At 36.6% G+C, this 72,089-nt stretch overlaps 1 protein-coding gene and 1 long non-coding RNA gene across 2 annotated transcripts; both read left to right on the forward strand.

Moving 5' to 3' along the window:
- Positions 1-13,781: 13,781 nt before the first annotated feature.
- On the forward strand, positions 13,782-16,483 carry LOC143736786 (uncharacterized). The gene is made up of 4 exons (XR_013203571.1): positions 13,782-14,072; positions 14,405-14,562; positions 15,138-15,177; positions 15,511-16,483. It is a non-coding gene; the product is annotated as an uncharacterized LOC143736786 (long non-coding RNA).
- Positions 16,484-25,520: 9,037 nt separating this feature from the next.
- Positions 25,521-29,930, forward strand: LOC143736785 (uncharacterized). The gene is made up of 4 exons (XM_077227486.1): positions 25,521-25,600; positions 26,538-26,597; positions 26,834-26,873; positions 27,590-29,930. The coding sequence occupies exons 2-4, from the start codon at positions 26,555-26,557 to the stop codon at positions 28,116-28,118; spliced, it is 612 nt and encodes a 203-aa protein (XP_077083601.1). The 5' UTR covers positions 25,521-25,600; positions 26,538-26,554; the 3' UTR covers positions 28,119-29,930.
- Positions 29,931-72,089: the final 42,159 nt, after the last annotated feature.

The following is a 72,089-nucleotide window of genomic DNA, read 5'->3' on the forward strand; positions in this document are numbered from 1 at the left end:
AACGTCGTCAAAATAGGCTCAATCGTTTGTGCTCTGTTTGTACTGGTTTCTGCACAACCTAATCGGTTGCACCTGCTTCCATGCATTTGCGATCACTGGACTTAAAAGCCCTAATGGAGTTGTTTTTTTCATTCCTAAAGCTTACACATTTACAAAAAATAATGTTTACGTCACATTTCTTTAGAAGGAAGGAGCATTTCCATTCATTTTCCACAAAATTATGAGATATGATGAGGTTTTTAACAATGTCTCCCATCTCACTATACTGTTATCCTTTCAGCTAGAGCAAGAGGGAGCTCACGAGCAGAAAACAGGAGTTATTAGTAATACGAGACACCCCGAGTAAGTGCGTGTTTTTATGACATGGCCTATGTGGATGCATTAGTCCGGTATCAACAAATGCACAGGGAAGAAAGAGACATAAAAATATGTGTATTTATTATCGCAATGGTTAGCATAAGTAGCCTTTAGCATCACATATAAATATATATCTGCCTCATACAGTGATCAAAATCTCCATCGAATCGCAACACTCACTGGTGTCTGAAAGTGAGTTTTGAACTGAAAATTACTAAAATTGTTGAAGTCAGCTGGTAGCCTGATAAAATCACATGAAAAATGAGCAGCGGTGTAGACCCTCTCCTAACTCTGGTAAACCCTGAAGCCCAGATGAGGCCTGATCAAGCCCTGGAAGTGACAGTGGAAGCACAACTGGCACGCACTAGCATGCTCGCTTTTGGCCCGATAGTGGAAACACGCCTATGCTGTTGCATGGGAATTTGAATTAATCAGGCATGTGACACTGGAAACATTTTTCTAAAAATAAATTCACATATACTCACATCATCTTCAAGAGTCTGAATCAGGGTCTTGAGTTCTCCAATGTCTTTGGCTTGGTACAACCGCAAAAATCCTTTCAGGTACTCATCAAGCCCAAGGAAAAAGGTCGTCTTAAGGTCTGTGGACACTATGTGTCGAAATTCTGCTGCAATCTAGTAAAGTGTCAGACCCACAATTAGAATATTACAGTTTTTTTTAGTTTTTTTTTTAACAATTGCTTGGACACATTTCTCAATATTTAGCGTACTCTTTTCAAAACTGAAAAAGTGACCTATGTAAACGTGCAGATTGGCCTGTAGTTTTGGTAGTGGTTTACTCTGTAAGAAACAAGAATTCATGCAAAGAAAGATTATTTGAAAGATATATCCAGTCACTGGAAGATCGTTTCGGATCACTAAAGAACGTAAGTGATAAATTTGGTGTTCTGCTCAGTTTCACTGACATGGATGACGAGGCACTCAGAGAGCGACTGAGTAACACACTGACTGACGGGAGGAGACTGACCTTGACTGGCTAGAACTGGAATCCAGAGCCTTACAAACTTACCAAAGGCAAGCATGACCGCATTTGAATTTCTCAACTTTCTCCACCAAAAAGGGCTGACTGGGCTTTATCCAAACCTTTGGGTGGCTCTGAGAATAGCCTGCACACTACCAGTGACAGTAGACAAAGCTGAAGCTGATAAAAACATACCTAAGGTCCTCCATGGCACAAGAATAAAAAAAAAAAGATGGGGTGAAGTGAACGTTTGTGTGTTTTTTAGGGTTTTAGACCATATTTTATGTTTCCTTTTTTTCCTTTTTTATTTTTATTTATATTATTTGCACTTTGAAACTTGTTCAAAGTTTGTGTTCTCACTGCACCAAACACAGTTGTTGTGTAAATGAACGGCTAGAACTCATTAAAAGTTTTCTGTTTTCAGTTGAAAACACTGTTGTGTAAGCGGCCCATAAGTTAATAACTAAAGATTCTGACAGCGGAAATGAATAAATTGAAAACGTACTTAAGCTGGACTTTATTCTAGATATGCTGTACAGCAAAAAGCAGTTTTTCCTGGAAAATTTGCCATACAGTGAAAGAGTCAATCACCCAGACAAGTGAACCCTCTGATAAACTCATGTTGAAACGAAACTCTTGGGATTATAAACGGAGCATATGAATATGATCAATATTTCAGTCAGAGCGAATCCCTCTTCAGACGCTCTTCACTCACTCCAGGTAGGCAAGAATATTCATACTTCTTTATTTATAGCAAATTATGATTATATTCATATTACACAGATGGTTATATATTTGAGTTGTTAATTTATTTCACTCGTGTAGTTTTTAGAAAAGATGTGACTTTAATAAAACGGACAAAATCTCACTAAATTTTGTGCATGAATTAATTTACTTAATTGATTATTTTTTTAATTGAAACATTTTTAATTAAAAAAGATAAATGAATAGGATCTTTAAATATATATATATTTGGAAAGAAAACTGATGAATGATTTTGAAACCGTACAGTCAGTGTGTGTTTTTAATTCAGCGAGTGAAATAAATATTGATAACTTTTGAATTGTAGGTGTTTTTCTCATGGTGATTTTTCTCAGTGTGTTTGACAGATCTGAACACACACACACACAGACACACACACACACACACACACACACACACACACACACACACACACACACACACACACACACACACACACACACACACACACACACACACACAATTATTATATACTTCTATTGCAGCACTATATAATGTTAGTTATTAATTATTAGAGTAATCTTTGAAAATGCTTTATGTCTGATACAGGTGAAGTGAAGTCTCAGTAAGTATTTCTTGTGTAAAGCTTTGACTTTATCTTTATTAACTTCATAATCAACTGATTATTATCAATATGAGTAAATGACTTACAACAAGGTTTAATTTGTTAACATTAACATTACATTAATTATACATTAGTTAATAAACTACATTAGTTAACATTAACTATTATTACAGCATTTTATTAATCTTAGTTAATTTCTACATTTTTAAAAGGAAAAGTTACTCATCAAGTGGACGAGGAAAGTTTATATGGACAGTGTAACTTTTACTGTATTCAACAGCTCCTTAAACCACAACAGAACATGATTGTGACGTCACAGCTAATCACATTTACTTTACACACACAACTCTTTATATATATTTAAATATTGTATTCAACATCCCAAGCATGAACGGAGCATAAAACAGAAGATTGTAGTTCAGTCAGTGGAACTAGCGCAGGTTCTGCCAGTAGAGGACACTGGTGTAACGTTAGCAATGATGGACATCCGAGACGGAGAGAAGTTATCAAGAGAAGGACAGAAAAACTACAACACAGACTCTATTAGACAATCAACTAACTCATGTTAACAAAGAGCCTTTATTGTGAAGTTTTATAGTGTTGTTGTTAGTTTGCTATAGTGCAAAAGTACAGCATGATAATTAGAATATGCATAATGGTTAATAGAATATGTGTGCTTTGGCTGGTAAAACCATAAAAAAGAAAAAAAGAAAAAATATCCAATGCTGTCTACTTATGAAAAAGTTTTGATATTTCAGGAAACTTGAAGCTCTTTGTGACAAACTACAATGAAGCATTACAGGACTAAACTCAGAATTTGACATAAATCATCAAACTCTCATTGGTCAAATAAAGGAGCTGAATGAAATCACTGATGAACTTGAATCTGTGCACAAGAAAACTACACAGAGGGCATTGTGGGATGGCTAGCGCGTCGGGCCTTATCAATTTTAACATTGGGAATCGCTGGAGGAACAGGTGAAGCATCTAACATGATCAAGACTATTGTGAAGATCATACAACATGTCCATAACAGAATAATCACAATGATTCAACATCTCAGTACAATTTATAACACCATAAAAGAGTTTCAGCAGAAGGAGAAGAAGGATTCTGTTCAACATAAGGAAATACTGGCAAGAGAGAGATCTGTGAAAACCGCAAGATTTGCCAAAACTCTCAAACTGGTTGAGCAACTAACTGACAAAATCCCCACTCTATTAGTTATTAGTCATCTATTATTCAGCAAAAGATACAAAAGCAGAAGAAATCAAATCAGAATCTTTGATATGTATAATCAGATGAGAGAAACAGCTGCTCAATTTCAGGAGACTGTGAATGAAACTAAAAGTGCCAAAGAATAAATAAAAAATAAGTTAAAAATCGATTTAGAAATGGTTGAACTGATCAGTCTGGTTTTATTATCAATAATACAGTCAAAGCAAACCACTCTAAACTGACATCTTTAAAAATGTCTGATGGGGGACAAGCAGCAGTTAAAGCAGTGTGTGTCCCTTGCCCTCGTTTCCTTACAGCTGGACACACACACACACACACACACACACACACACACACACACACACACACACACACACACACACACACACACACACACTGTGTGTAGTAGTGGGAAGTTCGGATCATTTTACTGACTCGGATTTTTGAGTCTCGTTCAGCAAAAAGAACTAATCTTTTTTCGAGTCATTTCGTTCATTTCGTTCATTTCAGCATAATATAATTAAAATAGCATGTTAAATATCCCAACACATCTAGTACTTACGAAAATGTTTATTATATTTGTAAAAAGAATAAAAATAAACTATAGGGTAATGCAGCCAAAGCCAAATTATAAGAAACCGAAATGTTTTATTAATTGATTAGTTGTTGGGTCTTAAAGGGACTATAAGTAAATTTTTAGGTAGTTTATAATCTAAAATCAATATTTTTATTCATAAATATGTCCCCAATGGTGTACAAATACCTCTGCCAATTATCTGACTTATCCTCGTAAATGAAGAATTTATTATCTTTATATACATGGGACGAGTAGGTCCACGGAGGCTTCCATGTAGTTCCGCCATCTTAATAGCAGAGAGGGACAAAAAGTATGCCAACGCGTTTCCACAACGCATTTTCGTTCAGAGCCAGCGTGACATGACTGAAAGCAGCAGAAACGGAGGAGCAGAGCAGTGAGAGGCGCTTGTCACTTTTATTTTTAATGGCGGACCATATCTACGCCGAGCCACTGGATAAGAAATCCTCTTCGCCAAAACAAACCAAAAATGATCGTAAAAGGAAACGTGACCGGAGATTACAAAAAACACGAGTGAATGTCGGGATTGCTTTTTCCCGGTGGAAAGAACTAATGCAGGAGAAAGATTTCAAAAGCGACGCTGAAGTCCTGCTTTCTCCTCGACAGGTAAATCAATGTTACAGTCCAATTACAAGTTTTTTTTTAATTGCTTGGTTGTTTACTTTATTATATAGACAGAAGAACATTTACAGTTAAAAGTTAAACAGGCTCTTTGATGAATAGCAGCGCAGTAAAGTAGAGAAGGCGCTAAAAAAAGTTTGTAAGTTTACTTTTGTAAGCTGAAAATTCGATACAAATATATTTTAATAGAGCATATGATTGTACTTGCATTGTTTGCATAGCTAAGTCTACTTCAATTTTTATGTTATCTGATATTTTCTGTTATTTATCATTTATACTGTGATCTCACATTGAATAATACAGACGCATAAATTCTGTATGTAGCTCCTGTAGCTGCCGGGCATCTTTGTCGTCGTTGTATTGACTCTCACTCTCCTCCTCTTCCTCCTCGCCTAGATCCCACTGATCCACTGCCTCTCTGTCCTCTTCCTCTACTTCTTCCTCTCCCTACTGTTGAATCATCTGATGATGATATCTAACAATGCACATACTTCAAAAAAATATAACGAGTAAACAAGGCATAACTACTAATTACAATAGTTCATGTATTTGACACTCATTACTTCATACTGTAACATTCGTTTGTTCGTTGTGTCAATTTGAAGTTTGTTTGAAATAACAAACCTGTTCACCTGAAAGAAAACTCGACGAAGTGCTGTTAGAAGACATCCTGTCATAGCTTTTTGGTACATAACGGCTACCGTAGATGCAACACGTATTTGAAAACGCGAGGCGCTGGAGAGCACAATTCGTTTAAATGCAAAATACAATTTCACTGCTAGATGGGAGTAATTCTTACTTAATGTCCCTTTAAGTTCAGGCTATTGCAGTCTGATTCTGGTAGTTCACCTCACCTCCTGATCCGAGACGTTCTTTCCTTTGCAACTTCATATTTATCAGGTTAGTTCTCCTCTCATGTCTCGAGACATTAGCTGTCGACTCGCCAGTGTCTGACTCTGATCTGTCTGCTGGGCCGACCGTGCCGTGTGTGATACAGCAGGGCCGGAAAGAGAAATGATTAGTTCATCTTTCGAGTCCCGAGTTCGGGTTCGGCCGGGTCCGAGTCTTTCGTTCTTCCTGTCAGTCCATAGAGGCTATGCTGTCAGTAGCGGAAAGAGAAATGATTAGTTCATTTTCTTCGAGTCTCGAGTTCGGGTTTTAAATCCTTCGTTCTTTTGTCACGTGACCCCTGGTATCTCGCATCAAATACAACATTAGATTCGTGTTATTGACTGCGTCTGAATGTATATTGTTTTATATTTAGGAATTAAAATACAAAATATGTGCAATAAACATTATCTGAAAAATTAAAGTTCCATCTTATTAGCCTATTTGTCCCTGTCCGTCTCTTTTCTAAATGTTTCTTGTGCATCTGTGGTGTGTTTTATTATATATTATACATTCATTAACTACTATTATTTTATACATTAACTATGTGCTTGTTTGTAAAAAGGTTGTGAATTAGTAGGCTATATATTCAATACGGTGACAAGTCACGTAACAAAAGAACGAAGGACTCAAACCCGAAGACTTGAAAAAAATGAACTAATCATTTATCTTTCCGGGACTGACAGCATAGCCTCTATTGGACTGACAGGAAGAACGAAAGACTCGGACCCGGCCGAACCCTAACTCGAGACTCGAAAGATGAACTAATCATTTCTCTTTCCAGTACTGACGGTAGTCTCTACTATGGGACTGACAGAAAGAACGAATGACTCGGACCCGTCCCGAACCCGAAGACTCGAGAGAGATGAACTAATCATTTCTGTTTCCTGTACAGATTCAGAACCCATATGTTGCGCAATGCGCATGCGCGGTCGACACAAAATGAACGAATCACTCTCTGAGACAACTCGGTAGTCCCGAGTCATAATAAAGATTCTTTCAAAATGAACGAATCATTCATGAACAACACATCACTAGTGTGTAGCTTGTTTGAGATGGAGCAAGCCCAAGCACGCGCGGCGGCTTCATCTCAGAATCGGAATCAGAATCAGAAAGAGCTTTATTGCCAAGTGTGCTTGCACACACAAGGAATTTGTTTTGGTACTGAGGCTTCCAGTGGACATATACAAATACAAATACAACATGAAACATAATACTACAAATTATAAGAAATAAAAAAAAAAAAAAAAATATATGAGAATAAAACTATCACTGTTGGGTTTAGTCAGAATAGACATTTTCAGATTTACAGATTATGAACCTATTTACAGTGTTTTGAATATTATAAATAATTAAATCTACATATAAGTATCACCTGAGTTGTAGGATATTGCACTAAACAGTGGGAGTATTGCACTTAAAGGCATATGCCTTGGGAGGAGTGTTAACTGTTCAGGAGGGAAATGGCCTGTGGGAAGAAACTATTCCTGTGCCGAGATGTTCTTGTGGCCAGTGATCTGAGTCTCCGTCTTGACGGTAACAGTTCGAACAGGTGGTGTCCAGGGTGAGTGGAGTCTGTGATGATTTTACCTGCTCTCTTCCTCACTCTGGAAGAGTACAGGTCCTGGAGGTTTGGCAGGGGGGCACCAATGATCCTCTCCGCAGTCCGGACTGTCCGTTGTAGTCTCCTGATGTCTGATTTGGTAGCTGAACCAAACCAGACAGTGATGGAAGCGCACAAGACAGACTCAATGACGGCTGAGTAGAACTGAATCAGCAGATCCTGTGGCAGGTTGAACTTCCTCAGCTGGCGAAGGAAGTACAGTCTCTGCTGGGCCTTTTTCACAGTGGAGCTAATGTGATTGTCCCACTTCAGGTCCTGAGAGATGATAGTGCCCAGGAACCTGAATGACTCCACTGCTTCCACAGTGCTGTTCATGATGGTGAGTGGGAGGAGTGCTGAGCTGTTCCTCCTGAAGTCCACGATCATCTCCACTGTTTTGAGCGTGTTCAGCTCAAGGTTGTTATAACTGCACCAGACAGCCAACTGTTCAACCTCCAGTCTGTAAGCAGACTCGTCACCGTTTTGGATGAGACCGATGACAGTGGTGTCGTCTGCAAATTTCAGGAGCTTGACAGTGGGGTCTTTAGAAGTGCAGTCATTACTGTACCGGGAGAAGAGCAGAGGGGAGAGAACGCACCCTTGGGGGGCTCCGGTGCTGATTGTGAGTGTCTTGGATGTGTGTTTCCCCAGTCTCACTCGCTGCTGCCGGTCCGTCAGGAAGCTGGAGATCCACTGACAGATCGAGGATGGTATGGAGAGCTGGGTCAGTTTGGCTGTGAAAAGACCAGGCATGATGGTATTGAAGGCCGAACTGAAGTCCACAAAGAGGATCCTTGCATAAGTCCCTGGTCTGTCGAGATGTTGCAGGATATAATGCAGTCCCATGTTGACTTCATCATCCACAGACCTGTTTGCTCTGTAGCAAACTGAAAGGGATCCAGCAGGTGTCCAGTGATGTCCTTCAGGTGGGCCAGCACCAGTCTTTCAAACGACTTCATGACCACAGACGTGAGAGTGACAGGTCTGTAGTCATTAAGTCCAGTGATTTTGGGTTTTTTGGGGACAGGAATGATAGTGGAGCGTTTGACTATTCTCCCGAGGCGAAGTACCAGTGCTACAATTATACAGTTCTGAGGATCTGAATGTTGTCAAGTCAAGTCACCTTTATTTATATAGCTCTTTTTACAATACAGATTGTTTCAAAGCAGCTTTACAGAGATAATAGGAAAATAATGTTGTAATAGTAAAATAGAGGTCACAAACAGAAAGATGAGAAGAAAAGTTGTGCAGAAGAGAAAGGAAACAACAAGAAAATAATACTCAAGTCCCTTGACGGTGTCTTTGCTCAGTGGAGTCGGACAGGTCGAGTCGCTGGTCTTTACACTCTTCGGTCTTCACACGACGAGGGCTTCACACAAGGGCTGCCGCAGTGCACTAACAAATAATATACACGCCTAATACCTCGTAATTTAATTCAGCAGGCCACTCTCTACTACTTAGCAAAGCTAAACTCAAAAGCCACGCGAGATGCACGACAAACAAACAAACGCGACTTCAGCACATGTTTTTACCACGGTAAACACAGTAAACAAGTTTCCTAGCAATGAAGAACCGCGCAAAAATCTAATGAGAAATGTAAACACTCTCAAGCTGATGTCCCCTCCTGTTGCTCGACTGCTTCTTCAAATACAATTCAAAGACATACTGCATAAAGCACCGTTCACACCTCCAGCGACTTTGTCGCTGTATGTCGCTGGTCTCTGTACTGCGAGTCGCTTGTGGGCTTTCGTAGTGCTGTCGCTCTAATGTTATTGGCAGACTGCACGTCTGGCCATATCTACAAGCCCAAATCAGAAAAAGTTGGGACATTTTGTAAAATGCAATACAATCAAGAATCTGTGATTTGTTCATTCTATTTAAACTTTTTTTCAACTGACAAAAGTACAAAGAAAAGTTTTCCAATGTTTTCACTGACCAACATAATTGTATTTTGTAAATATGAACAAATTTTGATTTTGATGGCTGCAACACACCCCAAACAAGTTGTGACAGAGACATGTTTACCACTGTGTCACTTCACCTTTCCTTTTAATCACACTTTTTAATCATTTGGGAGTTGAGGATTCTAATTGTTGGAGTTATGCTAGTGGAATATTTGCTCAATCTTGTCTGATACAAGACAGCCGCTCAACAGTCTGTGGTCATCGTTGCCTGATTCTCCTTTTCATGATGAGTCATACATTTTCCATAAGAGACATATCTGGACTGCAGTAAACAGGAGGAACATCCCTTCTATGGTGCAGAGTGTCTAGAAACCACTCAATTTTAGCATGTGCAGAATGAGGCCTGGCATTGTCTTGCTTCCCAGGAAAGATGTAATCTTGATGGCAGTTTATGTCTCTGTACAATCCAAATACATGCCTCCATGTCAATGGTGCCTTCACAATAATGCAAGTTACCCATACCGTTTGCACTGATGCACCTCAATACAAGCACAGATGTTTGCCTTTGCACCTGTCGCTGGTGAAAGTCTGGTTGGTCCCTTTCGTCTTTGGGACTGAGAACTCGATGTCCATTTTCTCCCAAAAACAAGCTGAAACATGGACTCATCTGACCACAGCACACATTCCCACGGTCTTCTAGACCATCTGAGATGAGCTCAGGCCCAGAGAACTCGCCGGCATCTCCACATAGAACTGATTTCTGAAAAGCTTTCTCCTTGCGTAACAGAGATTCAAGTGGCATTTCTTGATGCAGCGTCAGACTGTATTCAGTGAAAACGGTTTTCCAAATTACTCCTGAGCACATGTGGCTGTATTTAACGGATTAGCATGATGGTATCTTGTGAAATGCCATCTGAGGGCTCAAAGGTCACGCACATTCAACAGAGGTCTACTGCCTTACCCTACACAGACTGAGATTTCTCTGGATTCCCTGAATCTTGTGACAATATTATGTATGGAAGATGATGAAAGACATAAATGCTTTGCAATCTTGCATTGAGAAATGGGATTTTTTAATTGTTTGACAATTCTCTCATGATACTTGGAGAGTTGGATAATCTAATTTGGATAATCTTTTCACTTTTATTTGGTCTCTGTCCCAACTTTTTTGGGGTGTGTTGCAGCCATCAAAATCAAAATTTGTACATATTTACAAAATACAATTATGTTGGTCAGTGAAAACATTGGAAAACGTTTATTTGTACTTTTGTCAGTTAATAAAAGTTTAAATAGAATGAACAAATCACAGATTCTTGATTTTATTGCATTTTACAAAATGTCCCAACTTTTTCTGATTTAGGGTTGTATACAAAATACCATCACAAGTGATATATACAACTATATAATTTTAATTTGACTAGGAATTAGGCTCAAAAGAAACAGTATGCTGTTGGGAGAGTGTTTTTATATTACCACAGCAGTGTTCAGTGGATTAAATAATTTGCTTGATTAACGATCGATCAATCAACAAATTAAACTCACTCATACTGTCATAAATGACTAAAACGTCATTCGAATTTGACAAATAATACATTTTCTTGTCCCTAATAGTCAACATAATGCAGGGGAAACTGTAAAATGAACTGCAGCAGTGCTAAACTTGCATAAAATTACACCACTCGAACTATAAATGTATGAATTAAACTCACTGAGACTGTCGACAGTTTCTTTTCCATGCATCATTTTATTATATCCATATGGTTACAGTCAAATCATATAAAACAGTGAAATCGTCCTCGAACTCTTCTGTCTTGCCTGCACTCGAGACGGTGACGTGAGCTCCACTGAAAGGCTTCTTTCCTATTGGTTGTCGCTCGCGAAAATCGCTTCTCATTTGCATAAAGTTGAAATTTCTCAGCTTTTGTTGCTTGTCTCTTGTCGCTTGACACGCCCACATTCTGTCGCCAACGGTCAATGTCGCTCGTGTCGCCGGAAGTCGCCAGCGCTCCATTGAAATGAATGGGATCATGTCGCTTTGTCGCTGCGTGTCGCTGGCGGTGTGAACGGGAATTGGAGTCACTAAATGATGTTGGAAGTGAATTGGAGTCACTAAATGATGTTTCATTAACAAAGTTTGGGAGGAGAACGTTCAAATAATCAGGAGATACATTCGTTCAAATCTCTCCCATCAAAGAAGCTCAACAGACCCTCATCAGCTAAATTCTTTAGCACCAGCTCGTTCCCATACACCCAAACCTACAGGCTCACATTATCCACTTTAACACCATCAATACACTAATTAGTGGATATTTTTCCATTCTAACTGCAGCAGCAGCATCCACCCAAACTCCCACGGGAACCAACTTCAACATTCAACAACAACAACAACAGCTCCCACAGAAGCTCCGCTTCTCCATCAAAGTTATTTCACCGCCTCAGTTTCTTTGGAAAAGTATCTCCACTGGGGCAGCAGTAATGTTCCCTAATGCTCCCGCAGGAGCGCAGCTCTCCGTCCAACTTATCCTTTGGATAGTAAACGCAACATGAAAAGAATGTTTGGTTCCACTGATGCAGCAGTGTCATCTCTTCCACTCCCACAGGAGCCTCGTTTTTACTTTCAACATACATCTAATGCTGCATTAACTCCAGGGGTGCCGCTAAGGGGGGAAAAGTTAGGACAATTCTAAGGGCCCACACACTTTTGGGGCCCCCAGAGATCGATTTTATTAATGGAATGGGTGCGGTAGAAATATGCAACCTCATATTCTTTCATAGGGCCCAAAATTTCTCACGTCGCCCCTGATTAGCTCACCCGAGGGCTCACCCATGTTCAACCTTTCACAGCCGACTACCAGCGAGGCTCACCCTTCTGATGCCACAACCATCAAATACTCATCCGATGACGCAAAAAGCCCTCCCTATCCAGTGACTAACTGCTCACGGCCAGTTACCATATTAGATGCTAAAACCGCTAGACTCAACAAACAACTTCCCAATATACACAACATCTGTCACTAAACAGTCACTAAAGAAATTATTCTTTTTCCTACCAGTAGCATCTCAAAGTTAATGAACACATTTTGGATTTTCCCAGCATGTGGTTTACTCCAAACTCACTGGTTACAACGTGCAGGTTAACAATCTTTCTCCTTTGGTTTTTATAACCATCAGAAGCACATCCACTTCTTCTTCTTCTTCTTCTTGCATTTCCGAAACCTACTGTGAACTTGATCCAGAGACTCTAACCACTGACCCACTTCCCATCCTCCCCCGCTCAATATAAATATGCTTTAGTCAGCGCTTTGTTCAGATCCTCTAGCTTGAAAAAATTAAATTAAAAAAATTCTCAAATCCTATTAATTAAACCTGTTCTCCAAATATTTACATAAAGCTTCTCTTTTATTACGTCTTTGTTCAGGGTTTAATAGGTACCTCACATTAATATAAATCTCCTCTTCCCTCTGAACCTCTTCTAATAACTTTTCTCTGTCATCTTTATATTTTTCACAATACATGATGACATGTTCTACCGTTTCGTTTTCTCCAACCGCACATCTTTGCTAAAAAAGATCTCTCTGCATGCTGGTAATCACACACACCTGGTTCTGTCTGGCATGAGCAGTTTCAGTGGCCAATCCGCTTCCTTATTTCTTCCAGGTTCCACTATGAGCTCACAACCATTTTGATCTCAAATCTCTTTTTTCTTTCTTTATTTAACAATCATGAATATGATATATATATATATATATATATATATATAGGGTTTTTTTTCTACAATTTCAAGTTTAGCTTAATAAACAAAACATAATCCTCTGAGGAAAAAGGCTTTAAAGTCGTACTCAAGCACACTGTGGCTTTGTCAATGAAGCGCACAACGTAGGAGCAAACTCAAAACTGTCTTTAATACATCCACAATGTAGTAACAGGGAATCACAGGAGAGATACAAAAACAACCACTACATATTAACATATATTTATATATTGTCTGTGATATATTGTGTGGTGAAGAGAAAATTTTCCACAACAGGCATTAAAGTCAAATCATGTCCGTTTTGACTTCTTTAAATCAAAGACCCTGAAGGGCTGAAATTAACATGGAAAAAAAGTAACTAACTCAAAAACTGTTGATTAAACAACTCCAGAAACAGCTTTGCCATCTTCTTTATCAAGATCATCTTCTCCCTAAACACAGAGTACACAGTTTACCACCATAAAGCTCTATATAAATAAAGCTGACGTGACTTGACTTGCAACAACAACAAAACCAGGTCAGATCTATTCATCAGTATAATAAGAGAAACTACCAGGATTTGTCAGGACACACTGAAGGAGTTTGCTGGAAAAGCAGTTTTTCCTGGAAAACATGGCATAAAGTGAACGTGAAAATAAACAGTTTCCAGAAAATCCCCCAAAGGGAAAAGAGGAACCGCATAGTGTTGCAATAGAGATGAGAAAGTCTATTGTTCCTTGTAAAGTCATGTTGAAACGAAACTCTTGGGCAAATAAACGGAGCATATGAATATGATCAGTATTTCAGTCAGAGCGAATCCCTCTTCAGACGCTCTTCACTCACTCCAGGTAGGCAAGAATATTCATACTTCTTTATTTATAGCAAATTATGAATCATATTACACAGATTATTATATATTTTAGATGTTTATTTCAGTTTAGTTTTTAGAAATTATGTGACTTCGATGAATCTGACTAAATCGTGTGCATGAATTCATTTAGATAATTGATTAGTTCAAATAAACATTTTAATTCAAAAAGATAAACTAATAGGATATTTTTAAAAACAACAAATGATTTGGACAGAAAACTGATGAATGATTTTGAAACCATACAGTCAGTGTGTGTTTTTAATTCAGCAAGTGAAATAAAGATGTTTTTCTCATGGTGATTTTTCTCAGTGTGTTTGACAGATCTGAACACACACACACACACACACACACACACACACACACACACACACACACACACACACACACACACACACACACACACACACACACACACACAGCCAGCAGTGTCTCTGATCACTGTGTTTGACATCATCCTTCAGTCCAGCGTGAGTCTTACTTTCATTTAGCAATTTATGAGTCTTTTTTATTTTTGCATTATGGATTAATTAAATTTAAATGATAGATTTTTCTAACATTGATGAGATTTCCTTTACTTTATTGTCATGTCATTGACCTTACAGCAATTTGTAATTTTACGAGGTGGATAATTCGTAGGAATTCATACAACCTCACTCATACGTATTCGTAAGATTTTTGCTAAATCGTATGTATTTTACGAGTTGCCCAATCGTATGAATTATCCACCTCGTACTTCGTGAGTTAGCGTTGTCATTGACACAAGTGTACAAGGAGTGAAAATAGTTTATTCATAGATCCTTTCAGGAATACAGAAACAATGAATGTGACATTCAACTTCAATAAATACACACATAAAATCATTATGTACTTGTAGTATCTTCACTATAAATTAGACTACTACACACACTGACTTATAGTTATCACTTTACTTCTGTTTGCAGCAGTTACAGCAACAGACATCATGGGATCAGTGTGTTTATCGATATTATAGTTATGAATGGTTATTAGAGTAATCTTTGAAAATGTTTAATGTCTGATACAGGTGAAGTGAATCGAGCAGACGAGATGACTCAGGAATCTCAGTAAGTATTTCTTGTTCAAAGCTTTGACTTTATAAACTGATTATTAGTTAATAAAGTTAATAAAATTAATCAACTGATTATTATCCAAATGAGTTAATTAAAGGAAGAAGGAGAATGACATAAAAAATACAACACAGCCTCTATTAGCCAATGAATAACTCATGTTAACAAAGTTTTATAGTGTTGTTGTTAGTTTGCTATAGTGCAAAAGTACAGCATGACAATTACAATTTGCATAAAGGTTAATCGAGTGCGCTTTGGCTGGTAAACCATAAAACAGACAAAACACATATCTAGTGCTGTCTACTTATGAAAAATGTTTTGATATTTCAGGAAGTTCGAAGCTCTTGGTGACAAACTGCAACGGAGCATTACGGGCCTGAACACAGAATTTGACAGAAATCATCAAACTCTCACTGATGAAATACAGAAACTTGAACGTGGTTTAGATCTTACTGGTGCCGCTGTTAGAGATGCATCATTAATCATGGACAAGATGATTCAGCATCTGAGTACAATTTATGACACCGTAAAAGAGTTTCAGAAGGATTCTGTTCAAAATAAGGAAATACTGAGAACAGTGAAATCCGTGAATATGAAGAGAATTGACAAAACTCTCCAAGTGCATGAGAAACTAAAAGGCACAATCGATACTCTATTGCAAAATATTGATCATTACAAAATCACAGGACAAACCAAGGCAAAAGCAGAAGAAATCAAATCAGAAACTTTGAAATTGATTCCTCAGATGAGAGAAACAGCTGATCACATTCAGGAGACTCTGAATGAAATTAAAGATGGCAAAAAATAAATTAACAAATTAGTTTAAAATCTGTTTAGAAATGATTGGACTGATCCGTCTGGTTTTATCATCATCTGGTATTATGATCAATAATACAGTCAAAGCGGATCTCTCTAAACTGACATCTTTAAAAATGTGTGCATTTAATGATGAATAAAATCTTGCAGAAAGTGTTCAGTCTTTCAAAGCAGTGAATTATGAATTACAGAAGTTTACATATTCTGGGATTTTCTACTGTAGATCTGATGATTTCAGGGCTAGAAACTCACATTACAGCAGAGGTTTTCTCTTATCAGAAAATAGTGATGAAAATGAGGTCAAATGTTTTTTTTTACATTGATTTTGTAATATGTGAGTAAATTACTCTGGTTGTCATGTATGTATTTGAAAGATTTTACTTTATTTTTGATGAGCAACTGTTTGCATGTTTAATGTCAAATGATGTCAAGACCAACATATATATATATATATATTACAAAATAAATGTAAATCTGATCTCACCAACATATTCACCAAATTGTGTGATCTTTTATAAGTAAACATGGGAAGGTGTTTGAAATCATTTTTTAAGAGGTGACATGAAGCTAAAATAAACTTTTTTTTCTTTCTTTTTTTCCTTTCTTTTTTACAATATATTAACTGTTCTTGTCGCAAGCGTTGGTTTACTGAAAATTCGGTCTTTTTTATTCATTATTTAATAACTGACTTGTATTAGACTTTTTCACTATATCAAACAGATTTAAACCAAAGGCATATCAAGTCATTATAACGTCCTCCATTATTAATAAGTATTAATCAGAAACGTTTTTATGTTTAATAGGGAGCCAGTGTAGTGTTGACAGAACCGGGCAAATATGGTCATACTTCCTGGTTCTGGTAAGAACTCTAGCGGCTGCGTTTTGGACCAGCTGCAGTTTATGTATTAAACGTGCAGGGCAACCACCCAGTAGAGCATTACAATAATCTAGCCTTGATGTCATGAACGCATAAACTAATTGTTTTGCATTTGTCATTGAGAGCATATGACGTAATTTAGATATATTTTTTAGATGGAAAACTGCGGTTTTACAGATACTATTCACGTGACTTTCAAATTAAAGATTGCTATCAAAGAGCACACCCAGGTTCCTAACCGACGACGAAGACTTGACAGAGCAGCCATCAAGTGTTAGACAGTATTCTAGGTTATTACGTGAGGAAGTTTTTTGTCCAATAATTAGAATCTCTGTTTTTTTCAGAATTAAGTAGTAGGAATTACAAGTCATCCAATTTTTTTATATCAGCTATGCATTCCATTAATTTGGTGAATTTGTAAGTTTCGTCAGGGAGTGAAGAAATATAGAGCTGAGTATCATCAGCATAACAGTGAAAACTAATGCCATGCTTCCTAATAATATCCCCTAAGGGTAGCATGTACAGAGTGAACAGCAACGGTCCTAGTACTGAGCCTTGTGGTACGCCATACTGAACTTTTGATCTATAAGATCTCTATAAGATACGATCTCTTCATTTACTGCTACAAACTGACAACGGTCAGATAAGTATGATTTAAATCATAATAATGCAATTCCACTAATGCCAACATAATTTTTGAGTCTATTTAAAAGAATGTTGTGGTCGATAGTTTCAAATGCAGCACTAAGATCGAGAAACACCAATAGCGAGATACAACCACGATCGGATGATAAGAGCAAATCATTTGTGACTCTAATGAGAGCTGTCTCAGTACTATGATACGGTCTAAATCCTGACTGAAAATCCTTGCAGATATCATTTTTTTCTAAAAAGGAACATAGTTGTGAGGATACTGCCTTTTCTAGAATCTTTGAAAGAAAAGGCAGACTTGAGATCGGCCTGTTATTGACTAATTCTATAGGATCAATAATAATAATAATAATAATAAGTTTATTTTTTATAGCACCTTTCTGGAACCCAAGGTCGCTTCACAAAATAATACAAACAGTTGACAGACAAAGAGACAAGCAATCTGCTTGTTATAATAATTAAACAAACAGAAAAGCAGATGGAGACAACCAATAACTATAAATAATTAACATGAGAAGTTAGAAAATCAAAGAAGACATACATTTTGATAAAGAAACCATGTAACATAAAAATAAAAAAGTGGAGGACAGAGAAATAGAATGGAAAATAATTATTTACTAAGCATGGTGAATATATGAGTTTTAAATTGTGATTTGAAGGTCTGCAGGTTAGGGGTGGCACGAAGATCAGACGGCAGCTTATTCCACAGTTTAGGGCCTACAACACTAAAAGCCCATACCACCCACAGTAGAGAGTTTATACCTGGGTACGACAAGCAAATTGTCATCGCTAGATCTAAGGGTCCGAGCAGTAACATATGGTTGCACTAACTCAGCGAGGTATTTAGGTGAGGGGACATGACAGGCTTTATAAACTAAGACTAACAATTTAAACTGGATGCGACTGACCACAGAAAGCCAGTGAAGTTGGTAAAGGATAGGAGTGATATGTGCAGATTTTTTGTTAAACCTAAGGGCCCGAGCAGCAGAGTTTTGTACCATTTGAAGGCGGTGTATAGCTTTGGTGGGTAGGCTGCTATATAAGGAGTTACAGTAGTCCAATCTGGAGGTTATAAAAGCGTGGATAACAGTTTCCGCGTCTCCAAAGTTAAGAGAGGTGCCTATGCAAACAATATTCCGCAAGTGAAAGAAGCACAATTTAACAACCTGACTGATGTATGAGTGAAAACATAACGAAGAATCGAACAAAACTCCCAGGTTCCGCACAGCTTTTGAAGGCCTAATCTGGACACCATCAATATCAATAAAAAAGTCATGTGGCAAAAAAAGCAAAAAGGCAAAGCTCTGTAATTTAGGGCCTTCCTCTCCTATATAGTAGATCATAAAGTCATCACTGTTGTGCTGCTTGGAAACATCTGTGCTTGAAACTTTATTTTTCGTCAGTTTAGCAACTGTTTAGAATAAATACCTAGGGTTTTGTTTATTTTCTTCTAATAGGGTTGAAAAATAAGCAGATCTAGCAGTTTTTAAGGCCTCTCTGCAATCAAGCTCTTCTTCTATGAGATGCGAAATACCTCTAGTTTTGTTTTCTTCCAGTTGCGCTCCATTTTTCTGGCTGCTCTCTTTAGGGCCTGAGTGTGCTCGTTGTACCACGGCGTTGGACTATTTTCTTTGATCTTCTTTAAGCGCAAAGGAGCAACTGTGTCTAAAGTGCTGGAAAAGAGAGAGTTAAAAGTTTCTGTCACAATATCGAGTTCTTCTAAGCTATCTGGGATGCTGAGATGATGAAACTGATCAGGAAGATTATTAATAAAGCATTCTTCAGTGGCAGAAGTGATAGTTCTAATATATTTGTAACACGGAGTCGGCTTTGCAGCATTGGTTAAGTGAAGTTTACACTAGACTACATAATGATCTGAGATGTCCGCTCTGCTGCAGAATTTCAACAGCATTGACATTGATTCCATGTGATAATATTAGATCTAGAGTATGATTACGACAATGAGTAGGTCCTGACACGTGTTGTCTAACTCCAATAGTGAAGTGAAAGTGACACGTGATGGCCAAGTATGGTAACCCATACTTGGAATTTGACCTCTGCATTTAACCCATCCAAGTAAGTGCACACACATTAGGAGCAGAGTAGTGAGTAGTGAACACACACTCACTGCAAACGTGGATACACACACCCGGAGCAGCGGGCAGCCTTGAGTGGCGCCCGGGGAGCGATTGGGGATTAGGTGCCTTGCTCAAGGACAGCCGGTACTGGAATCGAACCAGCAACCTTTGGGTCACCAGTCCAGCTCTGTTACCATTAGGCCATGACTGCCATGACTGCAATAGATGTCAATGCCAATCCCAATGCATCTTTTTCATTATCTACATGTATATTAAAATCACCAACAATTAGGACTTTATCTGCAGTCAGTACTAACTCTGATAGAAAGTCAGCAAATTCTTTGATAAAGTCTGTATGGTGCCCTGGTGGCCTGTATACAGTAGCCAGCACAAATCTTAAACGTGATTTATCATTTGCACTATATATTGTTACATTAAGCACCAACACTTCAAAATAATCATATTTGAAACTAGACTTCTTAGTAATTTTGAAAATATTACTATATATTACAGCAACACCTCCCCCTTTGCCTTTCAGATGAGGTTTATAACATGTTTATAACAGTAATCTTGGAGGGTGGACTCATTTAAAGTAATGTAATTGTTTGGTTTTAGCCTGGTTTCTGTCAAACACAGCACATCTAGGTTATAGTCTGTAATAATATCATTAACAATAAGTGCTTTTGAAGTAAGGGATCGAATATTCAGCAACCCAAGCTTTATTAATTGTTCATTTGTATTATTTCTGTTTTTCTATTTGTTGAACATCAATTAATTTGGAAGTTTTTTGTATTTCCTAATTCGGGGAACAGACACAGTCTCTTTATGATGATATTTAGGTGAAAGAGCATCTATGTGATGGGGTTTTTCTGACCTTGGTGACGTGAGACAGCTGGCAGACGGTCGGTTTAGCCAGTCTGTCTGCTTCCTGACCTGAGCCCCAGATTGTCATGTTTGAGCTCTAAGACTATGTGCCATATTACTAGAGAGAAGAGCAGCACCATCCCAGGAGGGATGAATACCATCTCTTTTCAACAGGTCAGGTCTGCCCCAAAAACCTTTCCAATTGTCTACACAGCAAAAACTCCAGTGTTAAATTAACTCTCCTGGGAGTTTATATGACTCCACTCTCAAGAGTGTTAAATTAACACTGAAGCAGTGTTAAAGTTAATGAGATAATTAAGTGATTAATTGAATGATTATTTGACCAATATTGAACATACCTGATGTTAACAATCAGAATCACTAAAGGAGAAAAAGCACAATTTTAAGTCACCATTATGGAGATCAGTGTTTGCTTCAGTTGGGCAATTAACCCTTACGTTTTTTACTTTAGATTTTTTTTTTTTTTTTTGGCTGTTGTATCTGAGTGATAACTGCCTGATGAACAAAGAGAAAAGATGATCTGATGGTGTTGGTTATGTTATAACAAAATCATCAGTTGACCTGAATCACTGAACTAATTTTGAGCCTAATCTCGGATTTAAATGTACATTGTTAATTACAACATCACAGTGATTCTACAGCATAAGATCCAGAATTTGTGATGCAATTCAAATGCTTTCTTAAAAGCTGTTCTGATTAAAAAAAAAAAGAAGAAAATCTTTCTTTTAGGCACTCACAGACATCAGGAATCAGTGTATGAATCTCAACAATGGTGACAAAGAGAATATTCAAATAGGAAAAGGAAATTACTAAGACAATTCAGATCATAATTTATTCATACCGCAATGCATGATGAGAGCCATGAATGAGTTTTGATTGGTGGAGGCCATAATGCACTGCAACATTCTTTATTTATTGTCACCATTGTTGAGATTCACATACTGATTATTGATGTCAGTGTGTCTAAATAAAAAAATAATTCCAACTCTTTTGATTAGAACAAATTAAAAAATATATATTTTGGATTATATTGACAGTGCTGAAAAACTTATACAATAGAATTATAGTGTTGCTGTAATCAACAAGGTAAACCAAACGCTCAAAATGAGTTTTGTGATTCTGGTGATAAGATGATTATGCCAAACCATAACCGACACCACCTGATCACCTTTTCTCTTAGTTCATCTGGCAGTTACAACTGTTATAATTCAGTTACAACAGACAAACTAAATATAATGTTAATTGTTTAAGGGTCAAGAGCCCAACTAAAGCAACACCAATCACCATAATGGTGACTTCGAAAATGAGATTTTATCCTTCAGTTATTCAGCTTGTTAACATCAGGTGTCTTCAATGATGGTCAATCATCACTCAATGAGTCACTTAATTAGCTAATTAACTTTAACACTCTTGAGTGTTAATTTAACACTCATATTTTAACACTTTAACACTCTTGAGTCTGGAGCCAAATAAACTCCCAGGAGAGTTAATTTAACACTGGAGTTTTTGCTGTGTATGAATTCTATATTATTATGCGGACACCACTTAGACAACCAGCCATTGAGTGATGATAATCTGCTAACTATCTCATCACTCCTTCGAACAGGAAGGGGGCCAGAGCAAATTACAGTGCCTAACATCGTACTTGTGAGTTCAAACACCTCTTTAACATTAATTTTAGTGATCTTCGACTGGCGAAGTCGAACATCATTAGTGCCGACGTGAATAATAATTTAAATAAGAGAATTTACGATTCTATTTGATAGATCAGGCTAAGATCATTCTATCTGATCACTCTCATGTGTTGTTTTGAACTCAATAAAGAGGTACAGGGTTCCTCTGTGCAAATACAACAGGTAAAGCACTCATTTGTCCCTCTCTCAGTTAAGCTCATAAATGAGCAGTGATGAACGTGTGACCATGAATTCAATAATGTACTGTGTATCTGTGATTGAATGTATGTATGGATATGATATAATATTACTTTGCACAAGTAGCCTATAGACAAATTGTAATTTGCAATTTTGCACAGCTCCTTTGAGTAGCCCTAATGTTCTATGTACTTTTTGTCTTTTTAACTGTCTTAATCTTGGGCTTTTGTAGTGTGTCTCCTCTAAGTCTGCGCAAAAAATAGAGGCACTGATGAGTTCTGGCACAGACATTTGTTACATGTGTACACATGTACCAACTCAGATCGTTGTCAATATACACTCCTAGATATTTAAAGTTGGACACCTGTTTGATGTCATGACCATGGATGGCCACAGGGCTCTGATCTCCAGCTGATCTGGGGTCTACCAGCATTTCCACAGTTGTGCTTGTGTTGATATGAAGTTGGTGTGAATCACACCAGTTGACAAACTTGTCCACAGCAACTTGGTGGGTGCTTATGTTGCTTTCTTTAGTGAGGAAACTGAGAAGGACAGTGTCATCTGAGAATTGTACTATATATTGGTTTGGCTCAGTGCTGATACAGTCATTGGTGAACAATGTAAACAGGAGAGGTGAGCTGACACACCCTTGGGGGGTGCCAGCGCTACACACTGCTGGATCAGACAGAGAGGAGTTAAACTTCACCTGCTGTGGCCTGTTTGACAAGAAGGAGTGGTACCACCTCATTAAAAATGGATTGACTTTTAACTGAACTAATTTCCTAAGGATGATATCTGATTGGATTGAGTTAAAGGCAGAACTAAAATCAACAAAAAGCAGTCTAGCATATGCAACAGGACTTTCAAGGTGCTTCAAAGTTAGGTGTATTATTGTTGATATTTATCTAACATTTGTTCCACACCCCTGTGAAGTTTCTCTATCATAAGCCTCTCCAAAGATTTAAAAACATTGGAGGTAATAGCCACTGGCCGATAGTCATTATTCTGCTATGGGCATGCCTTTTTGGGTACTGGGATAATAATAGATTTTTTCCAGAGTTTTGGTACAGTACAGTGTCTATAGAGAGCTGAAATAATTTATGCCAGGCCAGTGACAGTTCTTCTGCAAAAGTTTTTAAAAGAAAGGCAGAGGTTGTCAAGGCCTGTCGCTTTGGTTGTTTGTAAGTTTTTAAACATCTTAATTACAGCGTATGTTTCAATTATGATTCTATCCAAGTCAACATTACAAACTACATTCTCTAGCACTCCAGCACATTCCCTGATATTGTCAGTATTAAAACGCATATAGAAATTATTCAATTCATTTTCCTTTGCAATTTCATTGTGGGCAAACAGGGGCTTCCTTTTAGTGTCCATGTTGGTCATTTTTCTGATAGAGTCTCAAAGTGTCTTTATGTTGGATTCGGACAGCTCTTTTTCTGCCCGCTCCTTGTACAGCCGAGCTGCTCTCATTTGCAGATTAAGGTCTTTTTGTGCAGCTCGAACTTCTGCTTTATTCCCAGATCTGAAAGCTATTTTCTGCATTCCTTAATGCCTTTTGTGATATAGGGTTTGTTATTAGGATGCCGTTTAACACTTTTCTGGGTTATAACTGAGTCAATACAAAAATAAATGTAGGCGGTGATTGATTCAGTAACACTGTCAATGTCTGCATCCTTGAAAAAGATATGCCAGTCCGTGCAGAGAAAACATCCCTTCAGCTCCTCCGTTTTATCACTGGTCCAAACTTTCAGAGACTGGATTTCCGGTTTGCTGGACTTAAAAACTGAGTGATATGTGGGTAGCAGCTGGATAACATTAAGGTCACAGTTTTTCAGAGGGGTCTGGCTCTGGCTGTGTAGGCGTCCTTGATATCGCCATAACATTTATCAAGTATGTTATTGTTTCTAGTGTTACATTTAACATATGGATGAAATCCAGGTACAGTTTTATGCAGAAGTTGCTTTCACGTTTGCAGCTGGTATGCAGCAGCCAGACTGCTGACCGGCACTAGGAAACGGTCCAGTATTACTCCTGTGCTGGCCTCTTTGCACTGGCTCCCTCTTAATAGTTTTTGAAAGCCTTCATGGGCTTGCCCCCGTGTACATTATGGGTGTTTTACAGCAGCAATGTGCCGCTAGACCATTAAGGTCTTCTCAAAGTTTGCTTTTGATGGTTCCAAAATCTCAGTTGAAAACCAAGGGAGATCGATACTTTGCGGTGACGGCACCGAAGCTGTGGAATATATATATATATTTATAAATTAAATCATGTGATTCCATTGAGTGTTTTAAATCTATGTTGAAGACTTATCTATTCTCCGCTGCTTTTAACTGTTCTTAGGCATTTGTGGTGCTGAGAGTTTTGTTGTGCTCTTTGGTGTGTAATTTTGTTGAAATGTTGAGTCTGTAAAGCACTTTGGTCAACTCGTGTTGTTTTTAAATGTGCTTTAGAAATAAATGATTGATTGATTATTGATTGATGTGCTTCAGATCTTAAAGTGACAGCAGCCTAATAAACCTGCTGCTGTCTGTCATTAATATTAATCAAATAACAAAAGACAAAGAGAAAATCAATCTGCTCTCGACTGAACTTTTGTAGCTTTAATAAGGATTAATCTATATTTAATTTATAATTTATGCAGTGAAGACTGTGAAGTGTTTGATAACTTTATTCAATGTCTGTATATTTCCTACCTGTTAGATCAAATATTTAAGATATACTGTCTTTATGTTGTTTTTACATTCATTTTGAGATAAAATGTGAAATTATTACAATATAAAAATATATTAAACACTTTAATTTTTTTGTTGTTTTTTATCGATTGTCAGTATTGATTAAAACATAACCAACATGTATTGTTAATTCCTAGTTAGAAACAATTTAAATCTAAAGGGGATCTTTGGTTCGATGAAGTTCTCAACAGGTTTCATAAAACACAAATTGTGTCTTCCTCTTTTATCAGTTGACAATTTAGTTGTGGATCATACGTTGGTCCATTGTTTCTTGGAAAACTTGGATACAGTGAAAGAGAAAATAAACAGTTTCCAGACAAACACCCAAAGGCAAAAGAGGAACCGCACAGTTTTGCATAAGTTTTGCGTAACAGTGACATGAAAGTCTGTTGTTCCTTGTAAACTCATGTTGAAACGAAACTCTTGGGGAAATAAACGGAGCATATGAATATGATCAATATTTCAGTCAGAGCGAATCCCTCTTCAGACGCTCTTCACTCACTCCAGGTAGGCAAGAATATTCATACTGTATTTATAGCAAATTATGATTATATTCATATTACACACAGATGGTTATATATTTGAGTTATTTATATACAAATATTACAAAGACAGTGATTCACTTTTATTCTAAAAAAGGAAATTAATTATTTTGTTGCTGGTAACCGTTAAAACCTACTTTGAAATTACATTTATTTCACTAATGCAGTTTTTAGAAATGATACGAGTCTTCATTAAATTCGACTAAATCTCACTAAATTTTGTGCATGAATTAATTTAGTTAAGTGATTAGTTAAAATTACACATTTTAATTCAAATAAATACACTAATGGGATATTTTCAAAAACAATAAATGATTTTGGAAAGAAAACTGATGAATGATTTTGAAACCGTACAGTCAGTGTGTGGTTTTAATTCAGCGAGTGAAATAAAGATTGATAACTTTAGAATTGTAGATGTTTTTCTTATGGTGATTTTTCTCAGTGTGTTTGACAGACCTGAACACACACACACACACACACACACACACACACACACACACACACACACACACACACACACACACACACACACACACACACACACACACACACACACACACACACACACACACACACACACACACACACACACACACACACACACACACACACACACACACACACACACACACACACACACACACACACGCACACACACACACACACACACACACACACACACAGCAGTGTCTCTGATCACAGTGTTTGACATCATCCTTCAGTCCAGTCTTACTTTCATTAAGCAATTTCTGAGTCTTTTTTTTATCTTTGCATTATGGATTCATTAAATTGAAATTTTCTAACATTGATGAGATTTCCTTTACTTTATTGTCATGTGTTAAACACATGTGTTGATTGAGTTATACATTGAGTTATAGTTATCACTTTACTTCTGTTTGCAGCAGTTACAGCGACAGACATGGGATCATGGTGTTCTTCAACAAGGAAATTTTCTTTAACAGGTCAGCACACACACACACACACACACACACACACACACACACACACACACACACACACACACACACACACACACACACACACACACACACACACACACACACACACACACACTTGTAATACAAAAACGTCACCTAGTGGTTACTCCAAGATACTACAATACTTATATCGGAGCACTATATATTGTTAGTTATGAATTATTAAAATAATCTTTGAAAATGCTTAATGTCTGATACAGATGAAGATAATCGACCAGACGAGATTTCTCAGGAATCTCAGTAAGTATTTGTATTTCAAAGTTTTGACTTTATTAACTTTAAAACCAACTGATTATTATCCAAATGAGTACATCATTTACAACAAGGTTTCAGTAGTTAACATTAATAAACTACATTAGTTAACATTAACTATTATTACAGCATTTTATTAATTAATTTCAACATTTTTAAAAGGAAAAGTACTCATCAAGTGGACGAGGAAAGTTTATATGGACAGTGTAACTTTTACTGTATTCAACAGCTCCTTAAACCACAACAGAACATGATTGTGACGTCACAGCTAATCACATTTACTTTACACACACAACTCTATATATATATTTAAATATTGTATTCAACATCCCAAGCATGAACGGAGCATAAAACAGAAGATTGTAGTTCAGTCAGTGGAACTAGCGCAGGTTCTGCCAGTAGAGGACACTGGTGTAACGTTAGCAATGATGGACATCCGAGACGGAGAGAAGTTATCAAGAGAAGGACAGAAAATCTACAACACAGACTCTATTAGACAATCAATTAACTCATGTTAACAAAGAGCCTTTATTGTGAAGTTTTATAGTGTTGTTGTTAGTTTGCTATAGTGCAAAAGTACAGCAGGACAATTACAATTTGCATAAAGGTTAATAGAATATGTGCACTTTGGCTGGTAAAACCATAAAACAGACACAACAAATATCTAGTGCTGTCTACTTATGAAAAATGTTTTGATATTTCAGGAAACTTGAAGCTCTTGGTGACAAACTGCAACGGAGCATTACGGGCCTGAACTCAGAAGAGTTTGACAGAAATCATCAAACTCTCACTCGTCTAATACAGGAACTGAATGAACTTGAGTCAGTTCACAAGACAACAGTGAGCAGTTCGGGTTTAGATCTGACTGGTGCCGCTGTTAGAGATGCATCATTAAGCATGGACAAGATGATTGAGCATCTGAGTACAATTTATGACACCGTAAATGAGCTTCAGCAGAAGGAGAAGCTGTATTCTGCACAAAATAAGGGAATACTGAGAACAGTGAAATCCGTGAATATGAAGAGAATGGACAAAACTCTCCAAGTGCATGAGAAACTAAAAGGCCAAATTGATACTCTATTACAAAATATTTCTCATTACAAAATCACAGGACAAAATGAGACAAAGGCAAAAGAAATTAAATCAGAAACTTTGAAATTGATTCCTCAGATGAGAAAAACAGCTGATCACATTCAGGAGACTGTGAATGAAGTTAAACATGTCCAAAAATAAATTAAAAAATCTGATTAAAATCTGTCTAGAAATGATTGAACTGATCTGTCATTCTGGGATTTTCTACTGTAGATCTGATGATTTCAGGGCTAGAAACTCACATTACAGCAGAGGTTTTCTCTTATCAGAAAATAGTGACGGAAATTAGGTCAAATGTACTTTCTTTTTTAAAATGATTTTGCAATATGTATTTACTCTGGTTGTCATATATGTTTTTGAAAGAAATTTTTTTTTTTTTGATGAGCAACTGTTTGCATGTTTAATGTCAAATGATGTTGTAATGAGGTTTAAGATTCAGGGAAGAAGGAGGCGGGAACCGGCAGACAATCAAAAAAGACTTTAATAATACAAACAAAACCAAAATAGGCCAGCAGCCCCTCGCGGACGACTGCTGGCCACACAGTACTCAAATAAAACAAAAACCAAACACAACATAAACACAGGCCTGTTCTCTCTCGATCATCACCGTCGTCGCTCCTCCTATGCTTCCGCTCCTCCGTGAGGGATACGAGACCGGTGCGTCTCACAGGTGTCGCTCATTAACACTCGCACCACCGGCCTCGCGCCGTTCTCTCACGTCTCTCGGCCTCGTCCTGTTCGCCACAGATGTCAAGACCAAAATATCTATTACAAAATAAATGTAAATCTGATCTCACCAACATATTCACCAAATTGTCTGATCTTTTATAAGTAAACATGGGAAGGTGTTTGAAACCTAGACAGTAAAAGAAATGGACACAGCGACCCCCTTGATTTCAACGGAGAAAACTGAAGCCCGATTATTGCACTTACTTCCTGATGTCTGAGCGACTGCAGGCTCAATCTGAGCTTGACGACAGTCTGACAGTTGTAAATCTTCTAGTAGCTGTGCCAAGATAAATCTGAATCACCTAATTCCTCAAACAGGTTGTTGAAATATTTTGTCCTGTTGCTTTTATGGACTCTCTATCTATGGGCTTCTCCTTGACTTTATGCCTTTATGTCTCCCCGATTGCCTAGACAGTAAAAGTTTGCCTGTGAACTTCTCCTGTCTATACGGTAATTTCTCTAAAGTGCGACACAGAGTCGCGTGATTATGACGCAATCGTTAGCCTATTTTTTGCAAAAACGGCTTCAACAGGGCCATACCGTAAGATACAAAGTAATGGAGCCTTTTATACATTGTCGTGTTTCTTTAGAAATAAATAATGGATAAATTAAGTCTTTGGACGCCACAGATGTAAAGTTATTCGCTGTCAAAGTGACGCCAAAATGAATGGGAGTCAATGGAATGCTAACAGCAGGTGAAGTTCTGCTACAATGGCGGCTCCCGCGGGAGGCTCCAGTTTGCGGCTGATGGATTACACACTTGGTTTGAAATCATCTTTTAAGAAAGCCTGGCTCCGCCCTCCTACGTACTTCTGCTCAATTTTCATTTTCCTTCAGTACTAGTCTGGGATTGTGCTGTAGTCTTTGGTTTTCTCCGATCAATTTTTTACCAGGCCAATCAGCGAACAGAGAACGGAGTGGCTGAGAACGATGGAGTTGATGTTTGACCGTTTGTCAATACCAAAATACGCAAACTTCGGACTTGCGTCCTTGGTAGTTCAGACTTGCCAAGTACGACTCAGGAGAACGATCTCGCGAGGACGAGAGGACGCAAGTCCGGTTATTCTGCAAATGGAACAGCGCGTTCTTGATCGAGTCACTCAGCTCGCTCTGGCTACTCCGGTTATCTCTTTATGTATATTTTAGGCAACAATAAAACGAAATATGGTATAAAATACAACTCTGCCTCTTTTCATTAACAATAAAATCAAATATGTAATAAAACACCACTCTGCCTCTTTTCATTTAAAAAAAATCTTAAACATATTAAAGGCCACACAAATGTGGTTCAGGCAACGGACATTAATTATCTTCACTGCATATATTTATAGGAAAACGAAATATAAAACACAACCCTGCTTTTTTTGTTTTCATTTTAAAAATATGAAACATTATTGATCATTAAAACAGACATTTAACAAACAGAGACAGGGTTGTGTCATTTTATTTTATTATACATGTACATACAGTGAAGAGAATGTATAGTAAAATAATATATGTTATGTTCCCACTGACATAACATGTATAAAACACTTGGGGTAAACCACGTTCAGATAACACAGCCAATATTCAGGGATACTTTACTTCTTCTGAATTTATTATTAAGGAACACAACTAATAATTACAAGTGGCAGTGTCACCTACAGGCACAACGGGGGAATAGCAGTATTATATACATAACATTTCCTCCCCTCTTAATCAAGAAACAAAGAAAACAATGCATTCTCAGATACACAAATTATCCATTTATTTATTTTATTCTAGAGGTAGAGGTAGACTACCTCTTGCCTCGATCCAGTTCGGGGATTATTCTGCCCCATGTCAGAACAGGCTCACTAACATAACTAATTACAGTTCAGTCCAGCAGGGGTGTCTCATGGCTCTATAATGTCAGGCGGTTGGGCGGTTGGGCGGTTTGATCACTCTGGCTGGATAACAACGTCCGACCTGCACTGATGGAATGTTGAGTTTGCCATGGTTTATCTGAGACCGGAGGTGTATAAAGTAGAAGTAGAAGTAGAGAAAAAGTAGAAATCCTGCCATGTGTTTATTCCACCCATGAACTGATTGACAGTTGATTTCCGCTGATTTCTGTCTCCTGACTGAAAAACTGCTAATAAGCAAATCCAGGTGATTGGAACAAAATACTGAGGAGGACTTTTACTTTCTGAACCTGGACTTTACACCTCTGAAGAGAACAGAAAAAGAGACGAGCAGAAACACAAGAACTACAACTGACTTCAGACACAGTCTTAGATGAAATCAACTGAAGAGAAAAGAAGACATTGAATCTGAAGATCTCAGCAGATGAGGAATACACAACTCCACAAACAGCATTACCAGCTTCACATATTACTAACCAGGGGTGCGTTTCCCAAAGCCAACTATGGTCGCAAGTTCCGTCGTTACTAATAGAGTTCAGTGGAAATTGCGATCATAGTTGGCCAACGATGCTTTTGGGAAACGCACCCCTGACTGACTTTATTTCTGTCAGAGGTCTAGAGAAGTTTTATTGAGAATTAACAGAGGTTTAACTCTGTTTCATTTGAAGTCACCATAACAGTGATTAGTGTTTCCATTAGTTGGGCTCTTAACTCCTATTAAATATTTTATCTCTTTTTGCTTCAAAAAGCCGTACAGCAAACCCATCTAATTTGGTGCCTATTACACAATAAACCAAGATTTCTGTGGTGACAAACAGTAAGACTGTTAAGTTAGCACCCTTTAACAATCTGGGGGTCGAGGAACGCGCCGGCGCATTTTGCTGTTTTTTTCCACATAGTAGCAACATAGACTTAAAATACTCTGTCCTTTTTGGTCATATAAATAAAATCAATACATGATTATAAACTATAGAGGGTCTTCTTTTTTGTGTACACTCACATTAACATCAAAACCATGTGCTTTTGTAAAATAAAGAAAATAAACAGGGTGTGCTTTCTGCCTCTCTGTCTCCGTTAACTTTTTTCTGGAGCACGTCTCTAAACTTAAACAAAGCTCAGCGAATACTATTCACACAAGCATGAGCAATATATCTTTATAATCATTTAATATTGTACTTTTAAAATATCTAATTCAAAACTAAAATAAATATTCTCTGTTTATGTAATCTATAAAAAAGAGAGAGGTGTCAACGTATTAAACTGCAAATTAATATTTATATGCCCTAATATAGGCTATCATAAAAACAACAAATGATATGCCTATGTTACAGACGAAATATGAAAGACAACATTTCATTGACTAGTTTTGGATAGATTATTAAGTGTTTACTGTAAACTAGACTATAGACTACTGCCACATTGAATAAGCTTTTGTTCACCAATTTCTGCTCAAATGTTTAATATATTAGGCTATGTTTGTTTTGTCAAAAATAGTCATCAACTAGGATGCTATTATAGTGTTTGTTCCAATGTAGGCTTTATTCAAACTAATGAATCCTTAACTTTGAAATATGTATGATAAAATGTATACTTTAGTTTTTACAAAGAAATATTACACTTGAAATTAGATTAGATTAGATCAGCCTTTATTTGTCTCACAAGTGAGAAATATTGTTATTTTAATTGTTGCTGTAATTGTAACCTTTTAAACAAAATAGCAAATCATATATTTACAATGTAGATGTAAACAAAATCTTAAAAGGTCAATATAAGCCTTCTCTTCAAATTATTTGTATTGTGTTTTATTAGTGACAAATTTGGGGAGAGGATACATATCCAAAACTTTCTGAAAATACAGTATGAGAATTAACTACACAATTACTAGAAATGTTCACCTTGGATATTATACAATTTGCAAGCAAAAATACAAGTGGAAAAATACTATTTGTTTCTAGATGTTTCCAACTGTGAACCAATTTTGTAGTATATATATATTTCTTTTCTTGTGTCCTTGTATTCTTTCTTGTGGCTCAGTGACACACCTGTGAAAAGCTCATTATGCAGGCTCATTAAGCAGGTCTTTTGTCTTCACAGGTGTGAACTAGGGCTGGGCGATATATCGCATCACATTGTTATGCGCATCTCGTCAGTAAAGCCGGTTCCTTGATTAGTAGTAAATCACCTTCACCTGCTTTCAGATAGACGATATGATGAATATATGAGTGTTAAATTAACACTCAAGAGTGTTAAAGTTAATGAGATAATTAAGTGTTTATTTTAGTGATGATTGAGCATCATGACTGATCAAAACACTTTCTAATGAATTTATTTAGAAACACAGACATCAATAATCAGCCTGTGAATTCTAAATAAATTCAATTGAAAGTGTTTTGATCAGAACAATTGTTTATTAAATATTTTGGATTATAAGAAAAATACTGATAATCATATGCTGCAGAATCACAAAGTTGTTGCTAACAAGTTAAACTAACCTATCTAAATAAGTTACAATTTTCAGATCATAGCATAATTATGCCAAAACATAACCAACACCATCAGATCACACTTTTCTTTGTTCGTTTGTCTGTTATAAATCAATAACAGCAGACAAACAAAATTTTTATTGAAAGTATAAGGGTCAAGAGTCCAAATAAAGCAACCACTGACCGCCATAACGGTGGCTTACAATTTGTGATTTTCTCAGTGATTCTGCTTGTTAACATCAGGTGTCTTCAATAATGCTCAAACATCACTAAATTAATCACTTAATTATCTTATTAACTTTAACACTCTTGATTGTTAATTTACCACTCATATCTGCATCATATCTTCCATCTGAAAGCAGGTGAAGGTGATTTACTACTAATCAAGGAACCGGCTTTACTGACGAGATGCGCATAACAATGTCATGCAATATATCGCCCAGCCGTAACTTAAGTTATCATTTGTCTCACCAAGTTTTAAAATGTATGTCAGTATTTCACATTTTTCTCAAGTACAAATATTTGTATTCTCATTAATGCTTTGAAACATTTCCAAAACTTATTTGGTTTCTGCTTATTTGTATTTTGTCCATTTGACTTTCCAGCCCAGTCTCATCCCAAGGCGTCATCTAACTGATGCTTTTGACCATGTTTGACATGCGTCAACATGCCGACGCACATGACACCCTTTAAGCGTCAATATGAGACGCGCCTCCTAGTGGTCTAACCCTAAACCTACCCATAACGGAAGCGTCATCTAACTGACGCTAAAGGGTGCCATGTGTGTCGGATTTAGACGCATGGTCAAAAGCGTCAGTTAGATGACGCCCGAGGATGAGCGTCTCATATTGACGTTTAAAGGATGCCATGTGCGTCGGCATGTTGACGCATGGTCAAAAGCGTCAGTTAGATGATGCCTTGGGATGAGACTGTGTTAGGCTTTCAACATTAATTTAACTGAATCTCTGTGTTTGGTTACATTGAATATTTTGCTGATACTCTTCATGAAATGGGGTTTCACTCCAGTATTTGTTGTTTTGTTGTAAAGCAATTTCTTTAAATGTTTCCAGAAACAGTGTATGAGCTTGTAAGATCTTCTTTAATTCTCCCTTGACCATATTTTTAAGTACATCAATTTAAGGGTGTTTTGCCAGAAACACATTTTAATCTGACCATATCAAACCTCTGACCAATGACAAATGCCATGTGTCTGCTTTTGCTGTTTGTTGTGCTGTATGCTCTTTTAAAATCACAGGATCCCTGCTACCAAAGTTCATATCCAGTGTCCTGTCTCAGATAGAGACAGTTCTCAGATTGCTGTCCCATTGTCCCATTTGTTTGCTCCGAGATTCAGTGCCTGTTCTTGTGGAGGTGTGAAGTATTCGATGGATGATTTGCATATCTATGAACGGTGTAACACCATCTGATGGAGTCTCCTCATGCAGGGCTGAAAGGAGAACAAAGACTGAAGACTGACCAACTGCTATTGCAACAAGCCTGGACGAAAGTCTGAAAATGACATCTACACACAACAGAAAGCACGTCTTTATGGACTGTGCCACCTTTGGACTACACTTTTAAAAAATGATTGTTGACTTAACTCATTATTTAATGTTATCTTTTTGCATGTTTTTTTTTTTAGTTTAACTAACTTATTTTGAAAAGTGTACCTGACAAATTTGGAAAGGTTTACCTGACAAATTATAAAGTGCAATGAACTGATTTAATTTAGTTAAGTAAACTTTGAATCTAAGTTCGGCCAACTAAAGTTACGTTTTCTAAACTACATCCAATAAGTTCAGCCAACTAAATTGGTGTTTTGAAAATCGAATTTTTAAGGCACCATTATGGTGATCAGTTTTTGCTTTAGTTGGGCTCGTGACCCTTAAACTGTTAACATTAAATTTTGTTTGGCAGTTGTATCTGAGTTATAATTGCCATATGATCAAAGAGGAAAGGTGATTCTGATGGTGTTGGTTATGTTTTAACATACTCATTACTTGAGAGTTTTCTAGTGATTCTATAGCAAACGATATTAACGCTTTTTAATATACTTTAAAATATTTCTTGAAAGTTTTTCTGATCAAAACACTTAAAAAAAATTTGTTTAGACACACTGACATCAATAATCAGCCAGTGAATCTCAACAATGGTGACAATTATAAAGCATGTTGCAGTGCATTCTGGGTGCCACCAATCAAAACATTCAAAATCATTCATGGCTCCCATCATGCATTGCGGTATGAATAAATTATGATCTGAAGTAAAATCCTTTTCCTAATTGAATATTCTGTTTGTCACCATTGTTGAGATTCATACACTGATTCTTTATGTCTGTGCCTAATTTTTTTTTTTTTATCGAACAACTTTTAAGAAATCCTTTGGATTATTTAGCCATTTCTAGATCTTGTACTGTATAATCACTGTGATGTTGTAATCAACATTATACATTTAAAGTCAGAAATTAGGCTATAAATGAGCTTTGTGGTGCCAGTCAAGTGATGATTATGTCATAACATGACCAACACCATCAGATCACCTTTTATCTTTGATTATCTGGCAGTTATAACTCAAATACAACAGCCAAAACAAAATATATTGTTAACAGTTTAAGGGTCACAAAGCCAACTAAACAAACATTAATCACCATAATGGTGGCTTAAAAAATTAGATTTTATCCTTTGGTGATTCTGCTTGTTAACATCAGGTGTCTTCAATAATGGACAATCATCACTCAATGAATCACTATATAAACTCCCAGGAGAGTTCATTTAACGCTGGAGTTTTTGCTGTGAATAATTCTGAAAAAAATGCTTTTACTAATGTTCATTTGCACTTATGAATTTAATGCATGATTTATTAATATATTATTTGTTAACACAAGACTATAAAACGCTTATTACAAACTAAAAACTCGCAACAATCATTTTCACAATATAAAATGTCACACTTACTCTGTATCAGTCTATTTCTTCTGAAGACACGTGTAAGGAATTTTTTTGTGTGTAATGTATTGCAGTTGTTTCAACTTACATTTATAAGTTAAAATAACAAGTATACTTGTTAACTCAACAGAAAATCTAGTGCAGTTGTTTAAACATGAATTTTTTAGTTAAAATAACAATTTTACTTGTTCATTCAACTTTCAGTCTAGTTGAGGACAAGACAACTTACAATTTTAGTTGTCTGGACAATCAAGTTATCTCTACTCAAAAAATAAGTTGAAATAACTAAATTGCTAAACAATTTTTTACAGTGTAGTGAATACAGTTTAGCTGTTAGTTTGTTTGGCAGGATCGTATTAAAGGCTGAACTAAAATCATCAAAAAGGGTCCGTGTACGTTTTGATAGTTTGTTTTCCAATTTGAAACGAAATAAGCAGAAACAAGAAAACGGCGCCTTTATTCGTTTTTTCGTTTTTTCAAAAAAACGAAAAAAGAGATTTCGGCTTGATTTTTCGCTTTTTAGTTCACAGGCAAAAAACGAATAAATGACTTTAGAATTCGTTTTGCACACGTGGGCGGTCATGAGACGCCCCTTTCAGCCGATTGGTCAAGCAAATATGAGCATGTGACGTCATCAGTAATTCCCCAGGTATTTTCAACAAAATAATAGTCCTGTCTATGGCTCTGCGTACCGCTTATTGAACTGTACAGGGCTGTGCAACTTAACGCGTTTCACAGGAATATTTATTTCAGAAATATTAAATATTAATCTGCACCCAGACGGTTTTATTTAGCTGTGCAGAGTTAAATCTGTGTAGTGCTGCACTAGACCGCACAGTGCGGGTGAAGCACAGACCAATGTTCTGTCAAGTGTAAATACGCAGCAGTCATAACTCTTCTTTTAGACAATAGGCTCAGTTTTGGACAAGGGGTGGTCATTGCAAATAAATACTGTAATGCAAAACTGCTGATGGTGGTGGTGGGTACCTACCGATGATAGTAAATTAAAATGTAACTAATCATAGCCACGAAAATTAGACAGCGAGATGATTGACAGGACGATAGCGGAGGAAAAAACTCAAGATAGCCTAACATGTGTTAGTAAAAAAATATTTATTTATTTAATATAAGTGAGTTTGTATTTGAAAACAACAACAACAAAGAAACAATCAAATAACAGTGTGGACCACAAACTGAGCTGTGCATTCATTTTAAAGGGACATTTCCAAATATATTTTATTTATTTGTTATGATCAGTGTTGGGCAAGTTACTTTAAAAAAGTAATTACTTACAGCTCCTAGCCACTACTTCCAAAAAGTAACTATATTAGTTACAGTTACAAATTATAAAAGTAACTAGTTAATTCATACTATTGCGTTACTTTCAAGTACATTTTAAATGCTCAAAAGTAACCCCACCTCCACCCCTCTTTAACGGAACTTAAAATACATGTGTATGTTCAATTATTAATGATAAACCTGAATATTATAATGAAATGGACACTTAATTAAATATATTATTAACAGAAACAATGTAAACAAAAACGAATTTTGAAGTAATTTATTCTTTTTTGCCTGTGAACTACAAAACGAAAAATCAAGCCGAAATCTTGTTTTTTCGTATTTTTGAAAAAACGAATAAAGGCGTCATTTTCTCGTTTCTGCTTATTTCGTTTCAAACTGGAAAACAAACTATCAAAACGTACACGGACCAAAAAGCAGCCTTGCATAGGTGTTCTTGTGCTCTAAATGTTGAAGCAGGGTGTAGAGCGCAATAGAATGGCATCTTCTGTTGACCTGTTTTCCCTATAAGCAAATTGATACTGATCCAGTGTCGGTGGTATGGCGTTTTTGATTGTTTGATTACTAATCTTTCCAGACATTTAGCCAGTATGGGTATAAGCGCCACAGGCGTGTAATCATTTAGGCATGCTATCCTGGATGTTTTTGGCACTGGAACTATTGTGGCAGTTTTGAAGCATGCTGGGACCGAGGCTGAGTACAGCGAGATGTTATAGATTGTGGTGAAGATTTCTGCCAGCTCTCCCGCACAATCCTTGAGCACACTCCCAGTACTCCGTCTGGGCCGTACGCTTTCCTGGGCTTGATGTTGCGGAGACTGATTCTCACCTCATGTGTGGTCAGGACTGGGGCAGTGTCACTGGAGTGCACACAAGGTTGTATCGGGTCATTGTTGTCCCTGTCGAAACGGGTAAAGAACAGGTTTAAATCCTCAGCTAAGGTGGCACATACACAGCAAAATCCCCAGTGTTAAATTAACACTCTTGGTGTACATATAGGTCCAACTACAGGGTGTTAAAAATGAACACTGAAGCAGTGTTGAAGTTAATGAGATAATTAAGTGATTAATTAAGTGATGATTGGCCATTAGTGGTGACACCTGATGTTAATAAGAAGAATCATTGAAGGAAAGAGAAACAACAAGAAAGGAAAAAAAGAGAAACACAAGAACTACTGACTTCGAGCCTTTACACATTATTGCACTTATTGTTACCAGTGCGACTTTATTTCTGTCATACATCTACAAAAGTTATTGAGAATCAACAGAAGTTTAGACGGCAATGTTTTATGGAATTTTTAATTTCAAGCCACCATTATGGTGGTCAGTGTTTGTTTTAGTTGGGCTCCTGAACCTTTTCATTTTTTATTGTTAGTTTTTCTATGGCTTCTCCAACATTGTGTTTATAAAGCACATTTGTTATTGCGTGAGAAAACCTGTTAACAATATCATCACGTAGTGACCTGATTCACTGATGTCATTCAGAGTCTAAATCTTTGACTATATGCTTGATGTTGTGTTTTAATATTGGTGATTGTAGCCCTGAGATTCTACAGTTTGAGCTCCAACAGCAATATGAACAATTTTGAAAAATCTTTGTGCACTGGAGCTCTTGTGTTTAGACACACAAACATCAAGAATCAGCATATAAATCACAACAATGGTGACAATAAACAAACTACTGACACACAGATCAACTCTGAACATCACAAAACAAGCTATTAAAGTCATAACAAAACAATAGCAAAAAACAAACAAACATGCAAACAGGAAAAACAATGAAAATTACAGGACAATTCAGCTGTATAATTTATTCATACTGCAATGCATGATGGGAGCCATGGATGCATTTTGATTGGTGGCACCCATAATGCACTGCAATATGAATCTTTCGTGTGATTGTCACCATTGTTGAGATTCATAGGTAGATTCTTGATATCTGTGTGGGATTTTAAAACCTTCAGATTATTAAAGCACTGCTGGAATTAGCTACTGTAATGAATAGAACATTTGTATAATCAGTTTATAATGCTGGTTAAGTGAATCAGGACACAACAGGATTGTAATTTCATAATTTAAACACAACCATCATGACCTGGGCTGTGTTTCCCAAAAGCATTTTAAGCCTAACTTGATCGTAGAACGATTGCAACAAAAGGTCTGTACGATCAAATTAGGCTATCGATGCTTTCGGGAAACACATCACATGTCATGATTTCTCTTGCAGTAACAAATGTGTTTTATAAACACAGAGTTGGAGCTGCCAGAGAAAAACTAATGTTAAAAAGCAAAGAGTTCAGAGCCCAACTAAAGCAAACACTGATCACCATAGTGGTGACCTGAAACAAAACATTCCATAAAGCATTACCATCTAAACTTCTGTTCAATATAAATAAGAATGTGTGTAGATGTATGACAGAAATACACTGGTAATAATAAGTACAATAATGTCTAATGGCTCGAAGTCAGTATTTCTTGTGTTTCTCTTTTTTCTGTTCTTGTTGTTTCTCTTTCCTTCAATGATTCTTCTTATTAACATTAGGTGTCACCACTAATGGCCAATCATCACTTAATTAATCACTTAATTATCTCATTAACTTCAACACTGCTTCAGTGTTCATTTTTAACACCCTGTAGTTGGACCTATATGTACACCAACAGTGTACATATGTACACTGGGGATTTTGCTATGTACTGTATGTCCGCTGAGGGAGATATTGTCTTCTTATAGTCCGTTATTGCCCTTTATTGTGTTGTTGTTAGTTTGCTATAGTGCAAAAGTACAGCATGACAATTACAATATGCATAATGGTTAATAGAATATGTGCCCTTTGGCTGGTAAAACCATAAAACAGACAAAACAAATATCTAGTGCTGTCTACTTATGAAAAAGTTTTGATATTTCAGGAAACTTGAAGCTCTTTGTGAGAAACTGCAATGAAGCATTACAGGACTGAACTCATAATTTGACAGAAATCATCAAACTCTCATTGGTCAAATAAAGGAACTGAATGACATCACTGATGAACTTGAATCTCTGCACAAGAAAACTACACAGAGGGCATTGTGGGATGGCTAGTGCATCGGGTCTTATCAATTTTTACATTGGGAATCGCTGGAGGAACAGTTGAAGCATTTAACATGATCAAGACTATTGTGAAGATCATACAACATGTCCATAACAGAATAATCACAATGATTCAACATCTCAGTACAATTTATAACACCATAAAAGAGTTTCAGCAGAAGGAGAAGAAGGATTCTGAATACTGACAATAGAGAGATCCGTGAAAACCGCAAGATTTGCCAAGACTCTCAAACTGGTGGAGCAACTAACTGACAAAATCCCCACTCTATTAGTTATTAGTCATCTATTATTCAGCAAAAGATACAAAAGCAGAAGAAATCAAATCAGAATCTTTGATATGTATTAATAAGATGAGAGAAACAGCTGCTCAATTTCAGGAGACTGTGAATGAAACTAAAAGTGCCAAATAATTTATTAACAAATAAACTAAAAATCAGTTTAGAAATGATTGAACTGATCAGTCTGGTTTTATTATCAATAATACAGTCAAAGCAAACCACTCTAAACTGAAATATTTAAAAATGTGTGATGGCAAACAAGCAGCAGTTCAAGCAGTGTGTCAACCCTTGCCCTTGTTTTCTTTATGAACAGATTGTGTAGCTTGTTTGAGATGGAGCAAGCCCAAGCACGCGCTGTGGTTTTATCTCCCGAGGCGAAGTACCAGTGCTACAATTATACAGTTCTGAGGATCTGAATGTAGCATTGATACAGAGCATTTTGAGGATTCGCCACCTCATTATTCAGGCATTCATTTTAATTGCCATTTTTGTTGTATATGTGACTGTTTGTAATGTAATGTAAAAAACAAACAAAAAAAACAATGATCATGCTTTATTTGATGCAGATGTCAAGAAAAAAAATATTTTACAATATGTACATCTGATCTCACACAGCAAAATCCCCAGTGTTAAATGAACACTCCTGGTGTACATATAGGTCCAACTACAGGGAGTTAAAAATGAACACTGAAGCAGTGTTGAAGTTAATGACATAATTAAGTGATTAATTAAGTGATGATTGGCCATTAGTGGTGACACCTGATGTTAATAAGCAGGAAATCATTGATCATTGAAGGAAAGAGAAACAACAAGAACAGAAAAAAGAGAAACACAAGAACTACTGACTTCGAGCCATTACACATTATTGCACTTATAGACAGAAATGTTTTATGGAATTTTCCGTTTCAAGTCACCATTATGATGGTCAGTGTTTGCTTTAGTTGAGCTCTTGACCCTTATTTTTTGATAGATTTTCTCTGTCTGTTCAAATGTTGTGTTTATAAAGCACATTTGTTACTGCAAGAGAAAACCAGCTCACAATCTGTTTTGATGGTGACATTATCATAATGTAGTGACCTTATTCACCTTCAGAGTCTAAATACTTGACTACATTATGTCTAATGTTAGCATTGGTGATTGTAACTCTAAGATTCTACAGTTTGAGATCCAACAACAATATAAACAATTTTGAAAATCCTTTGTGCACAGAAACTCTTGTGTTTGGACACACAGACATCAAGAATCAGCATATGAATCTCAACAATGGTGACAATAAACAAACTAGTGACAAACAGATCAACTCACACATCACATACAACATCACAAAACAAGCTACTAAAGTCCTAACAAAACGATAGAAAAATAAAAGCAAACAGAAAAAAAACAATGATAATTATAGGACAATTCAGCTGCATAATTTATTCATGCTGTAATGCATGATGTGAGCCATGGATGCGTTTTGATTGGTGGCTCCCATCATGCACTGCAACATGAAGCATTTGTGTGATTGTCACCATTGTTGAGATTCATATGTAGATTCTTGATGTCTGTCTGTGATTTAAAAAACTTTAGATTATTAAAGCGCTGCTGGAGTTAGCTACTGTAATGAATATGAATATAATATTTATATACTCAGTTTAAAATGCTGGTTCAATGTATCAGGTAGGGCTGGATGATATATTGCAACGCATTCTCATCCCATGGCGTCATCTTATTTACACTTTTGACCATGCTTCAAAATCCGACGCACATGGCACCCTTTACCATCAATATGAGACGCTAACCCTACCTCATACCTAAACCTACCCATTACGGAAGCGTCATGTAAGTGACGCTAAAAACGGAAGCGTCATCTAACTGACGCTAAAGGCGTTAGATGACGCCCGAGGATGAGCGTCATCTACTTGACGCTAAAGGGTGCCATGGCGTCATCTTATTTACACTTTTGACCATGCTTCAAAATCCGACGTGCATGGCACCCTTTAGTGTCAAGTAGATGACGCTCATCCTCGGGCGTCATCTAACGCCTTTAGCGTCAGTTAGATGACGCTTCCGTTTTTAGCGTCACTTACATGACGCTTCCGTAATGGGTAGGTTTAGGTATGAGGTAGGGTTAGCGTCTCATATTGACGGTAAAGGGTGCCATGTTTTGGGGCAGTCATGGCCTAATGGTAACAGAGTTGGACTGGTGACCCAAAGGTTGCTGGTTCGATTCCAGTACCGGCAGCAATATGACTGAGGTGTCCTTGAGCAAGGCACCTAACCCCCAATCGCTCCCCGGGCGCCACTCAAGGCTGCCCGCTGCTCCGGGTGTGTGTTTGCAGTGTGTGTGTGTGTTCACTACTCACTACTCTGCTCCTAATGTGTGTGCACTTACTTGGATGGGTTAAATGCAGAGGTCAAATTCCAAGTATGGGTTACCATACTTGGCCATCACGTGTCACATTCACTTGCGCTCTCGCTTTCACTTTCACTTTCGTCTGATGTTGAAGCATGGTCAAAAGCGTCTGTTAGATGACGCCTTGGGATGAGAACGGGCTGTATATTGCATCACAATGTTATGTTATTTTTTTCTAGATGTTTCCAACTGTGAACCAATTTTGTAGTATATATATATATATTTCTTTTCTTGTGTCAAGTAGATGACGCTCATCCTCGGGCGTCATCTAACGCCTTTAGCGTCAGTTAGATGACGCTTCCGTTTTTAGCGTCACTTACATGACGCTTCCGTAATGGGTAGGTTTAGGTATGAGGTAGGGTTAGCGTCTCATATTGACGGTAAAGGGTGCCATGTTTTGGGGCAGTCATGGCCTAATGGTAACAGAGTTGGACTGGTGACCCAAAGGTTGCTGGTTCGATTCCAGTACCGGCAGCAATATGACTGAGGTGTCCTTGAGCAAGGCACCTAACCCCCAATCGCTCCCCGGGCGCCACTCAAGGCTGCCCGCTGCCATTAGGCCATTAGTCATGGCCTAATGGTAACAGAGTTGGACTGGTGACCCAAAGGTTGCTGGTTCGATTCCAGTACCGGCAGCAATATGACTGAGGTGTCCTTGAGCAAGGCACCTAACCCCCAATCGCTCCCCGGGCGCCACTCAAGGCTGCCCGCTGCTCCGGGTGTGTGTTTGCAGTGTGTGTGTGTGTTCACTACTCACTACTCTGCTCTCTTGTGTCCTTGTATTCTTTCTTGTGGCTCAGTGACACACCTGTGAAAAGCTCATTAATCAGGCTCATTAAGCAGGTCTTTTGTCTTCACAGGTGTGAATTAGGGCTTTAGAGTGAATTAGATGGAGCGGCATTTACTACAAAGAGCCGTAGTTCACTGACAAGCTGAGCCATATCGCATTAATATCGCGGACGTATGGCCAGCGATAATTAATGCGATATGACTCAGCTTGTCAGTAAACTACGGCTCTTTGTACACAGCAAAAACTTAAATTTTTGTTAAACTTAAATTAAGTGTTAAATTAAAACTCATGGGAGTGTATATGAGTCCACACTCAAGAGTGTTAAAGATAGTTTTGAGTTTGCTCCTAAATTGTGCGCTTCATTGACACAGCCACCCGTGACAGTGAGCTTTAGTACGACTTTAAAGCCTTTTTCCTCAGAGTATTATGTTGTGTTTGTTAAGCTAAACTTGAAATTGTAGAAAAAAATCATATTCATCATTGCTAAATAAAGAAAGAAAAAAAGAGATTTGAGATCAAAATGGTTGTGAGCTCATAGTGGAACCTGGAAGAAATAAGGAAGCGGATTGGCCACTGAAACTGCTCATGCCACACAGAACCAGGTGTGTGTGATTACCAGCATGCAGAGAGATCTTTTTTTAGCAAAGATGTTAAGTTGGAGAAAACGAAACGGTAGAACATGTCATCATGTATTGTGAAAAGTATAAAGATGACAGTGAAAAGGTATTAGTAAAGGTTCAGAGAGGATTGATATTAATTTGAGGTACCTTCTGCACCACTTTTCTTCTCATCTTTCTGTGTGTGACTATGTGTTTTCAAAGCCCTACTATTACTAACACACGTAAATCAAATGTCACTCATAGGAGGCAGTACAATCCTAACAACCTGTGTACCTTTCCGGTGTCTTCTAGTACGTTATTCTCTTTTCCTATTGGTCTCTGGAATTGCCAGTCCGCTGTAACAAAAAGCTGATTTCATTACATCTATTTCTAGTCATTCAGGTCTCAGCCTATTGGCCCTGACAGAGACCTGGATCAGACCAGAGGACACTGTCACACCTGCTGCCCTCTCCACTAACTTCACTTTCTCACACACCCCTCGCCTGACCGGAAGAGGTGGCGGTACTGGTCTGATCATCTCAAACGATTGGAAATGTTATCCTATACCACCTGTGTGACAACAGCTCATTTGGATCACATTCAATTACCATCACTAGTCCTATTAAAATCCATTTTGTAGTTGTATATCGTCCCCCAGGTCAGCTTGGCAGTTTCTTGGAGGAGCTTGATGTGCTACTCCGTTTTAGCTGAGTGGGAGCTCTGGGCATTTGGGGGAACAGCTCCGTGTTGCAAGCACCAATCCAGTTCGTTTTTTTTTTTTTTCTATAGACAGTACTCACAAAGATATAACAATCAAGATTAACTTAAAAATTTCCCGGAGTTCTCCTTTAATGTAAATGTATTTGCAACAGTTCTAATTATCTATAAATATCTATACAAAAAGTATGTACAAGTTAAATAAACTAAAGACTGTTTCTACTGCTACCTTTTGTCCTAATAATCAGTTGAGCCAGAAGTAAATTTAACTGATCCATTACAAAGTTAATTAAAAGGATATTTTAGCGTGCAATTTGGTTAAAGATAAATAAAATGATTGTAATTGGAATAGGTGTTATTTAAATGTCTGATAACACTATATTTTGATTGTCGCTTTTGAACATCCTGTTGACTATAAGTAGCGTTGCACATATGTGTGAACTAACTCTCATTATTAGTACACCGTCTGTTTAATATCTGATAACTCTTTATAGTGATGCTCCTCAACAGACATTCACTGACTATAAGTAACTTTGCAACTACTTGTCAACATATTCTACTAACCCTAACCCTACCAGTTAGTTACCTTAGTTTGCTACCCAGTTATACACAGCAAAATCCCCAGTGTTAAATTAACTATCCTGTTGTACATATAGGTCCAACTACAGGGTGTTAAAAATGAACACTGAAGCAGTGTTAAAGTTAATGAGATAATTAAGTGATTAATTAAGTGATGATTGGCCATTAGTGGTGACAACGAATGTTAATAAGAAGAATCATTGAAGGAAAGAGAAACAAGAAGAACAGAAATAAATAGAAACACAAGAACTACTGACTTCGAGCCATCACACACTATTGCACTTATTATTACCAGTTTGACTTTATTTCTGTCATACATCTACACACAGTCTTATTTAGATTTACAGAAGTTTAGATGGTAATGTTTTATGGGATTTCATTTCGTGTCACCATTATGGTGATCAGTGTTTGCTTTAGTTGGGCTCCTGTTCCTTTACTTTATAATATTAGTTTTTATCTGGCCACCCCAACTCTGTGTTCATAAAACACATTTGTTGTGGCAAAAGAAACTATGATCTGGGCTGTGTTTCCTGAAAGCATCGTAGGCCTATTTTGATAGTACAGACCATTTTTTGCAATTTATCCACGATCAAGTTAGGCTTAAGATGCTTTTGGGAAATGGTGCCCAGGTAATGTTTAGATCAAATCATATCCTACAATCCTGTAATGGCCTGATACTAGGGCTGGGCGATATATCGCATGACATTGTTATGCGCATCTCGTCAGTAAAGCTGGTTCCTTGATTAGTAATAAATCGCATTCGCCTGCTTTCAGATGGAAGATATGATGCAGATATGAGTGTTAAATTAACACTCAAGAGTGTTAAAGTTAATGAGATAATTAAGTGATTAATTTAGTGATGTTTGAGCATTATTGAAGACACCTGATGTTAACAAGCAGAATCACTGAAGGAGAAAATCACAAATTGTAATCCACCGTAATAGCGATCAGTGTTTGCTTTAGTTGGACTCTTGACCCTTATACTTTCAATTTAAATTTTGTTTGTCTGCTGTTATTGATTTATAACAGCCAAATACACAAAGAAAAGTGTGATCTGATAGTGTTGGTTATGTTTTGGCATAATCATGCTGTGATTTGAAAAATGAAACTTATTGAGACAGTTTGGTTTAACTTGTTAGCAACAGCTTTGTGTTTCTACAGCATATGATTATCAGTATTTTTCTTATAATTCAAAATATTTAATAAACAATTGTTCTGTTCAAAAAACTTTCAATTGAAATTATTTAGAAACACAGACATCAATAATCAGCCTGTGAATCTCAACAATGTTGACAATAATAAAGCATGTTGCAGTGGCTGCCACCAATCACAACTCATTAATGAATCCCATCATGCATTGTGGTATGAATAAATTATGATCTGAATTTTCTATTTACTTTTCCTAATTGAATATTCTGCTTGTCACCATTGTTGAGATGCATTGACTGTATCTCAGTCAATTCTTGACTATAAAGTGACTCCTTTATATTATATCTAAAATTCTGGATATTTATGCAGAATCACAGTTTTGCTGTAACCAACAGCTTAAATCACAAACATGAAGTTCAAATGATGATTGTCATAATATAACCAACACCATTAGATCACTTTTTTTTATTTGTTCATCTAGCAGTTATAACCAGATACAACAGCCAAACAAAATCTAAAGTTAATAACATAAGGGTCAAGAGTCCAACTAAAGCAAACGAGGATTGCCATAACGGTGGCTTACAATTTTAGATTTTCTCCTTCAGTGATTCTTCAGGTGTCTTCAATAATGCTCAATCATCACTCAATTAATCACTTAATTATCTCATTAATACATCCACAATGTAGTAACAGGGAATCACATACAAAAACAACCACTACGCATTAACGTATATTTATATATTGTCTGTTATATATTGTGTGGTGAAGAGACAATTTTACACAACGTGGACATTAAAGTCAAATCATGTCCGTTTTGACTTCTTTAAATCAAAGACCATGAAGGGCTGAAATTTTTTATTTATTTTTTTTGATTTGATTTGAAATCTTTATTTCGAACATGGAAAAGAAAGTATATAAAATATAAAACAATGTTTAAAAACATAGGATAAAAACAACAAATGAGCAGCAAACAAAGTACACTTCTTTCCTGTTAACATACTTCATATTACATTCAATTTACAATTTTTATATTATTATTATGTTGTTCTATACATCCACACACACACACACACACACACACACACACACACACACACACACACACACACACACACACACACACACACACACACACACACACACACACACACACACACACACATATATATGCATACATACATACATACATACATACATACACATATATTCATAAATACACACATACATACACATTCACACATACACATCATAGTGACTACTGACAAGTATTTATTTATCTAACCTCAATTATGTACTTATTCAAGCAGCAAAAAATACAACCAAAAATAACAAAACAAACAATGGAGCACTCCTACTTTTACTGCAGTGCTTCTTGATACCTCCACAATTCTTTATCAGTATCAATTAAAAACGTAGTTAAGCTGGACAATAACTTTATTCTAGATCAGCAAAAACAATCATTGTTGCATTAATTTCCTGTTATTACTGTAAAACCAGATCAGATCTATTCATCAGTATAATAAGATAAACTACCGGGATTATTCAGGACACACTGAAGGAGTTTGCTGGAAAAGCAGTTTTTCCTGGAAAACATGGCATAAAGTGAAAGAGAAAATAAACAGTTTACAGAAAATCCCCCAAAGGGAAAAGAGGAACCGCATAATTTTGTAATTGAGATGAGTAAGTCTATTGTTCCTTGTAAAGTCATGTTGAAACGAAACTCTTGGGATTATAAACAGAGCATATGAATATGATCAGTATTTCAGTCAGAGCGAATCCCTCTTCAGACGCTCTTCACTCACTCCAGGTAGGCAAGAATATTCATACTTCTTTATTTATAGCAAATTATGATTCATATTATACAGATTATTATATATTTTAGTTGTTTATTTCAGTGTAGTTTTTAGAAATTATGTGACCGATGAATCTGACTAAATCGTGTGCATGAATTCATTTAGATAATTGATTAGTTCAAATAAACATTTTAATTCAAAAAGATAAACTAATAGGATCTTTAAAAAAATGATTTGGACAGAAAACTGATGAATGATTTTGAAACTGTACAGTCAGTGTGTGTTTTTAATTCAGCGAGTGAAATAAAGATTGATAACTTTTTGAATTGTAGATGTTTTTCTCATGATGATTTTTCTCAGTGTGTTTGACAGATCTGAACACACACACACACACACACACACACACACACACACACACACACACACACACACACACACACACACACACACACACACACACACACACACACACACACACACACACACACACACACACACACACAGACACACACACACACTGGTGACCTTATCAAGCAGTGTCTCTGATCACAGTGTTTGACATCATCCTTGACATCATTTAACAATGTATGAGTGTTTTTTTTTTCTTTGCATTATGGATTAATTAAATTGAAATCCTTTAATGTTCTATTGATGAGATTTCCTTTACTTTATTCTCACGTCATTGACACAAGTGTAAGGAGTGAAAGTATTGTGTGTATTGATCCAATGCAGAACAAAGAAAGTGACATTCAACTACAATAAATACACACACAAGTATTACTATTATTATAGTATAATTATTTGTAGTATCTTCACTATAAATCAGACTACACACACTGAGTTATAGTTATCACTTTACTTCTGTTTGCAGCTTTTACAGTGACATACATCATGGGATCATCATCTTCAACAGGTCAGAACACACACACACACACACACACACACACACACACACACACGTAATACAAACACGCCACCTAGTGGTTACTCCAGGATAATACTACTATACTTATATCACAGCACTATATATATTGTTATTTATGAATGATTATTAGAGTAATCTTTGAAAATGTTTAATATCTGATACAGGAGAAGTGAATCAAGCAGAAGAGATGTCTCAACAGTAAGTATTTCTTATGTATGACTTTATCTTTATTTTATATTTTTGACTTTATAATCAACTGATTATTATCCAAATGAGTACATCATTTACAACAAGGTTTCAGTAGTTAACATTAATAAACTACATTAGTTAACATTAACTATTATTACAGCATGTTATTAATCTTGGTTAATTTCTACATTTTTAAAATGAAAAGTTACTCATCAAGTGAGACGAGGGAAGTTTATATGGACAGTGTAACTTTTACTGTATTCAACAGCTCCTTAAACCACAACAGAACATGATTGTGACGTCACAGCTAATCACATTTACTTTACGTACACAACTCTATATGTGAATTAACTTATAGATTATAATATACTACTTGTGGATAATTTAAGTCAACTGTTTTATGTAGATTGTTCTATTATTATCATCATTTTTTCTTGTGCATTTTTAAAATATTATATTCAACATCCCAAGCATGAACGGAGCATAAAACAGAAGATTGTAGTTCAGTGAGTGGAACTAGCGCAGGTTCTGCCAGTAGAGGACACTGGTGTAACGTTAGCAATGATGGACATCCGAGACGGAGAGAAGTTATCAAGAGAAGGACAGAAAAACTACAACACAGACTCTATTAGACAATCAACTAACTCATGTTAACAAAGAGCCTTTATTGTGAAGTTTTATAGTGTTGTTGTTAGTTTGCTATAGTGTGTAAGTACAGCAGGACAATTACAATTTGCATAAAGGTTAATAGAATATGTGTGCTTTGGCTGGTAAAACCATAAAACAGACGAAACACATATCTAGCGCTGTCTCTTTATGATTTTTTTTATATATTTCAGGAGACTTGTAAATGAATTACAAGAAAACATTACGGGACTGAACAAAGAATTTTACAGTAATCATCAAACTGTCACAAACAAAGTAAAGGAACTGAAGGACATCACTGATGCACTTGAATTCATGAATCAAGAAACTATATTGAAATATTTGACTGGTTCTGGTGTTATAGTAACAGGTGCATTATCAAACATGACCAAGATGATTGAGCATCTGACTACAATTTATAACATCATAAAAGAGCTTAAGCAGATGAAGATGGTTTCTGTTCAAAATAAGGAAATAATGAGAAGAGTGAGATCTGTGAATATGGAGAGAATTGACAAACCTCTCAAACTGCAAATGCAACTACGAGGCACAATCGATGCTCTATTACAAAATATTGATCATTGCAAAATCACAGGACAAAACATGACAAAAGCAGAAACTTTGAAATTGATTCCTCAGATGAGAAAAACAGCTGCTCAAATTCAGGAGTCTCTGAATGAAATTAAACATGCCAAAGAATATATTAACAAATTATTTCAAAATTTGTTTAGAAATGATTGAACTGATTTTATCATCATCTGGTATTATGATAAATAATACAGTCAAAGCGGATCTCTCTAAACTGACATCTCTAAAAATGTGTGCATTTAATGATGAATAAAATCATGCAGAAAGTGTTCAGTCTTTCAAAGCAGTGAATTATGAATTATAGAAGTTTACATATTCTGGGATTTTCTACTGTAGATCTGATAATTTCAGGGCTAGAAACTCACATTACAGCAGAGGTTTTCTCTTATCAGAAAATAGTGACGCAAATGAGGTCAAATGTACTTTCTTTTTTTTACATTGATTTTGTAATATGTGATTAAATTACTCTGGTTGTCATATATGTATTTGAAAGATTTGAATTTATTTTTGATGAGCAACCGTTTGCATGTTGAATCAAACATTTGTTGTTTTTATGACATTTGATAAACTCTATTTGTCTTTGTAAATGAATCACTTACTCTAGAGTTTAGATTCTGTGTATTTCTTGTCAAATTCTTCAGGCATTCATTTTATTTGTTATTTTTGTTGTATATGTTACTGTTTTATAATGTAATGTAAAATAAAAACAATAATCATGCTTTCCCAGCTGATGTAGATGCCAAGACATACATTACAAAATAAATGTACATCTGATTTCACCAACATATTCTCCATATTGTGTGATCTTTAATAAGTAAACATGGGAAGATTTGAAATCATCTTTTAAGAGGCGACTTGAAGCTAAAATAAACCAAGTTTTGCTTACAATATATTCAATCTTGTAACTGTTCTTGTTGTAAGGGTTGGTTTACTGAAAATGTTTTTGGTCTATTTTATTTATTTTTTTTAATCATTTTTTAATAATTTACTTGTATTGGATAAACAGATTAAAACCAAAAGCGTGTCATAATGTTCTCCATTATTAAATAATATATTAATCAGTAATGTTTTTGAAGAGGATATATAATGTTGGTATGGTTTTTACTTCAAAAAGTGTCATAATTTAGAAATAAAAGGCATTTTCTCCTTCCCTGATTTCAGCCCTCTGATTTGAAGGCTCTGTTTGAAGGGGCGTGTCTGTGTAAGACTTCAGTGTAAACTCCCACTGCTGTGATTGGCTGACAGCTTTGTATATAAAAGCAATTACTAAGCATTACATGTGGAACTCTCTCCAAATCATTTAGCACATTTTTACTATTACAGCTTTCAAGGTTAACTAATCGTGAAAAGTGTTGATTATAGCATTATGTTTAGATCTATAAGATTATATTTAGATAGTGGCATGAAAAGGTTTCAGTGATGAGCATTGTAGCCGATCACAGACATGTTGAGCGCATGGATACAGTGATCTCGTAAATGCTTTTATCATAACTAACAATGCAAACACGATGTAATTAAGAGATTTGTTGAATATAACAGGAGTTCAGAACTCAGTCACTGATAAACTTGCGCTGTTTGATTGACAGCTCCAGTGACCTTTCATCACTCTCTATATATAATTTAAACCGTTTATATAACAGATTATTTTCGTCCTACTAAGAGAAACAACGTGAAGTTAACCGTTTAGTCACTGCTGGTTTGATTTACTGACACATAGACAAAGAACAACATGATCCATTACATATCAGAAATCACTGATTACTATGGAAGCCCGTTTCCGCCATAGTTCAGTAAAACAAAAGTTTCCCATAATTATGACTTAGTATCTCATTATATTGAGAAAGTTTCTCGTAATAATGACTTAATTATCTCATAATAATGAGAAATCTTCTCGTAATGATGACTTAATTATCTCATAGTGAGACATTTTCTCATAATAATGACTTAACATCTCATAATAATGAGAAACTTTCTCGTAATAATGACTTAGCATCTCGTAATAATGAGAAACTCTCATAATAATGACTTAACATCTCATAATAATGAGAAACTTTCTCGTAATAATGACTTAGCATCTCGTAATAATGAGAAACTTTCTCGTAATAATGACGTAACATCTCGTAATAATGACTTCACATCTCGTAATAATGAGAAACTTTCTCGTAATAATGACTTAACATCTCATAATAATGAGAAACTTTCTCGCAATAATGACTTAGCATCTCGTAATAATGAGAAACTCTCATAATAATGACTTAACATCTCATAATAATGAGAAACTTTCTCGTAATAATGACTTAGCATCTCGTAATAATGAGAAACTTTCTCGTAATAATGACTTAACATCTCGTAATAATGAGAAACTTTCTCGTAATAATGACTTAACATCTCATAATAATGAGAAAACTTTCTCATAATAATGACTTAGCATCTCGTAATAATGAGAAACTTTCTCGTAATAATGAGAAACTCTCATAATAATGACTTAACATCTCACAATAATGAGAAACTTTCTCGTAATAATGACTTAGCATCTCGTAATAATGAGAAACTTTCTCGTAATAATGATTTAACATCTCGTAATAATGAGAAACTTTCTCGTAATAATGACTTAACATCTCATAATAATGAGAAACTCTCATAATGAGAAACTTTCTCGTAATAATGACTTAGCATCTCGTAATAATGAGAAACTTTCTCGTAATAATGACTTAACATCTCGTAATAATGAGAAACTTTCTCGTAATAATGACTTAACATCTCATAATAATGAGGAACTTTCTCGTAATAATGACTTAACATCTCGTTATAATGAGAAACTTTCTCGTAATAATGACTTAGCATCTCGTAATAATGAGAAACTTTCTCGTAATAATGACAAACTTTCTCGTAATAATGACTTAACCTCATAATAATGAGAAAACTTTCTCGTAATAATGACTTAGCATCTCGTAATAATGAGAAACTTTCTCGTAATAATGACAAACTTTCTCGTAATAATGACTTAACCTCATAATAATGAGAAAACTTTCTCGTAATAATGACTTAGCATCTCGTAATAATGAGAAACTTTCTCGTAATAATGACGCAACATCTCGTAATAATGACTTAACATCTCGTAATAATGAGAAACTTTCTCGTAATAATGACTTAACCTCATAATAATGAGAAAACTTTCTCGTAATAATGACTTAGCATCTCGTAATAATGAGAAACTTTCTCTTAATAATGACGCAACATCTCGTAATAATGACTTAACATCTCGTAATAATGAGAAACTTTCTCGTAATAATGACGTAACATCTCGTAATAATGACTTAACATCTCGTAATAATGAGAAACTTTCTCGTAATAATGACTTAACATCTCATAATAATGAGAAACTTTCTCGCAATAATGACTTAGCATCTCGTAATAATGAGAAACTCTCATAATAATGACTTAACATCTCATAATAATGAGAAACTTTCTCGTAATAATGACTTAGCATCTCGTAATAATGAGAAACTCTCATAATAATGACTTAGCATCTCGTAATAATGAGAAACTCTCATAATAATGACTTAACATCTCATAATAATGAGAAACTTTCTCGTAATAATGACTTAGCATCTCGTAATAATGAGAAACTTTCTCGTAATAATGACTTAACATCTCGTAATAATGAGAAACTTTCTCGTAATAATGACTTAACATCTCATAATAATGAGAAACTCTCATAATAATGAGAAACTTTCTCGTTATAATGACTTAGCATCTCGTAATAATGAGAAACTTTCTCGTTATAATGACTTAACATCTCGTAATAATGAGAAACTTTCTCGTAATAATGACTTAGCATCTCGTAATAATGAGAAACTTTCTCGTAATAATGACTTAGCATCTCGTAATAATGAGAAACTTTCTCGTAATAATGAGAAACTCTCATAATAATGACTTAACATCTCACAATAATGAGAAACTTTCTCATAATAATGACTTAACATCTCGTAATAATGAGAAACTTTCTCGTAATAATGACTTAGCATCTCGTAATAATGAGAAACTTTCTCGTAATAATGAGAAACTCTCATAATAATGACTTAACATCTCACAATAATGAGAAACTTTCTCGTTATAATGACTTAACATCTCGTAATAATGAGAAACTTTCTCGTAATAATGACTTAGCATCTCGTAATAATGAGAAACTTTCTCGTAATAATGACTTAGCATCTCGTAATAATGAGAAACTTTCTCGTAATAATGAGAAACTCTCATAATAATGACTTAACATCTCACAATAATGAGAAACTTTCTCATAATAATGACTTAACATCTCACAATAATGAGAAACTTTCTCGTAATAATGACTTAGCATCTCGTAATAATGAGAAACTTTCTCGTAATGATGATTTAACATCTCGTAATAATGATAAACTTTCTCGTAATAATGACTTAACATCTCATAATAATGAGAAACTCTCATAATGAGAAACTTTCTCGTAATAATGACTTAGCATCTCGTAATAATGAGAAACTTTCTCGTAATAATGACTTAACATCTCGTAATAATGAGAAACTTTCTCGTAATAATGACTTAACATCTCATAATAATGAGGAACTTTCTCGTAATAATGACTTAGCATCTCGTAATAATGAGAAACTTTCTCGAAATGATGACTTAACATCTCATAATAATGAGAAAACTTTCTCATAATAATGACTTAGCATCTCGTAATAATGAGAAACTTTCTCGTAATAATGACTTAACATCTCGTAATAATGAGAAACTTTCTCGTAATGACTTATTTTCTCGCACTTCTACGCATGCGCAAAGCTGTGGAGCAGAAGTAGTGCCACGTTAGCGTTATCCGCTGGTCAAAGCGTGTAAATGCATCACAGCAAACATGGCACGCTCTGCAGCGAATAATATTAATGATAAATTATCAGTATATAAGACGGGCTTCCATACTCGATAGTCTTTTATACATTTGCAATATTCATTTGTATTTTTGTGTATGAACAAGCAGCAACACAGAAGGGTTCAGTGTTCTAAAAATGCGGCGCTCAATTGAAAAGAAGTTCAGCTTTTAAAAGCACATCCTTGCATTTTCCACTGCCCACTGCCCACAGCACACTTATGTGTAAATGTTCCAAATTCATAAACATCTTAATTGATATCGTATTGATATCTTCAGATGAACCTGCACATCAAATATCCTTGACGCATCCGCAAAATACGTGATATATTAACAAATATACCCATATATTTTGTTAAGATGTTACACTTAAACTTAACGAATAAATGTAATAAACCAACTTTAATCTGGATAATTTTGTAAGTACACGTAACACAATTTCCATCGGTGTCCACAAACAGGCGTCCTTCGTTACCATGGTAACCGTCCTGCTTCAGCATTCTACTTTCACACCTTTTCGTGGGCAAGGTAAAGTATGGAAGATACTGATGATTTTTAATTGATGTTATTTTATGATACTACAGATTGCACTTCTTAGTTCACACTGACTTTAATGAAAACAACTGGTTTGCAGATCGTGCCATGTTTGCTGTGATGCATTTACACGCTTTGACCAGCGGATGTCGCTAGCGTGGCACTCCCTTCTGTTCCACAGCTTTACGCATGCGTAGAAGTCCGAGAAAATAAGTCATTATTACGAGAAAGTTTCTCATTATTACGAGATGTTCAGTCATTATTACGAGATGTTAAGTCATTATTACGAGAAAGTTTCTCATTATTACGAGAAAGTTTATCATTATTATGAGATGTTAAGTCATTATTACGAGAAAGTTTCTCGTTACTATGAGATGTTAAGTCATTATTACGAGAAAGTTTCTCATTATTACGAGATGCTAAGTCATTATTACGAGAAAGTTTCTCATTACGAGATGCTAAGTCATTATTACGAGAAAGTTTCTCATTATTATGAGATGTTAAGTCATTATTATGAGAGTTTCTCATTATTATGAGATGTTAAGTCATTATTACGAGAAAGTTTCTCATTATTACGAGATGTTAAGTCATTATTACGAGAAAGTTTCTCGTTACTATGAGATGTTAAGTCATTATTACGAGAAAGTTTCTCATTATTACGAGATGCTAAGTCATTATTACGAGAAAGTTTCTCATTACGAGATGCTAAGTCATTATTACGAGAAAGTTTCTCATTATTATGAGATGTTAAGTCATTATTATGAGAGTTTCTCATTATTACGAGATGTTAAGTCATTATTACGAGATGTTAAGTCATTATTACGAGAAAGTTTCTCATTATTATGAGATGTTAAGTCATTATTATGAGAGTTTTTTCATTATAACGAGATGTTAAGTCATTATAACGAGAAAGTTTCTCATTATTACGAGATGTTAAGTCATTATTACGAGAAAGTTTCTCGTTATTACGAGATGTTAAGTTATTATTACGATAAAGTTTCACATTATTACGAGATGTGAAGTCATTATTATGAGAAAAATTCTCAATATAATAAGATGTCATAATTATGAGAAAGTTTCTCATTATTACGAGATGTTAAGTCATTATTACGAGAAAGTTTCTCATTATTATGAGATGTGAAGTCATTATTATGAGAAAATTTCTCATTATTATGAGATGTGAAGTCTTTATTATGAGAAAATTTCTCAATATAATGAGATAAGTCATAATTATGATAAAGTTTCTCATTATTATGACTTACAAATTTATATATTTTTTTTCTCAACTGTGGCGGAAACGGGCTTCCATAGATTACAGATCAGGCACTGAAATGAACACATCTACTTTCATGTTGTGGCATTATAGTTCAGCCCATATCGTAATAGTCGGTTTGCAAAGCCTGCGCCAAAATTGCGACTGATTAACCAAAAAACGAATACAAATAAATAATGCTCAGCTGAGACACTCACAATTTTGAAAATAAATAACCACTTTCCTAACGATCCTTTGTGTAGCAGATTGGGGATTTTCCTCCAGTACTCCCCCTGGTGGAGAATGGGAACAATTTCCCCATGGATTCAGCTGTCAGATACCGGCTGGTTAATCATTATCATGACTGCACTTATAATAAAAGCAAGGTGGACAGGTAGCTGAGCTTGTGTTTAGCCATGTCTAGGTTTCCATTTTCTGCCTTTCCCTGATGGAGTCGTGTAGTATGGGTAACTTATTTCTCCAATCTCTGGTATGTGGATGAGTGTAAAGCGGGGCCGGATATAGGCATGGGCAAGGAGGGGCAATGCCCCCCCAAATGCGTTGACTGCCCCCCCCAAACGTGATGGCATGCAAAGATCCCAAATTTAAAAAAGATTTCAAGAAAAATGGTCAGAGTGAGCGCTCTCTGCTCTCTATCCCTCATTCAAAGTAGCTACTGATTGGTAGATGCATAGGGAGGGCGTGGCCGCTTCTCCGGCTTGTGGTAAACCTGCTGAGCTTCACGTCTCAGTCAGTCACTGCAGAGCGGAGCACGCAGACACACTGTGACAGTCACAAACTTTCCAATGAGATTCTTGTCGCAAAAATTATGTTGGAAAAATAATTCAAAAAGACTAATGATGATGAGAACGTAGAGTTTGTAGATCTCTCCACCATTTGCACATATCTACACGGGTATAAGAATGCCTTTACTCAGCTCCATCGCATGTATGTGACCTCACTTGTGATTGGAATATCATCTGCATCATGCGAGAGCTCTTTCTCCACTTTGTCTCGGGTTCTTACCCCCTTCCGCCACACTATGCTACATGAGAGAAAAATAAATTTAGTTATTCTGGCTCACGAGAAGGCCATAACAACAGGTCTAGATATGGACGCATTTGTTAGGACTTTTGCACAGAAAAGCAGACAACTGATGCTATAATGACTGATATAAGCCATGCGGTGTACAGAGCTAAAGAAATGAAGAAAAAAAAAAAAAAAAAAAGAAATAAAAAAGATTGAAATAAATAACGAAAGGACAGAAAAGACAGACAGAGAGATTAAAAAAAAAAAAGATTAAAAAAAAGATAAATGCAGCCTCAACAGGGCACAAGCCAGTGTCCTATTTGTGTCCAACATAAAACCTAAAAGACAAATCAAATGCTGATAGCTGATAGCTTTGAGCTGATAGATTAGAGCTGGGCGATATAGGATTTTTTCATTTCACAATATATTTTTTCATTTCTGGCCATATCGATATATATCACAATATAAATCAAATCACTATATTTATTAAATTTAAATGTTCCGTTAAATGACTTGCCCCCCCCCCCTGATATTCTACCTGCACCCCCTAGTGGGGCTGGCTGAATCCGGCCCTGGTGTAAAGTGGCATGCGATTTAATTTTCTGGGTAATATTGGTGTGTAACCTAAAGCCTGTTTTACAGTTGAAAATAAGCTCCATAAGCTACAGTTGGTGTGTAACCTAAAGCCTGTTTTACACTTAAATTACAGGTTCCCTAAAAGAACTCACAACACACAGCATATTTATACATTAGACAAAAGCAGCAATACATTTGCAATAAATACAAAACAGCAGCGTAGGCTGGGTCCGTGCGTCCTGCTGATTACACAGCTCCGAGCTGGAAGCATGGCGTTAGACACGACCCCCAACCTACACACACTTACAGCAGTGAGATTTAAGCACTTTCAGAGCATAAGAGAATCCCCAAAAAGAGTTTTGAGAATCCAAAAAGAGAATCCTCACAAAATAAGTTTTGTTGAGAATTACTTTTTGTTTCCTTTCCTAATGCAATAGCATTTTATTTTATTTTGATTTATATAATTGAATATTAATGAGAGGGTACGGAAAAAGCACAATGACATGTATTTCCTAAAATGGACACAGGGTGGCAGTAATCGCGAGTAGCGTCACACGGGGACATTTAGCGATGGGCAGAGCAAGATGAGCTCATAATCCGAGTCAATGGAGAATGAGCAACTGTGTTCCTGCGTCACTGATTTCTCTTTAATATTTGATATATTTCCAGGTCTGTTACACACCTTTTATGTGACTCCAGATGTGTATAAGCTTATATGAATCCATAGTGAAGTGTGCTCCATAAGCTAAAAACATGTCAAATGTGTAAACAGTTCAAATTGACAGTACGCAGTTGAGAAAATGGCGGTCGATGCCCGCAGATTGTTTTGTATTTATTTTCTATGGCTTCGGAGCATTTGTGGGTTATTTCAGCGTGTGTGGAAAACAGCTATATGTGTTAAAAGGGTAAAAAGTTAATGTGAATGTACAGCACCAGTTACGGCTGCGAACATGTTTAAGGGGGTACGTGTGTTAATATTACAATAACACAAAGTAAGTTCATAGAACTGAGTGCCAAAGTTATGTTTATTTTTGCAGAGATGTTTATTTTTGAAGTGTGTTCTTATAGTGTAAATGTGACAAAACTTAACTGCAAATGAGAATTATCCTGTTGTATAAAGTGAACACTTATAAAATGTACATTTATTACAAAAATACTCTTTTGATAAGAGAACAAAGACGACAGATGTTAAAGAGAAAAATGCAGGTATGATTGATGATAGACCAAAAATGTGATTTAAATGGAAAATGGGTGTTTTTGGTTTCATACAAAGTTTGATAAGCTAATGTTTGTTAAATATGCGAGTATACATTTATGTGAAAACAGACCTTTCAAGAATATATTGCTTCATGTTATCCAAATGTGGATATAACCTGTGCTTAAATGCAAAGCAGACAAAATAACAGAAAACAACTCATGATTGCAGATACAAAGTTAAATTGAAGTTGAAAATAAGATAATCCGAGTCAATGGAGAATGAGCAACTGTGTTCCTGCGTCACTGATTTCTCTGTAATATTTGATATATTTCCAGAGCACTCCTAGGAGAGGATTATATATATATCTGCCAGCGGAGACCTAGCCGGGATCCGCTACACACAAGCTCAGCTACCTGTGCACCTTGCTTTTATTATAAGTGCAATTATGATAATGATTAACCAGCCGGTATCTGACACACTGTAAAATCTAACATTGTTCTTACTAACTATTGTTTAGTTAACTTTAATTAATCTCCGACAATGTGTTGAATTTATATAGAAAAATTTAGTAATCTGTACTGTTTGCATGCTATGCCTTCATTACTCAGAAAACCCTATTAAACATTGCTTCACTGGTTTGACTACCATTTTGCCAAAGCAAAAAAAAAAAAAAAAAAAGCAGGCGGGGGAAATTGGTTTTTGAAGCGGGGCAATTCTTAATAGACTTTTCAGTAATTTCTTCCACTTCTGCAGTCATCATTCTTCTTAGTTGCATACGCTCATTTTCCAGTCTCGTTGAATGTTATTGTCAATACAACTAAACATTTTGGGAGAACGTCACATAAGTTGACTTCATAAATTCATGTTGATTTCCTAAAATCAACCTAAAATTCATCACCATTATTGTGATTAGTGTTCCCTTTGGTTGGGCATTAGGAACTTCATTTATTACTTTCTGATTCCCTTCCAATTGATGCAACATGAAATCACAGTTATTTGATTTCAAAGGAAGTGAAGTAATAAATATTATATAAACAGTATTTATACTTAAATTATTTCCATGTTCTTAAAGAATGTATTTATGATGTATAAAATGTTGATCATGTTAAATAATGACCTTTTTACATTTTATTTGCAAACACTTATGGCATAAACTTTTAATTGGGTTGATATAATCTCTCTATATTTGTGACAATATCTTGCAATTTTGCTTGAGTCACACACAGACTTCAACATTCAGCATGCAAACCACAACAATGGTAAAACGTTTTTTGTTAATTACTTTAATTAATTAGACCATTGCAATTTTATTTGCTGTCTCTTGTCAGTATAACCCCAATAACGATAGCAAATACAATTTTAATGGTTAAATAAAGCCAAAAATGGTAAAACAAAGCAATTAATTTATTCATGCCGCAATGCACTCTGGGAGTACACTTCCTCAGATCACAGATAGAATTAAGTTGACAAAACTTAAATAGATTAAGTAAGAAGAACTTGATGTAATTAAGTTATGCTTACTTAAATTAAGGCAACGAGTTTGCACAATTTAATTAAGTAAACTGAACTAATTAGTTTATCCATGGGGAAATTGTTCCTATTCTCCACCAGGGGGAGTAATGGAGGAAAATCCCCAATCTGCTACATTTGGAAGGTAATGCTATTTTTAGTCCAGTGATCCTATATCACTCTCCTCTGCATCTCTGAGGACTGAGCACAAAGGCGTAGGGTTGTGAGCAGGGCTTTCCTCCGAACAACTGTTCACCAGCATCTACTCCACGAATGCAGCAAAGTCTTCCTTTGGACGTCCACTGGGAAGCGTGCCTTAGACCACTCGCTCAGGCTGGTGTGGTAACATAGACAGAGCAAGCGGTCCGGGAAGTGCATTTGGCAGAACACAGGAACAGAAAAAAAACAGGAAAAACTTTGCAAAAGAAAACAACAACCCGGTATTGGTCCTGTCTTCTGTCATGTGTGGCTATGTCAATGAAGCACAGTGCCCAGGAGCAAACTCAAAACAGTCTTTAAGAAATATACAATTAAGTAGGCTAACACAGGGAATAACATGATAAATCCAAAAATGAGACATGCAGGAAAAGAAACAAAAGAGAACTCAGGGCTTATATACACAGACTTAACGAGAGAACAAATGAGAAAATGATTTAACAACATGTGAACTGAGAGGCACATTCTAAAAATCGCAGGGTAAAACAGGAAAACAAGACATAACAGACATGTGACACACAGACTTCTGTATATACTTTTAATATATGATTGAATCAGTCTGTGCCTTTCATCTGAAACTATAATTGCTTGGTTCAGTCATTACACAGCAAAAAAATTGCAATCGGTAATATTGCGCACACAACAGCACAATCTGTCAGTAAGGTTTAGTGACCTCAGTCGTCCTTCTAACTACGAAAGTTACATAATCTTATAATGCATCTGCCTTTTTATACATTTGGTTAGAAATGGTTTGAACTAAACAGGGTCCAGGTTATATCGAGTATCGACTCACCACACTGTAAAAAATAATTATTTGAAATGAGTTTTAGTCAGATGGACAAGTACAATCATGTTCTGTCATCTTGCAGTGTTTCACTAAACTTTAGGATGATGAATTATAACAACCTCAACTTGAAGGGAAATGGAAAACTTAAATAACGTGTTCATATAACAACAAAATATAGGTTCTATCAATTTTCTGTGTAATGAGCATGTGCCAGAAACTCTACGTCATGATGATGTGATATTTTGCATGATGTTTTAATTTAGTAGTTGAAGACTGTCTCTGAGACCCTGGCATCTTTGTTAAATTTGTAAGTGTATTTATGTTTTTATAGATCAGCAAATAATTCAACAGGCTTGAGCAGGTCCTTTTTTGAAGGCCTAGGTGGTCATCTCTCAAAGCTGACACAATTATTCAGGTCTAAGCGTTATGAGGACATTTCAGAAACGACTTCAATACTGGAGAGCCTTGATAAGGATGTGAGTCAGTTTATTTTAAAGCAGTCTTTCTCTCTTTCTCTTACAAAATTGTAACAAAATGACAATTCTGTGATCATTTACTCACTTTCATGTTTGTCCAAACCTCTATGACCTTTTCTTCTTCTATGGATCATAAAACTACTGATAAAAACATCTTTTCATACAGTGACTTCAGAGTAAAGGCTGATTTATACTTCTGCGTCGGACCTACGCCAGAGCCTCTACACTATACACTACGCGTTAGTTTTGATTTATACTTCTGCGTCGTTGTCCGCGTTGACGCGCAATTACACATGCAGAGGGAGCATGTGAAACGCGAGGGAGGGGTTCTAGAAGACCAATCACAGCGCTTGCGTCTGCTTAGAATTGACCCGTTGTTACATTTTTGGAGGTGCACGTCAGGGTACGCCGAAGGGTACGTGCGCTACGCACAGCCTACGGCGTAGCTATGGCATAAGTTCGACGCAGAAGTATAAATTGGGCTATAAAATGAATATGATTTTTATGACATATTCCAAGTCTTCTGAAATCATATAATCTCTTTGTATGATAAACATAAAAATTCAAGTCTTTGTTTACAATAATATTTGATTTTATTAGCTACTACATAAATATCAAACCTCATTGGTTCTTGCAAGTCGTTTGATCAAATGTCATGACACAATAACTAATTTTATGTTGTTGTATTATCAAGTTTCAAGTTTGTATTTATTTATTTAGCACATTTAAAAACAGCAAACAGGGCTGACCAAAGTGCTGAACAATACACAAGATAAAAAAACAAGGACAAACCACACATTCAGAAGCTCACAATGAATTCAAAGCTAAAGAAAAACAATAGGTTTTAAGAGAGGATTTAAAAACAGTTAAAGATTGAGCAGCTCTGATGTAAACCGGAAGGCTGTTCCACAGCAATCGCAAAGGCTCTGTCCTCTCTATTCTTTAACCGTGATCTGGGGACAGACAGAAGTCTCTGATCACCAGACCTCAGGTTTCGTACGGGATTATGTGGGCAGAGTAGCTCAGACAAATAGCTTGGTGCCAGGTTATTTACATATTTAAAAACAAATGAAATAATTTTAAACTCGAATTTAAAATGCACAGGTAGCCAATGCAGTCAAGTCAAGTCATCCTCATTTATATAGCGCTTTTAACAATGTAGATTGTTTCAAAGCAGCTTTACATAGATAAACATATAATTTAAGGTAACAGAGATTGGTTTAGTTTTATAGTGGTTCTTGAAAAATGTTTTTTCCAGCCAAAGTTAGTTTTGATTGATTCACTTCCGTCTAAATGATCATTTGTTATTAAATTAGGGGCCGCTAAGACGACACCGTTCTCTCTAAACAGACTTTAAACGTGAACCTGTGATAGACGCTGAATGACGTTCACATGCGCATTAAGAATTGGTTCTATAGTTATGTGCGTTTGAATATATGTGCGCAGGTTTGTAATTCTTACAAACCATGCCTAAACAAACTACTTGTCTGGTCTATAAATTATGATGCAGAATTTTATTTTATCTTATCACTTCGGGTAGGTACGCGAACCGAAAAATTCCACAACGCTTTATCTGTAGAGTGTAATAGGGATCCTCCATAGGGAGAGGCTAGTTGGCACTTCAGCACTGCATTGTCATCAGGTCCAGGCGTAAGTCCTTCGTCAGATCTGGAAACGGCCTGGATCCGGCAAGCTGCGGGAAAACATCGGGATAGACAAAGACACTAAAATTAGCGTAGATGCCATTCTTCTTATGATGTGACGAGTACATCAGGATTCAAGGGAAGTGTCCCTAGTTCCGGCTGACCTAATCTAAGCAGCCTAATATTGAATTATAGAAGGCTATAGAGTGTTATGTGAATGCTAGGTCAAAGAGATGTGTTTTTAGTCTAGCTTTGAACTGACAGACTGTGTCTGCTTCCCGGACAATGTTAGGAAGATTGTTCCAAAGTTTTGGTGCTAAATAGGAAAAGGATCTACCGCCAGCAGTCGATTTAGATATTCTAGGTATTATCAACTGGCCAGAACTTCGAGATCGCAATAGACTTGACAGGATGTAAGGTGGCTCTTAGCCAAGGTCGGTTTACTTGGCGCCATGACCAAGTATTGCGATGTTTGGCTTTAGCATTGGAAGGCAAGCGTAGTATGACCAATAAGTTGCCGCCTGTTCTAGCAAAACATTACACGCAGAAGACAATATTCCTCCGCCCAGGCGAGCAACCACCAAGAAAAGGTGCTAACACCAATTCTCGCCCAGGACAACTGGAAGCTACTAGGGACTGGAAGATGCTGGCTGATCTTGATCAACGGCTTATTTTTCCACCTGAGATTGCCACCACTAACCTACGACCAGATATTGTTTTGTGGTCTGGATCAGCACGCATTGTTCAACTGATAGAGTTAACAGTGCCATGGGAGGATGCGGTAGATGAGGCATATGAGAGGAAGAAACTGCGGTATGCTCATCTGGCCACTGAAGCAGAACAGCGAGGATGGAGAGTCCAGGTTTATCCAGTGGAAGTGGGTTGTCGAGGTTTTGTGGCACACTCTACAACCCGGTTCCTCAGAGACGTCGGATTCAGTGGTCAAGAGTTGCGTCGCACAGTAAAGAACTTATCTGAAGCAGCAGAAAGGAGCAGCAACTGGCTGTGGTTGAGACGGAAAGATTCTAGCTGGCTGAGTACAGGCCGCCATGCTACGGTTTCGTAGAATTCTTGAAAACTTGAAGGGTGTTGGTTTATTTGTATATGTTGTATAGTATTTACAGTCATTACGTTCCTGTGTATATTGCGTGAATGACGGGATGTTGGGCAGATATTGTGTTTTGCGGTAGGTGGTATGCCATACGGAACCGTTGCCACTGAAAACTGCATATTAACGCACCAGTGGGGCTCGACAGCCTTAGTCAAACGGGTCGGCGCGTATGGTTGGGCTGCGGAGAGATTGTGAGATTGTGGTTGGGTCTCAGCAGCAGGAGGGATGTAGAGGTCAGTAAGCAGGGCTGAGTTGAGTGGGGGACGTAGGGGGGTGACTCTGGGACGCAAGAATCACTGTCTTCATGTTTTTTATCATTTACGCCCGTGTTATGGAAATCATTATGAACAGCAGCTACGCTAATTATTTTCCCTTTTTGCTTTTCTGCTGTTATCTCGGGACGCGAGTCCCGAGAAAAACGGCGTTCGTCAGCTCCAGTTTGTATCCAGCCTTTCACGGAGACTTCAGATACCCCATTCACAAAGCCTGTGAAGAGACGACTCAACACCGGCGATATGGTCCCTCTATGGTGGACGGCACTGATCCTCAACAACTCGTCTCAACACCGGCGTGATTACTTGGACTTCCAAAAGATGGAAATGGATAAATATTCTAAATGTTCCGATCCAATCTGACTTGTAATGCTGCCCGAATCATACATCATGCACTGTTCCTTCGTTGGCCAGAGGAGAACTGGCCCTCCGACTGAGTCTGGTTTCTCCCAAGGTTTTTTTCTCCATTCTGTCACCTGATGGAGTTTTGGTTCCTTGCCACTGTTGCCTTGTCTTTTGGCTTGCTTAGTTGGGGACATTTAATATTCAATAATATTATTGATCTGCCTTACTTAAGGTGGACGTTGACGCAATTTTCTTTTAGAAACAAACTCTGTTATATTATTTTCATGTTATCACTGTGAAGCTGCTTTGATACAATCTGTATTGTAAAAAGCGCTATATAAATAAAGGTGACTTGACTTGACTTGACTCACGCATCGCTGGATCCAGAGTGAGAAGCTGGGCCGTTGAGAATAAGCCTTCTGCGGGACGAGCCTTTGCACCAACAAGAGGAACGTCTGCACTTCTCGTCCACTGACCATGATTCAGCCATTACGTTTTTGAAAGTTTTTTTTTTCTTCAAGCAAGTAGTTTTAAAACCGGTGCTACAGCAATGGCTGTTATTGGTTATTTAAATACAGCGGGTTTGATGTCTCGCAAATACAATGACGCTGGCAGTGACTATTCTTTCTGTCTGACCAATCAGTGATCTGCAGTGTTTTCACGTCACATTTTAGTATTGGTACGGTACGCTTGGAACTAGGGCTGGGCGATATATCGCACGATATTGTTATGCGCATCTCGTCAGTAAAGCCGGTTCCTTGATTAGTAGAAAGTCGCCTTCACCTGCTTTCAGATGGAGCCGCATTTACTACAAAGAGCCGTAGTTCACTGACAAGCTGAGCCATATCGCATTAATATCGCGGACGTATCGCCAGCGATAATTAATGCGATATGGCTCAGCTTGTCAGTTAACTACGGCTCTTTGTACACAGCAAAAACTCCGGTGTTAAATGAACACTCCCGCGAGTGTATATGAGTCCACACTAGGGCTGCACGATTAATCGCACGATATTGTTATGCGCATCTAATCAGAAAAAGCCGGTTCCTTGATTAGTAGTAAATCACCATCACCTGCTTTCAGATGGAGCGGCATTTCCTACAAAGAGCCGTAGTTCACTGACAAGCTGAGCCAAATCGCGTTCAAATCGAGGCCATATCGCCAACGATATTTAATGCGATATGGCTCAGCTTGTCAGTCAACTACGGCTCTTTGTACACAGCAATAACTCAGTGTTAAATTAACACTCCTGGGAGTGTATATGAGTCCACACTCAAGAGTGTTAAAGTTAATGAGATATTTAAGTGATTAATTGAGTGTTGATTGAGCATTATTGAAGACACCTAAAGCAGAATCACTGAAGGAGAAAACCGGAATTTCAGGTCACCATTATGGAGATCAGTATTTGCTTTATTTGGTCTCTTGACCCTTATAGTATTAGCTTTAGACTTTATTCGGCTGTTGTATCTGAGTTATACCTGCCAGATGAACAAAGAAAAACATGATCTAATGGTGTTGGTTATATTATGATTTGTACTAACTGTTTGTGACTTATGCTGTTGGTTACAACATAACTGAGATTCTGAATAAATATTTAGAGTTTGAAAAATAATATAAAGGATTTTTTAAAAGTTGTGAAAAAAAACCCCTTCTTTTAGGCACATACAGATATTAAGATTCAGTCAATGCATCTCAACAATGGTGACGTGCAGAATATTAAATTAGGAGAAGTAAATTACAGACAATTCAGATCATAATTTATTCATACCGCAATGCATGATGGGAGCCATTAATGAGTTGTGATTGGTGGCAACAAGGATTATTATTGTCACCACGATTGAGATTCACAGGCTGACTATGGAGTGTCTGTGTTTCTAAATAAATGCATTTGAAAGTGATTTGATCAGAACAATTTTTAATAAATATTTTGGATTATAAGAATAATACATTTATCATATGCTGTAGAACCACTAAACTGTTGCTATCAAGTTAAACCAGAACATCTGAATGAGTTTCATTTTTCAGATCACAGCATGATTATGTCAAATCATAAACAAACACCATCAGATAACACTTGTCTTCGTTCATTTGTGTGTAATAAATCAATAACAGCAGACAAACAAAATTGAAACTTAGAGTATAAGGATCAAGAGACCAACTAAAGCAAACACTGATCGCCAAAACGGTTGCTTACAATTTTTGATTTTCTCCTTCAGTGATTCTGCTTGTTATCATCAGGTGTCTTCAATAATGCTCAATGATCACTAAATTAATCACTCAATTATCTCATCAACTTTAACACTCGTGAGTGTTAATTTAACACTCATATCTGCATCATATCGTCCATCTGAAAGCAGGTGAAGGCGATTTACTACTAATCAAGGACCCGGCTTTACTGATTAGATGCGCATAACAATATTGTGCGATTAATCGTGCAGCCCTAGTCCACACTCAAGAGTGTTGAAGTTAATGAGATAATTAAGTGATTAATTTAGTGATGATTGAGCATTATTGAAGACACCTGAAGAATCACTGAAGGAGAAAATCTCAAATTGTAAGCCACCGTTATGGCGATCATTGTTTACTTTAGTTGGGCTCTTGACCCTTATATTATTAACTTTAGATTTTGTTTGGCTACTTTGTTTGAGTTATAACTGCCAGGTGAACAAAGAATAATAGTGATCTGATGGTGTCGGTTATATTATGACAATCATCATTTGAACTTTATGTTTTTGATTTATGTTGTTTGTTACAGCATAACTGTGATTCTGCATAGATATCCAGAATTTGAGCTATACTATAAAGGATTACTTAAAAGTTGTTTTCTAAAATACAAAATCTTTCATTAAGGCACACACAGACTTCAAGATTCAGTCTACGCATCTCAACAATGGTGACGAGTAGAAAATTCAATTAGGAAAAGTAAATTACATAGAAAATTCAGATCATAATTTATTCATATCGCTATGCATGATGGGAGCCATTAATGAGTTGTGATTGGTGGCAGCCACTGCAACATGCTTTATTATTGTCACGATTGTTAAGATTCACAGGCTGATTATTGATGTCTGTGTTTCTAAATAAACTTATTTGAAAGTGTTTTGATCAGAACAATATTTATTAAATATTTTGTATTATATGAAACATACCTATACTCATATATACTCTAAAATCACAAAGTTGTTGCCAATAAGTTAAACCAAACTATTTCAATAAGATTCATTCTTCAGATCACAGCATGATTATGCCACAACATAACCAACGCTATCAGATCACACTTTTCTTTGTTCATTTGACTGTTATAATTAAATAACAGCAGACAATCAAATTTAAAGTGAAAGTATAAAGGTTAAGAGCCCAACTAAAGCAAACACTGATCGCCATAATTCTGCTTGTTAACATCAGGTGTCTTCAATAATGCTCAAACATCACTAAATGAATCACTTAATTATCTCATTAACTTTAACACTCTTGAGTGTTAATTTAACACTGGAGTTTGTGCTGTGTAGTAAATGCCGCTCCATCTGAAAGCAGGTGAAGGTGATTTACTACTAATCAAGGAACCGGCTTGACTGACGAGATGCGCATAACAATATCGTGCGATATATCGCCCAGCCCTACTTGGAACCTCAACAGACCAGGCATTTAAAGCGAGCTGAAGCGAGCCGTACCGTACCATGCATTGGAAAAGCGCCAAAGTGTGCCGTACCGAACCATGCAGTGGAAAAGCGCCAAAAGATGACTCATTTCTGTGGATCGTGTTGCCATGGCGACTCTGAGGACTCGCCTGGCATTTTTTCCCCGAGTCTGCACTTCCACCCGCTATAGTGCCGCGCCATATAAAGCGTCGTACTCAACGGGTCCCCGAGCCTTCTCCAGCCTGCGAAAGCTCGCCGGTTCGCCCGCCAGCTTCGCCAGCTTCAATCGAGTCGCTCACCGACGGACAGCATCCGCCGTCCGCCGCCGCTTCCGTCATTGGTGACGACGAGATAGCTGCTTCTGTGGAGGAGGACAGCTGCTCTATCCTGGCGTCGGACAGTGAGGATTTGGCGAGCTCTGTGGACCTCCCCCCTCTGCCCGCGAGTCGTCAGGGAAACGGGCCAGCATCGAATCCGAGTTGATACATCTCGGCGAGCCTCGGCCTTGAGTGGAAGGTGCCCGCGCAACCCGCTCTTGCGTGCTCTCGCTCTGCCGGACGCACATGAAGTGTATTTTCTGTATACCGGCCACGGCCGATGATGTCAATTGTGCATTACATGTGCCCACAACTCAGTGCCCACAAACGCTACACAATGCATGTCCCACGGTTTCTGTAAAAACGAAACCAACACACATTCAATCAGCTCAGGCTGACGGTGTTTTTCTGTGCAGTAAATGTGCCCGCTGTCCTGCGCCAACATTCTCTCATAGACACGTTGAACCCCACAGGGTTTTGTCCCGCTCCCTCTCTCTACGCAAACTGCCATAGAGACATCGAGCGCGGCCAGCGACTCATGTCGATTGTGCATTACATGTAGTGTATATGTAAAGACAATTACTAGACAGAGATTAAAGTGGAAAAGATAACATTTATCATATAAGTTTACATCTACTAGCTACATTACCTAATAGCTAGGCATGGAAGAGATAACATGTATTAAATAGTTTTACATCAACAGCAGATATCCTAATACCTAGTCATGGAAGAAATACCATGTATTAAATAACATTACAATATTTATCCTTAAAATGTTGTATATTTTATCAAGTGTTTAGTGTATTAATTACTCATGACATACATTTTCAAAAAATGTCTACCTTATTTTCAGGTACTGCAACTACAAGCTGATTATCAAGTTGGATAACCACTTCAATGGTATGCTTTTATTATTAATATTGACACAAGGTGTGATTACTGTATGCATTTTACCTATCCTCATCTAGTTACACTTTTTTTAAGTGCCTCATAAATGTAAATCCTCATTTATTAGACTGTGACGGCTATGTCTGGCCTTTCTCTTAATACATCCATGGTCTGGCCTGGCAGGGGTTACATGGGCAGGGTTTATTTTTTGTGTGCATAGTTTCAGAGGGATCTATTTATTGTTGTTAATATGATATGTTAAATGTTCTACCATTATATATATTACTACTAAAGCCTGCTTGACCAAAATAGTTGAATTGTCATTAAGTTATAAAGATAGTCAT

Source organism: Siphateles boraxobius, unplaced genomic scaffold (assembly GCF_051911475.1).
Source record: "Siphateles boraxobius isolate OS27281-9 unplaced genomic scaffold, OSU_SipBor_1 130, whole genome shotgun sequence".
In the NCBI taxonomy this organism is placed as follows: Eukaryota; Metazoa; Chordata; class Actinopteri; order Cypriniformes; family Leuciscidae; genus Siphateles; species Siphateles boraxobius.

What these genes read in the sequence shown, in the direction of transcription:
- LOC143736785 (XM_077227486.1), top strand. Translation starts at nt 26,555, where the DNA reads ATGGGATCATGGTGTTCTTCAACAAGGAAATTTTCTTTAACAG. An exon ending in AAGGAAATTTTCTTTAACAG is followed by an intron (nt 26,598 to 26,833) that starts GTCAGCACACAC and finishes TGTCTGATACAG; the next exon opens with ATGAAGATAATCGACCAGAC. An exon ending in GAGATTTCTCAGGAATCTCA is followed by an intron (nt 26,874 to 27,589) that starts GTAAGTATTTGT and finishes TTGATATTTCAG; the next exon opens with GAAACTTGAAGCTCTTGGTG.